Source organism: Cydia fagiglandana, chromosome 3 (genome assembly GCF_963556715.1).
Source record: "Cydia fagiglandana chromosome 3, ilCydFagi1.1, whole genome shotgun sequence".
NCBI lineage: Eukaryota > Metazoa > Arthropoda > Insecta > Lepidoptera > Tortricidae > Cydia > Cydia fagiglandana.
In genome coordinates this window covers 20,473,272-20,534,820 of record NC_085934.1, presented here as the reverse complement: position 1 = coordinate 20,534,820, position 61,549 = coordinate 20,473,272, and the positions used below count along the sequence as shown (strand labels likewise).

General features: G+C 38.7%; 3 protein-coding genes across 4 annotated transcripts; 1 reads left to right on the top strand and 2 right to left on the bottom strand.

Annotated features, from left to right (window-relative positions):
* Positions 1-7,042: 7,042 nt before the first annotated feature.
* LOC134680327 (chromatin accessibility complex 16kD protein) lies at positions 7,043-11,958 on the bottom strand. The gene is made up of 2 exons (XM_063539443.1): positions 11,763-11,958; positions 7,043-11,686 (listed from the first exon to the last, which is right to left on the bottom strand). The coding sequence occupies exons 1-2, from the start codon at positions 11,886-11,888 to the stop codon at positions 11,429-11,431; spliced, it is 384 nt and encodes a 127-aa protein (XP_063395513.1). The 5' UTR covers positions 11,889-11,958; the 3' UTR covers positions 7,043-11,428.
* Positions 7,878-11,531, top strand: LOC134680326 (uncharacterized). The gene is made up of 2 exons (XM_063539442.1): positions 7,878-8,573; positions 10,219-11,531. Exons 1-2 carry the CDS (start codon positions 7,878-7,880, stop codon positions 10,276-10,278), a joined length of 756 nt encoding a protein of 251 aa, XP_063395512.1. The 3' UTR covers positions 10,279-11,531.
* A 6,115-nt stretch (positions 11,959-18,073) lies between the features above and the next one.
* Positions 18,074-21,988, bottom strand: LOC134680325 (arginine kinase). 2 transcript variants are annotated; one of them, XM_063539441.1, is made up of 3 exons: positions 21,844-21,988; positions 19,657-19,835; positions 18,074-19,169 (listed from the first exon to the last, which is right to left on the bottom strand). In XM_063539441.1, the coding sequence occupies exons 2-3, from the start codon at positions 19,820-19,822 to the stop codon at positions 18,268-18,270; spliced, it is 1,068 nt and encodes a 355-aa protein (XP_063395511.1). In that variant the 5' UTR covers positions 19,823-19,835; positions 21,844-21,988; the 3' UTR covers positions 18,074-18,267. The 2 variants fall into 2 exon arrangements, with proteins under 2 accessions (XP_063395511.1, XP_063395510.1); XM_063539440.1 differs by lacking the exon at positions 21,844-21,988 and adding an exon at positions 20,267-20,555.
* Positions 21,989-61,549: the final 39,561 nt, after the last annotated feature.

Sequence of the window (61,549 nt, the reverse complement as noted above, 5' to 3'; positions counted from 1 at the left end):
AGGTATACAGGGTGGCTAAAAAATAACTGCATTTTCGTTGCCAGGCAGGTTTTTGGATTATACTGAGCAACTTTTACTATTAGTCCAACCCCTAAGTCGCGAAAAAAATTTGGCTGTTTCCTACATTTTGGCTGGTCCATTTTCTATGGGAGGGTAAACTTTTTTTTCGCGATTTCGGGGTTAGTCCCGTAGTAAAAGTTGCTCAGTCCCAAAACCCAAAACCTCCCTGGCAACGGGAATTTAGTTATTTTTTAGCCATCCTTGTATAGTACTGTCGTCCGCATATCGATGAATGTCGTCGATAGACAACATGTCACAGATATGCAGCAACTATTGAAGCAGCCGGCCTAGCCAAGGTTACAATCGCTATCGCTTCGACAACGAAAAGCATTATGTCTCTCTATCACTCTTCCTTATTAGTGTGACAGTGACAGTTGCGTTTCGATCGCTACAGAGCGTAAGCGATTGACATCTTGGCTACGCGGCCAGGTTCCATCTACTACGGCCATACGGCTCATATGCGCCTGCCGGACAAAGGGCTAGCGATCCATTTGCATAGGTAGTCTCTTGGAGAGTCCATAAGATGGTAACTTCGACAGGAGACCCCTAACGAAAAAGACGCGCTAACACGGGACACAACTCTGAAGCACTCGGCCCGCTCGCCTTATAAAACGAAAGCATAGCAACTCCCGCCTTGATGGAAGTTTCTTGCATAGAGTATTCGCACTGCGGGATGGTGGGCGGTAGGGCGCTACCGTCGTCTGTCAAGGTCGAGTTCGAGGCAAAAAGAGTAAGAGTAAAAGATCGGCTTTCTCTTTTGCGCTGTGGGCCAGAATACCATCCGCATTTCACACTTCACAGTGGTGGTAAATATGACTGACAAAAGTTTCCCTGCTGCCTTTTAGCAAGGCGGAGAGGTACAGGTCTTTTGCTCATTTTGGCGCCCCCCCTTGGACGGCGCCCGGGGCACGTGCCCCCTCCAACCCCCCCCTAGTTACGCCTGAGGACGGACCTGTGTCAGTGTGTTCCGCGCGGTCACGTGATTTTACCATTTACAAACAATGGAAAACAAAGCATATGAAACGTAAGAAAAAGTCACTAAGTGCTATAAAAACACACTTTCTGATAACAGAAGCATCTAATACTTTACGAGGTGGTTGAAAGCGCCTAGCTTTACTACATCAACAGTTAAAATATTTCAGTTGTTTCACTAGGTCAGCAACCAATTTCAATGTAGGTAAATAATATTATATTCCTAGATAATATAATTGTGAGTATGTAAGTATGATATATTTACAGTATTTCACCTTTACTGATATACCTACGTCCGATCTGCAAAATGATTATATTCCTTCGTGCTCTTTGACTCCTTTGAAAATCAGAAATTATTTATTTGGATTGACACCTTATTATTTTATTATTATTTTTCTTTAATGTATTGTTTTTCGGGATGTATTCAAGCGATTTGCTGAAATTTATTGAATAGTGTTCTTTATTTAGGTATGCCTTGATACTCAAAAACCGAATACCATTTGTCATATAAAAAAAAATTACTCTCTACTCAACCGGTGTTTTACAATGTAGTATACAAACTCTTCGATTATGTTTGCGTTTTCTTATCAGGTTGTCGTATTTAAGAGTAAAATGCTAATCTCTCACCCCGATTGATTAAGGTTCTACCTACCTACCTACCCACCTACCTACCTACCTACCTTACCTACCTACCTACCTTTTATTTTATTTTATTTTATTTTATTTGAAAAAATGTTTACATGACCTTACAGACAGATCCAATGCGCCATGAAACTTAACATTAACATATACCAAAGGTACATATAACAATCAGGTACAAACAAACAATTACAAATAACACAATTACAAATCACTAGTCCCTTATCACATCCACAATTACACTTTTACGGATGTAGGCCTCGCATCCATCACCTCACAGAATCTTATGCATTCATTTCTCACAGACACCCAACGCCACGCAAACAGGTCGCACTCGGGTACTGATGCCAAGAGTGCATTCAACTGTGTGAGGGCACGGAGCAGCGGAGAGTTCAGTCGTGACACGGTGCGTCCCGCTGGCAAAGCCAACAGACCGCGTCGCCGCGGTCTGAGGGCTATCCTGGGGATGTCTGGCACATGTAGTCGTACAAGTCGACTCACCAATTCTGGACAGTCCGAATCACCGCGCAGGGTCCGACACGCCAACGTCAATAAGCTAAGGTTACGTCTCACCTCCAAAGAGTTGTAACCTAAGGCCCCAAGGAGATACTTTGTCGGATAAAGAAACGGGTAATATCCAAACATTTTCTTGTATAAAAACCTTAAAAAGGCTTTTTGTACCTTTTCAAGAAGCAAACTGTAGGTAGATTCGTAGGGATGCCAAACGATCGATGATGTCTCAAGCTTGCTTCTTACAAGTGAATTATAGACAAGCCTGATAGCAACAGGATCGTTAAATTGACGGAGGTTGCGTATAACGAAGCCCAGTCTTCGAAAGCAGTTGGCAGCAAGCGTCGAGATATGCTCATGAAAAGTGAGCCGCGTATCGAAGACCACACCCAGATCTTTAATAGAACACACGCGGTTTATAGGCTCGGACCCCAGCATATATTGTGCATGCAACGGCATATGAGCACGGCTAAAAGTGCAGACGCAACACTTAGCCGGGTTGAACAGCAGCTTGTTTTCGGTGCTCCAGAAAAAAACCGAGTCGATGTCCCTTTGTAACGACTCACAGTCAGTACTTTGCTCCACTCCATACACCAACTTAAGGTCATCTGCATAAAGAAGACACTGAGCCGATTGAAGGACCGAACTGAGGTCGTTTATCATGATGCCGAATAAGAAAGGACCTAATATGGAGCCTTGACTGACCCCAGACCGGGTATGGTATGGGGCCGAGACAAAACATCCATGCTTGACGTACTGCTGCCGATCGCGTAGATAACTAGCGAAGAAAGACAACAATGCGGGAGAAAAACCAATCTGATCTAGTTTCGCCAACAACACATCGTTATCCACGCGATCGAAAGCCTTACTGAAATCAAAATAAAGGACATCAAAATAAAGACATAAAACCTTACCTACCTACCTACCTACCTACCTTACCTACCTACCTACCTACCTACCTACCTACCTACCTACCTACCTACCTACCTTACCTACCTACCTACCTACCTACCTACCTACCTTACCTACCTACCTACCTACCTACCTACCTATACCTTACCTTTATATGAACAATACCTTACCTTAATTGACCGTCACCTTAAAATGTTTATTTCCTTTCGGTACTTTAATTCTACTACGCTGCCATTAAATTAAAACGTTGTTACCGATCACTAAATAATAAGTACACATGGCTCTGTAAAAATAATAATTCTAAATATAATGATCAGAAACACGTAATGCAAAAAATATATACATATACAATAAAAAGTATAAAAACGTGACCCTTGCACGGTATGGTTAAAATACTGCCATCATAAGATCCTTATACTGTGACCCGTTTGCTATCGCCGCCGCGCACAGCGCGCGCTCACGTGCTCGTCGAGCGGTTCGGGACGCGCGGGCGGGGCTTCACGGTTTGCCGCGCACCTCACCCCCTCAGATTCGTTGATGAGTCGAATCATATCGCCTTAAGAGGAAAGGAGACGGCCGACTCCATACAAATGTAGTCCCCATTTTCCTCTCTGGATATTGACATTATGGAAAATATTTTTAAATAATTTTATAATTTATTCTGCAAGTAAGCCTTTAGGGCTCTTTCACAAGTCAATACAACTTTGTCATGGCGCTATGAGTATGCTTAACATTTTCTTTAACTAAATATGAATAAAGTTAAAGCACTTAAGTGCAAATATTAAGCGTCAACATGAATATCCGAACAAATAGTAATATTCTTGCAAATTGGTTATTGAAACAGCCTTATGTGGGCCAAGAACGACGTTCAGTTAATTTACAAACAATTTTGAACATTGTAAGTGAACTTACCTACAAGATTTGATAAAAATAATACCTACCTAAATAATTAAATATATGTAAGTACCTATAATCTAGACACGCGGCAGCGTGTCAAGCCAAGTTCAAGCAAAGGAACTGGCTAGCCAGCGCCGAGTGTAATATTACACGAACCACTTGGTGCCACTTTTGACCCTTCTATAACTCAAAACATCTTTAACGTAAACATCCATAAGGACATCTAGAAGCCCAAATTTCATGAAGCTAGCTCAAACGGTTATAAAGATATGAAGGTCAAAAAGTCGTAAATTTTAAGACTGACTGACAGACTTATAGTACCTAAACCTAACCTACTTCCAGATGACCTAGAAGGATGAAATTTGGAATCCAGCTCAGTTATTGTGTGAAACCGTAGGGAAAAATCTAAAAATAAAAAAAAGTTATAAAATAGGGGGGGCCCCATACAAAAAAACCATTTTTTATTGTGACTGACATATAAGTACCTAAACCTAACCTACTTCCAGATGACCTAGAAGGATGAAATTTGGAATCCAGCTCAGTTATTGTGTGAAAGCGTAGGAAAAAATCTAAAAATAAAAAAAAGTTATAAAAAAGTTATAGGGGGGGTCCCCATACAAAAAAAACATTTTTTATTGTGACTGACATATAAGTACCTAAACCTAACCTACTTCCAGATGACCTAGAAGGATGAAATTTGGAATCCAGCTCGGTTATTGTGTGCAAGCGTAGGAAAAAATCTAAAAACAAAAAAAAGTTAATAAATAGGGGGGGTCCCCATACAAATTTATTTTTTATTGTGACTGACATATGGGGCATTATCTATGAAAAGGGACCTTATTGTCGATGGCGCTTACGCCGCACAGCGTCGCGCGGCATTGTATTTATATCGGAGCATCGTTAATAATAGCGTAAGCGCCATCGACAATAAGGTCCCTTTTCATAGATAACGTCTCATATAGTACCTAAACCTAACCTACTTCCAGATGACCTAGAAGGATGAAATTTGGAATCCAGCTCGGTAATTGTGTGTAAGCGTAGTTTTTATCAGAATTACAAAATTTTATAAAGTTGAATAACTTTATAAAATGACTGATGAAATGAAAACTGGCCAAGTCAAATCTAACCTGCTTTAAGATCTCGCATTTTTTTTTAAATAACAGCAATTGTTATAGGTATCCAATAAAGCAAAGAAATAGAGTTTAATACTTGTTTATAATGTTATTTTGTTCCTATAAATACATATTTGGATTTTGCATAGAACTTGGCACTCATTTAGATCTCCATTCTTTCTGCGGCGAACCCCACAGCCAAGCATAATTTTTGTATTGAACTTGGCTCTCCTTTTTTACATTTATGTTTTTGATGGGATTTTGTTTACACCGTACAACTTGACCTTTTGAATACTTTTAAATTTAAGATGAGTTAAATATACTTGTCATGAGGCTGCGTTTCCACCAGAGATGAGCGAGGATGCGTAGCGAGGGATAGGATGTGTTTGTTAAGAATCAATAAAGTCACTATACGGTACAAATTAAGTGATTCTATTGGTTTTTAAAAAAGCTACGTATCCTCACACATGTCTGGTAGAAACGCAGCCTTAGACCACACTCCAAAGATAAAATACCTGTCATTAGACCATACCACAGAATAAATAATAGTACTAAGTACAGAAGACTCACTCTCTAACAAAACGCGTCTGTTACGATCAGCACAGATATGGCCGCTAGGTGGCGACAGCGCCACGTGCGGCTTATGGCAAACCCCAAAATTGGGGCCGATCGGATGTACTTTTAGCTACCTGTAGCAAAGCGACGAAATCGCGGAGTGATCGATCGTGTTCACGCCTGACCATACTCTGCCGATCGTTGGGTATATAATGAATACATACCTACCAACAAGGTAAATTTGTAATAGGTATTAATATAGCACAGACAATATTACTCGTAACAGGTTATAATATAAATTGCCTGAATCGTCTGGTGCGTAAGCTGGGGGTCATGCTCACGTAACATGACGACCTTCACCTCTATAATGCAAGGCCGCGTGGTAAACCGCACGGCGGCATACGGAAACTCATTAGTTTACATATCTTGCTAAAAGCCCTTAGTACAGTCAGCAACAAATACTTCCAGACCGAAAAGGAGGCAGTTCTTACCGCAGATGTCGCTGCAATCGTCAACCACTCACTGACTTTAAACCTTTTTGTTTTACTATGTGAGTATATAGCCTCATCGTCAAGATTGGTCAAGATCTAAATTTGAAGTATAAGCCATAAGGTACATGTAGCCCTGTAAAGGGCCCCATGGTCACGATCACGGGTCTACACAATGCTTTTGTGAAAATACAAGGCAAAATTACCCGAAAATTGAAATACGAAGAAAGTATATGTCCAATTAATTCCATAATTATAAAAGCGAAAGATAAGTATATTGATTAGTAAGTATATAACAAAACACTACTGGAACGCCATCTATTGTGGACGTGTGGCACTAGCACTCATATTCGATGAAACTTGTTTCACAATCACATAGCTCCATCCTTATCACATAGATGGCGCTATGCACAAAGTTTCGTTCCTGTTAGGTACTTGAAATTAGACTAAACAGAAGTATTCTAATTTTAATAACAGGATAAGAATTATATCAGATCCATAACGAATCAAGATCTAATTCTTATCTTGCCAAGCCAGACTGAACAGTAAAGATAGGCTACCTTTCTTCAGGCAGAGATGAAAGGAGACAAAGAAATCAATCAATAATCCAGTGGTGGGGAGAAGAGATGTGGATTCCAACAAATACTAGGTAGTATTTGTTGGAATCTCTCTCTCTCTCGGCTTGGCAAGATATTGGTTGATTTCAACATGTATCCTCTGATCTATACCTCAGTGAAAAGGCAGCCTTATGATTTGGGCAGTCTATTTATTATTCTGAACCACTTTGATGAGTGAGGGGTTTTATTTTTATGATTCTAGTGGCAGAGGCTGCATTTATTAAAAACCCCTAAATGCAGGACTGCAGATTTTATATAAAAAATCCAATGCTACTGTTAATACAGTTTTTAAACCGTTTATTTTAACACAAGTTTTACTCAACATATAATTTTAATACTAATAGGCAATTACATGTTTAGTCAAAATGAATGGTCTGATTTATATGTATTATTATTTTAATTACATTAATTACCTAAGCTTTATGGAGGTTCACAATTTTGTTCAGTTTATTCTTCAAGTTAATAAAATTTATTTTTGGAATTTCTTAACCTTTAGCCGGTCAGACATAAAACATGCAATTTTGATTTGTCAACATAAAGGTCAAATTAGAATGGCACAGAAAACCTTTATACAGGTCTTTGGTTGGCAAGACGTGAAAGACAGGTTATAGTTAAGTGATTTCATTTACAAGTGGGAAAGTGTTTATTTCAGAGAGTCAATGCATTGATTAGTATAGAAAGTCGGTTCCCCAACATAGCATAGCATAAGGTCACCACACATATATACAATTTTACTTGTAGAATGCTACGAATCCAGCAGCACAATAGCATTGTATTCTACTCTATATTATACTGTATATAATATCCCAAGAACATCCCTAAAGCTTAATAATTATAAATACTTTTTAAATACCCAGCGGTAAGGTTACGAACCCTCAATATATGGTCTAACACCACAGGAGCTCTTCACACAACATGCCTGGAAAAGTTATACAGCGAGTTTCCGGTGCTCATGGCGGGCACGGATCGAACTCACAAACAAGCCATTTTTGACAAAAGGTACAAAATACAATTATTCGAGGACGACAACTGCGAAGGACTCAATCCCCGGGAGCTGAGAATTTTCACTCGCGGACAGCGGATCAGGCTCTGGAACCTTCTCAGAAGACCTGAACATGTCAATCACCACTCCGCTAGGAGCCCATAACTCGGTATTCCAGGCTGAGTGCATGGGCATTATTAACGCGGCGGCTGCCATCACTGCAAGGAAGGTAGTAGGATCCTCCATCCGCATACTCTCCGACAGTAGAGCAGTCTTAATGGCCCTAAAAAGCCATATAATCACATCCAAACTTATACACGAATGCCACGAACGACTAATGGAGGTATGTCAGAACAATAAGATCACCTTACAATGGATCAAAGGACACAGTGGATCCCGAGGCAACGACGCCGCGGACGAGCTCGCCAGACAAGGATCGGGTGCGGGGGCTATTGGCCCGGAACCGATCCTCCCGATACCGTTTAGTAAGGTACGCTCAATGCTGCTGGCACGTACAGGGAAACTACACACAGAACACTGGCTGAACCAAGCTGGATGCAGACAGGCCAAGCAAGCCATGCCTAGCATGAACGGTAAGCTCACAAGGACGCTCCTTCAACTAGGAAAGGTTCGACTGAGTATGGTAACCAGTGTCATAACAGGTCATGGACTTTTTAACAAACATCTTTTTATAACAGGTGTCACAGACAGTCCCCTATGCGGTGGGTGCATGGAGAAAGAAGAAACAGCCTCTCACGTGGCGCTGGAGTGCAGCGGATTGGCCCCATACAGGGCAAAACATCTCGGATCCCCGAGAGACCTCCCCGAGGTCCACAGACCAACCCCTATAGACCGAGCTTATAGGACGACTCGCGGTCACCGCACGTATGGTGTATAGGTCAAATATAAGATTGCTCGCGCGCCGCTCCGATTAGTTGCGCCCAAGATTACGACCTGTTAGCTGTGTGCACGAGTCTCAGAAAATAAATCGTAAACTATTGAATTCATTGGGAAATCATGGGATATTGCAGCATAAAATGGTGTGGCAAGTCATCTAAGACTTCTACTTACAAAACAGATGGAATAACATCCCACTGGAAAGTAAAATTCATTATTTCATTGAATAATGTTTCTTGTCCGCGGGGTTCATTTTATACTGGTCACTAAGCAGAGGCGCAGTAGTCCGTCCCTTTTCGTCAACTTGAAAATGCAATGTGCTATCCCTTTCCCTTTCGACTAGTGATGTGACGATGATGGTTTCGTCAGTTGCGGAAACTTCGTGCTTCGTCATGCCGTATTGTACCATTTTGTGGTTAAAGAATTTATTTTCTCATAAAGAAATTTAACATTTCACTTAAATAGAGAAAATACAGGATAATTCATAAAATATGAGTGAGCATGCATGTTATTAACAAAATTATAATAACTAATTAAAACTAGAACATGTCATTTACGAGACATTACATATAGAAATTTAGACATAATATGTAGGTAATATGTTTTTAGAATCCTCTAGGCCAGCGGAGCCGCATGTTATAAGATGGACCTGATGATGAAAGACGTGCGAGGGAACTCGGTGTTGGTTTGTAATAGACATATGTTGTATGGGTTTTTTAGAATCCTCTAGGTGAGCAGTTAGGTCTCATGTCACGAGATTGACCTGATGATGAACTTCAAAGAAGTGCGAGGGAACTTGGTGTTGGTTTGTAATAGACATATGTTGTATGGGTTTTTTAGAATCCTCTAGGTGAGCAGTTAGGTCTCATGTCACGAGATTGACCTGATGATGAACTTCAACGAAGTGCGAGGGAACTCGGTGTTGGTTTGTGATAGACATATGTTGTATGGGTTTTTTAGAATCCTCTAGGTGAGCAGTTAGGTCTCATGTCACGAGATAGACCTGGTGATGAACTTCAAAGAAGTGCGAGAGAACTCGGAGTTGAATTGTAATAGGTATATGTTATTGGTCCATTTGAATATGTTTTTAATACAATCTTCTATGACCTTAATAAAAGGGACAAAAAAAATTTATGATATTTTGGCGACACTTTTTTTCTCGTATCGAAAGAGATTGCGATTCTGAGTGAAAATAATATAAAATTTCTAAACTTTAAAATTCAAGTTCTGGGTACTTTAAACAGAAATGCCCTAATATGTTAAGTAAAATTTTCAGGTACATTGTTAAATTACTTAATGAAATATTAAATTATTCAATATAATTATTAAGTAAGTTTACTCTAAGTATACTAAATTGGTAACAATTTTACCACAATAAATTTCGGTATCACTAGTAGCAGTACCCACTAGCTGTAATGAACATGTCCCATCCCTACGCTTACACGTATCAGCGCGCCATGTTTGAAACGACCAATCGCAACGCCGTGAGCACCCCTCCCGCACCTCACAGTTTGGTGATTTGCGTCGGGAACAAAATGGCCAATATTAGGTTTCTAGAGGCGGTGTTCTGTGCCGAGGTCCTACTCAACATCAAAGGTTTGATAGGATTCCTCGAGGAGCTGGGCTGGCAAGACTAGCCCACCCCCTATCACGCAAAATAGGCGCAAGACGTCGAGTTGCGGAAAATCGCCCGTACTACAATACAATACAATACCCAAGTAGTGGTCCTAATCCTAATAGTGGGCGCAATTGAAATAAGCGGTCACTATGCCATACTAAATTTGTACGGGGGAGCATGTGTGGTGACCTCGATTGAATTATGTGCTCCGTCTTGTAGTTGAGGTGGCGTGTGGGCACAAACCATACATATAAAACTTAATTTGGTATCTCATTCACTGTAAATGAACATCATTACTTCCACAATTATGTTTAAACTCTAAACTAAGCACCAAACATTCACATATTGTCATATTATAAACAAATTTAATGCAGATTTAAGAGATTCTACAAAGTGTTTGCATTATTACTACTTTACACTCATATATTTATAGCTGAGAACAATGCTTTATACTGCTGCTTACCTATATGTTTGCCGATTACCTGCCTACCTTAAAATATGAATTTCATTATGCAGTAACAGTTTTCAAATTAACTAAGTAACCATAAATCATACACAATAGTGAAACAATGCATCCTGTGATTATTCCTGTGTATTCCCATTAGTCCGCACCAGGCACAAATGGGACTATTCCCATCCATTCCATGTAAATGCTCCCGCATCAGGAATGGCTGTGGTCATGTGGGAGACCAATGAGAATACACAATTATTTCATAAACGAATTGTAAAAATGAGGTACAGTTATTTCTAGTTTTAGTTCAGTTTGCACAACAATGTCTTTGTTCATAGTTCATTATGTGAGTATAAAGTTGTATAAGGGTGGTATTCCACCTGGCTAATTCCTTTGTCCAATGTTAGTGTGTCTCACTCTCTCAATAAAGCAAAATTTGAAACACAGTACACATTGGACAAAGTAATTGGATAGGTAATAGGATGTATGTGTTAATGTGTCAACAAATTGTTGGCCCAATATTACAGGGTTCTGTGTTTAACTTTTATCAAACTGAAATTTGAACATTGTCATAGTGACATTGAGTTGAATTTCAAGTATTGTGAAATTGTAAAATAGAACCCTGTAATATTGGGCCAGCGCAATGCCTCAGTCAAAGCTGTCATTTCAAAAAAATATTTAAGTCCACATTTTAACGTCTAGATCGCTTCTTTCTTCGTCAGTCTTGGTTATCACTCGAGGTCTCGCTCTCCTCGCTAGACTCGTCGCTGGAGTCGTCGCCCGACCGGTCGCCGCGCGCCGCCTTCTTCGCCATCAGCTCCTTGAACTCCCGCACGGTTATCTTCCTTGGCATTATCTCCCTGAGAAACTCCAGCGTATCGTCTTCTTGAACAACGTCGGCGATATGTTTGTATTCCAAAAATTTGCTGTCGCTGTTTTTATACGCTCGCTTCGCCAAGTCCGTCACGAAGAGTTCCTGAAGATAGCAAGTTACAATCAGAGGCGATAAAATTAAGTTAACTGTGACGACCGGCAAAATAAAGCGAACTTACTGTAACTTTTGTCACTAAATATAGCGGTTCCGGGCCGACTGCTTCGACATCTGGAGAGCTTTTCATAATTGTTTTTACTCTTGATAAAGGCAAGTGTAAATCTTTTTCTGCTTTTGGCGTAGACATTGTATTTATTTGATTGAATGGGAAATGTAACGCACAATAAAGCAATCGACATCGACGCCGCGCGCATTCAATCACTGTCAGTGTCAGCTGTCAGTGTCAAGCACGGACGTAGAGATTAACTGGATGGCGGACATTGGCCAAAAAGTGTGTCCACATGAGATAGTCAAGGTGGGCCGTTGTATCTCTTTCTAATTAGGGTGACCATACGTCTAATGTATGTGGGATATTAGGATAACATTTAAATATATAGTTTGACCAGGATCTTTCCTTAATCGTACATAGTTATATTAGTAATAGAAATCATACTGTCTTTTCGCCTAAAAAGGGATGGATATAGTTTTTTCTCTTCTGTAAAACGCTTCACACAACCTTAGGTACTTAATTTAGTTGTTCTAAATGGTGTGTTCACATTACGGCACCTATGCAATTAAAACTGCACGAGGCCATGCGCTTGGCGAGGAAGAGAACCCTATGGAGGAACCTGGTCTTCAACGGAAGGATATGATGTCACGATCCTCAGTATTGAGGGACCAAGTGAAGAAGAAAAGCTGTTACTAGTAGGCGTAGGTACTGGATCACGAACATGGTCGATCGTCAGGAAGGTGGTCCGCCGTAACGTCTGTCAAGAACACAGGTATGAGTGAGAGAGATAGAGAGACAAATATGCTGACAGAACCAGAGGGTCTACTGTGAACCATGTTCGACGTGTTGCCTCTCTGTCACACTTACGTACGAATTTACAAGTGCGACAAAGACGCAACGGGGTAGGCTCTCAGGACAGTGGAGGAATTACATACAGTCTTTGCCGCCTTAGGCCCCAAGCCCTACATAGCAAGCTCTAGCCGCCCCCCCTTTCTCAGCACCCATCATATAGACTGCCGCCCAAAATATCTGGCCGCCCTAGGCCCGGGCCTACTCGGTCTTAGGGCAAATTCGTAACTGCCTGAGGGTCGCGTGGGTCCGCTACGCCCGCTTGCTATCGTTTTTAACTAGGACGCTTGTCACTGGACCATAGACATCAAAGTTTGCAAATTGCGAGCATCTTTCTCTGTTACTGTAATTACTCCTTTATAGGAGTAAAAGAGAAAGATGCCCGTAATTTGCGAACTTCGGTGTTCACGGTGCTAGGCCACCTGTGCGAAAAGAGAAGAGTCGTGAAATGTAAAGAAATTAGTGATGTGATTAGTAGAAATTTACTAAGAATAGTAAATTTTCCAAAGAGGGTAAATTCCCAGTAACGTTTCTGGTATCGTCCCAAAAGTCAGTAAATTACGATAAAGTTCTATTTTTCTTTTATTATCAATGTGTTTATTATCATTATAACAATGCATAAATGTGTCTGTAATGTTTAAGGACTTTGGATTTCAATTTTGGTAATTATTTATTCTGTATTGGCTCTCATTTCACCAATTTAAACATGCCGAAATAAATACATACCTATTTATATAAACTTACTTAAGTACCTAATAAAAATTGTGTAACACTGATTCTCATCGTGCCGACATCATAGTCACCCTAATGAGTTTGACAATGTTGTCTTGTATTTTTATCGCAAAATGTAATAATTGTGGCTTCCTGTGGCCTATTTTATAAAGCTACAAGTTACAATTTACAAGCGGAAGTCTCGTTCTAACACATAGGGTTAGAAAGAGACTTCCGCTTGTAAATTGTAACTTGTAGCTTTATAAAATAGGCCACTGGTGAAACAATATTCCACAATTAGAAATTCTTTCACTCCCACAACCTTTAACGCAACATATTTTCACCAATTTTAGGAAATTTTGCATTCACGTGTTTTGATAACATGTCATGACGATAGGGATACCAATTAACATTCAAAGTTTCTACAATGTCTACCACACCAAAATTAATGTTTTTTTTTGTTGTCCACATGCTTGGTTAAATCAGTTAATAATATTGACATCATACTTATTTACAAATTTCTTAAAAGATATCAGAACCTTACTCTGAATATAGCATTTAAATAATATAAGAAGTTATTTAATTTGAGTAGTATATTGATATAAATACTACCACAATGGTATATTTTTAACATTGGCAACACGTGCGAGTGAGACACCGCGACCCACCTTTGCTATCTCAAGTGGACCGTTTTTTCTAGTCTGGTACGAACGTCTTTCTAGCTCGGTGATAAAGTTCAATTTAGTATGGCAAAAAAAGTGACAGTGCAGTCCATCTTATAAGTCCATGGTGTCAAGTGTCATTTGCTCAACGGGTGGTTCTGAAGGGATAATTGTTTCTCACGACTTATTAAATTTATTTGTATAAGATAAATTATTTGAAAGTCATAAGATATAAATATGAAGTAGACGTTTTTATTTTCTATACTAATAAAAATATAAAAAAATGGGATTATGAGTCTTAATTTTGTACAAAATATTGTATATTACAAAACTCACTGTATTTTGATAACATTTGGAACGATCACTACTATCAAGGGCCCAACCCTTTCTGTTCTCTTTCACGACGCAGCAACTATAGACGGTCAAGCAAATCTTGTCAGTAGAAAAAGGCGCGAAATTCAAATTTTCTATGGGACGATAACCCTTCGCGCCTACATTTTTCAAATTTGCCGCCTTTTTCTACTGACAAGATCTGCTTGACGCAGTATAGTATCATTTCTCTCTCCTCGCTCTTTTAAAATGCCGTTTGTCAAAAAAGGACAACCATACTGTTGACAAGGTGGACTTCAAATCAAGTGTTGCCTTTCTTGATGCGCCCAGGCTGTGTATGTGTGCGTAATAGCGTGTATGTGTGCTCTTTTAGGGATGTGAAAAGTCGATTTTAATCATGTTATATATCGATAAACGCTACACAGCGGAACGAAATAGCGATTAAGTGAAGCTTCAATATCTTCGTTAAACATAAACATAATTGAAATACTAATGGATAATGAATATATTATAATATAATTCAATTATTGCGGAACACCTATTTTAGGATGTATTTATGTATTTTAATTAAATATCTGAACTTTCCCTTGGTTCCCTGCTGGGGCGTGACTATAAAATTGTGATCTGATTACCACAATAAAGAATAAAAGCGTTTTTGGTCATTTTAGGTATCGTTAAGCCTTTGAAGTTAAATTAAAATTGCAAGAAATGTCGATAGTTTATCGATATGACTTTATCGACATGGCTACAGCAACGTGGGCCTCATTGTTAATCGTACACTAAACAAAAGTGGCAACAGTGACAGCTCGCTGAGACTACGTCTTTATATATTATAAGTCTATGACTACTATTATTAACGCATTCACTGCCAGGGGGCGTGGCCTAGGAACAAACTTGTATGACGGTAAACGCACATGTGCGTTGGCCGTTGGGGGCAGTGAATGTGTTAAAGCCATTACAGACGGCCGTACCGGACCGCCAACTTGGTCAGTGGGGAGCATCTTTGCGTGCACGTCCACAGATAAGATAATCACTCGAATTTTGACAACCCTAAATAGCCGAACGGGATAGTGCCATATATTAGAAAGGGATAGCGTGATTCGACCCTGAACCGCTGTCAAACTTCGGGTTTGTAGGAAGTGTGCTTTCTGTACGGTAGTAATTATTTATTCTGTGCCTCCGTGAGGGCATAATTAATTTGCACTGATTCTTGTAAGTTTTGTTCTTTTGACGACGTTAGTCATTAGATGCGTTACCCCAATTCTAAATTGGAAGTTGTTAATCAAAGGCAATGCTTTTGTTTTCTATAAAATATACTTGACATAGGTGCTGCTTCTATTTCTGGTGCATACGATCACTGTTACCTCCTCCTAGGTACCTAGATAATTATAATTTGTTAAGATGACGATGGCGCGTGAGTCATGATAGGATGGGATTCATCGTTAAAGTGGCTAACACACTATCGCACCGCACCAAGGTCATAGAGGGACGCACCCATAACTAAGAGGGAGAAAGAGATATCGCTTTCTTCCTCTTACTTATGGGTGCGTCCCTCAATGACCTTGGTGCGGTGCGATAGTGTGTTAGCTACTTTATATTAGTATTATAATAGCAAAGCGAATGACGAGGTTGAATATACAGGGTGTTTGGTACATCGTTTGCCAAATTAAAACGGCAGATAGGTTGAGTCATTTGCTATCTTCTCAGGCCTAAAAATTTTTAATTTTGTGCAAAAAAATTTTTTCACTTCTATGACAGTTTTTCGTAAATTTCAAATTTTTACTTGCGTAGTAGTAAAAGAAACCATGGCCAATTTTGTTTTTCTAGGCATGAGAAGATAGCAAATGACTCAAGCTATCTGCCGTTTTAATTTGGCAAACGATGTACCAAACACCCTGTATATAAATCTAAGGACAATGTTTATTGTTAACAATAATGTTGATAAGGGTAGTATTTAACCTTTTGGCCGCCGGACCTAGTCCGCAAAGACGCTCACTCACACGCCAGAGCAAATTTTAAGTAAACAACTAATAAAAAGTTTAGGGATTGCAAATAGTGATATCGATATTTACAATTTATGGTAAAAATCTTTTTAATTTAGCTTTGTTCTTATCCTGTTTTAATTTCATTCCAAATTGCCAAAATTAAACATATGTTTTACACTCGAAAATGTTTAAAATATAGGGATTTAACATAAAAAACAACCACTAAACAATGTCGATTCAAGACGTGATATCGCCGCACTAGGCTGTACGAGAAGTCTTTTATACAAGACAACGGCGCGCATAGACTGCCCGCAGTGCAGACCGACAAGGACAGTTTTCGCGCGGATTAAGTAATAATAGTCTCTAGGTCAACGGCGTAAGCGCTTGTCGGTACGTAAACTTTATTGGCGTAACGTTAAAGCTGCGCATCATGTATCGATAAAGTCAATATATCGGAACTGTTTTAGTGAAAATTACACGTGGGTTGAATTTTTTATGAGTGTAGATATTATTCCGGAATTAGAATCTATCATTATAATATCAGTTTGGTTTACATTAATTTATAAACTCTAACCAAAAAAACCTTCAACGACTTGTTATAAAAATACACATTAATTTCAATGTTATAATAAAAAACTTAAGTCTGATAAACAGGTATGTCCATCTGTACCACTCTTGTGCGAAGCGGTCGCTGCGGTGTATCCCTTCCCAATAAGCTATAAAATAACATCAATTATTTTTTTATTTATCCTTCTGCAATTAAATAGTCCACAATCTACAAGGGCAAATTTACTTGTCTGACTCTAATTTATACAGCTAAAGAAGCTGCCTGAACTTTACATATAGTTATGCCTATCTGACTCTCGTTCTACGTATTCTAGTAAGTAGTTACCTACTATTCGTTAAAAAAAAATTGGCGATTAACAAGTGTTAAAATACTTAAATAAAAACATATTTCTGACTTTATATTTAATTTAAAAATTCCCATATCGAGTTAACATTCCCATCCCTAGCTGTCTTTTATACAAGACAACGGCGACGAGGAACATGAAAAACATTGAAAATTGGAGCAATTTTTTTAAAAGCCTTATTATAAAAGAATGGATTTATATAGCTGCTTAAAAAGCAAATAAATGAAAAAACAAAGACCTAAAATATGAACAAGAGTGTAAATGAAATTGCAAATGTTATTATTTTCACATTAACTCGGTGGTTGAATTTGTGTCTTGTATACAAGACGACGGCGCCAGCGTATCGTTCTATCGTTGTCTTGTATACCGGACAACGGCGGTCAAAGGGTTAAGTAGGTAGCGGTAACCAATATTCAATTAAGTACTTAAATTTATTTTATTAGAGTTATGGACAGCACGATATGTTATCAAGTTATCATTATCAGTGATTACTTATCACAGACATATTTTTTTTGTAAGTCTCGTCTATAAGTTCGTTTTTTTTTAGCATTAGAAAGAACTTGCAAGAAGGTAAGCAATCTTGACATGTCTTTTAATTGATAAACGCTTTTTAAAAACCAAAAACTATTAAGTACTTATGAAAGCAGAAGAATATAAATGATCGTATTAGATTCATAATTTTATTGTTACATATTTGCCGTAACTTATTTTTAAAATGTGTTTTTCAATTAAGACACATCAAGATTGTTTACCTTTTTTTTTCTAATGCTAAAAAAAACGAGGTATAGTAAAAATATCCAAATGAAAAACTGGAAACTGCATTAATGGGTCATGCTACTCTTGCTACCAGATTGGGTGAAATAAATACACAGAACTTGGCCTTAATGCTAGCTGTCTTTATTTTCCATTTCCTTATAGAAAATACTTTTACAAACAGTATACGGGTCCGGGAGCGCGCCCAGGCGCCCGCGCGGGGCTCCGCTGACTAGTCTCGTGTTGCCGCGACCCCATCCTTCAATGAAAACGATAAAATAATACAAAAAAATACTGATAGCGAGATCGGAACTTCTTACAGGCTCTTCTCAATGTTGATGAGCTCGGCGATGCCGTCGTACATCTCCTTGACGGCGTCGTACTCAGTGAGGCCCATGCGGCGCTTGTTCGAGATGTCGTACACGCCGCCCTCGGCCTCGGTGTGCTCGCCGCGGGTGCCGCGCACCTGCAGGTGGTACTTGGACGCGACCTCCTCCAGCTTGGCCTTGTCGGCGGCCAGCTTGGGCAGCTTGATGTGCACGGAGGCCCTCACGGTCGTACCCAGGTTGGTGGGGCAGAAGGTCAGGAAACCGAGACGGTCATTGTGTGAGAACGGAATCCTCTTCTCAATGTCGTTGACGGCGTTCACCAGCCTCTTGTAGACCTGCTTCAGGTCACCACCCATCTGCATGGAGATGAGGCGGAGATGGTCCTCCTCGTTGCACCAGACCAGGAAAGTCTTGTTCTCGTTGTGGTAGATGCCACGGCCGGTGGGCCAGTAGCGGCAGGCGTTGGCGGCCTGGAGGAAACGGTCACCCTCCTTGAAGAGGAAGTGGTCATCGATGAGCTGCTGCTGGGTCTCCTTGGACATGCCGGTCAGGGGGTAGAAGGTACCCTTGAGCTCACCCTCGAGGCCAGAGAGGGTGGCGGAGACTTTCTCTTCCATCTCTTTGTACTGGGCCTCAGTCAAGCAGGGGTTGAAGGGGTAGCCCTCCATGGAGCGGCCGCAACGGACACGGGTGGACACAACAAACTCTCCAGCGGGGTCCAGGTTGCCGAGGGTCTCAACATCACCCCAGTTCTTGGCGGGGTGCTTGTCGGTTTTCTTGAAACCATTGTGGTAGTCCTCGATGATGGGGTCAAACAGTTCAGCGAAGACTGTGTATGCCTCAGCATCGGGGGCGTAGATTCCTACACCAGAGTCCAAGTTCTCCACACCTGTAAGAAAAAAATAAGAAATAAGTTACATTAAGTTTTCTTTGATAAAATGTCTAAAATTCCTAAATCTAAAGGTAAGGGTAAATTGCCGTATTTTATTGTGCAAATATTTTATTCTAGCTAATAATAATCAAATTGTATAAAAAATTTATTAATTAATTAATGTTTTAATTGTATTTATTTTGTTGCAACAAATTATGATAACTAATTTGAACCTAACAAGATTTAATTTAACATGTCCGTGCAAATAAGATAAATACCTATATCTTGTAACCATGGGCTATTGGCTATTGCCAAGTGATACGTGACACTCGAGTGCCAATCTTATCAGATTAAATTCGCGATATTAGTACTTTTTCATGTCTACGATTGGATTATGAATGACCTTCAGAATCACCATCGATATTATGAATAAAGTTCATAAACAGCAATATTTCTCAAGAACGTAGGAAATAAAAGGATAAGGTAATTTGGTAAAGTGGCTTACCAGACTGGATGACATCCAATAGCGTGGAGCCAAAAGAGGTCTTCTTGTTCTTAAGAGCTTCGAAGACCTCCTTGGTAAGGTACTTCTTCAGCAGCGACTTGGAGTCAGAGGCCTGGAGCTTGCTAAACCCAGCCTCCAACTTCTCGATGGTTGCGGTGTCCACCATTGCTGCGGCTTTTCTGTAAAAACGCGATAACATTAAACGCATTGTTCAAGAAACAAACTACTAACTACGACTAAAAATAAACACAGGATTCTAACGCTTTTAAAGCCGCGCATGTCGCTCGTGTGCACATTTTATTAAAGTTAGCTTAAATCTATTTAAAACGTTTAAAATCGCACGACACTTTCACTTTTCGCTCCAACGACTTTGACAAAGAAAAGCGAAGACGCCTAGATTTTTTTTAATTTAAAAAAATAGTGATGTGCTTGTCATGTTTAACATAATCGAAAACTTTAAACTGTTTAAAGTTTCAAAACTATTTTTTTTTAATTAAATCGACTTACTAAAAGGAAGGTAGATGCAATTAAAGATGTGCAAAGGTAAGTTACGGGTGAACTAAAGTGGGAAATGCAAGTGTATTTGGAAAAAAAGGTTCAAAGTACAAACCGCCTGATGAGGTAATACGCAAGAACGGCGCCACCACAAACCACTATTGGAATCGTGACTTTAAATTTATAATTCATGTTTCAGAATCGTAATCAGCCACTTTATAAATGCAGGAATGGTCTAAGAACTACAGGTAGGGAAGTTGTTACGCGGACTGTTGGATTTTGTTTGAGTTGTTTGTCGAACACACCCTAGTCTACTCGATTTGTTGGAATTACGTAATTTAGCCAGAGGTCGCCTTGACCGGCACGCGCAAGTCGAACGGATGTGTCAGCTCACTGCGCACCGGCGGCGCTGCTTCGTCGTCGCGCGCAGTCGCGCCTCCCACTCGCGACCAGCCAACCCAACGAACGTGTTATCGCGGTTTCTTGTTACCTACTTGCATTCATTCCTGAAGGTACACCAATAATTAAGCGACGATACATTACGGTATCAACTTATCGGTGATTCTACGTAAGTCGTCGGATTACCGGCGCTGCCAATTGATAATGAATGAATACCGACAAATGCATAGCGCTAGTTTGGGTACTGTTACATGCCAAAGAATGCAATGCACATGACCCGTATCAAATGTAAGCTAGGTATGCACGTCAGGTAAATGCAACGCAAATAAAAAACTACCGTAATTTTATCTACCCAATAATTTAGTACTACTTATCGCAAAAATTTAATTTATTGCGTAATATAATCAAAAAACGAACACTCATCTCATTTTCGATTAGTACTAAAGTGTGAATATTTTCTTTATGATATATATACTACACAACCCATTGTACCTTTATTGAACGGCTTTAAATTTGTGAACATAATTTACATTGTAATCCGGATCCGGAAATGACAGCATCCAAAATTGGTTCAATGGCCGACACAAATGAATCATTTGAGCCCACTCTCTCGACCAATGTAACACTACTTTGGATGCGTCCAATTTAGAACTGCTTGACAGCATTGTAGTACATCTTAACAAAAAAATTTCACTGGTTATCAGAGATGAACGCCGGTAGGAACATACGCACCCGTCGGCTTCATCCGCCGGTTTGTTTTCCTTGTTTTCTTTCGTTGCACAACCACCCATTTTCACTAATGCCAATTATAAAACTAGCCGATAAACCATCCACTAATTCACTACAAACTACTGCTAATAAATAAAAGGAATGGAGAAATCTAAATGCAATGATGGAATGATGTTTTGTCCAAATGAATGTATCGGAGCCGGGAGCCGGGAGTGGCGAGGGTGAGCCGAGGGGAGCCCGGATCGATGCGCGACGCACAGCACGCAGCCGGTCGCTTCCCGCCCTTTGGGAACCGCTTCAAAACTTTTTCGGAGGGAAATCGTCCGGGACTGCGAGACCCACAATTGCTTTCGCGGGCGAAATTTAAATGTAACTCCGGAAATCTTGCCGCGCGCTTTGGTTTTATCAGGAAAATTGCACACTTGAACGTTATCTTTGCACATCTTGATGTATAGATTAAGTTGTCACTCTGTATAAACTTGCATTAACCGTTTGAAAGATGCCGGTGGCGCTGAGAGCGGTTGGGTTACGGCGACAAATTGAAGTTAAAAGTCCACCGCTTACCTTGCAAATGTACAACCGTCAGAGTCGACTGCGAGGTGCAGAATGGTCGGTGCGGGAGCGCGCGGAGCGTTAAGCCCACGACGCCCCGCGCCCGCACCGCAGCCCTTCCTCAATCAACCTTGGCCTTGCCGTGGTGCCCCGGCTTGGCTGCCCGCAGCCATGTAGCTAGCCGCTAATTCAACATCAGTTCTAGTCCAAATCGTCGTCTTGACCATCATAATCAATGGCCGAGAACAAAATAAATAATATCGAATCATTAGTTAGATAAGATGTACCTACACAATGTAAAAATAATTTTAGAGAACTATCTTTAAGCGCCTCTTGCACCATCCCACTTAGCCGGTGTTAACCGGTTAAACTGATAACCCAGTGTCAAATGGTACTGGTAACCATGGTAACTTAAGGTTTAACCGGTTAACCTCGGGTTAGTGGAATGGCGCAAGAGGCCCTAAGTGTTTAATTATTTATTTCAACGTAAGTTACAAGCAGTACCTAATTCAAATAAACAGTGAGGCTTTGTATGGTTAAAGCCAAATCTAAAAGTTACCGACCGAGTTACCACACAGCATTTAAGCATCATTTTTAAACCAAGACATTCTTTGTCGTATTACAATCGATCGATTGAAAACTATTTTGATTGTAAGCACTATTCTTCTGATGGGTTACATCAAAGTCGAGAGGGAAATTTAAAATTAGAATGTTGCCGGTTCTTTTTTTTTGTTGCTGGATCGGGTCCAACGTTCTATCGCGACGATGCCAATGTCAAGTTTGTTATTTTTCACTTTCATTGCATAACAAACGTCGATCGTTCCTTGGTTTTGGTATACTTACGGGTTTTATTATAATTTAAATTATCATAAAACGCGCTATATTGCTGGGTATCGTGCAGTGCATGTGCAGTCGCAAATTTAATATACCTGGCACAGAGACCTTGTCAGTAGAAATGTAGGAGCCTAGGATTAGAGTTGACCTCCCATAGAAAAAATTAATTTCGCGCCTTTTTAAGTTGGGTTTGTTTTAGTATAACTTTTTGTTACCTATGTTGGTTGTTATCGCAAAGGCTCCGTATTTGTTTGTTTACGGATACGGCGGGATGGGGTCTAGGGTGTTACCTTTGTAGGCACCGAGCCAACACACTACAAAGTGAAAGGGTAGTTAAAGTGCGTATTAAAAATTCAAGCGTCTAGTATCAACAGTGTCTCTACAAGGCATGGTAGCCCATTAAATATTTATTACCGACTAAGGAAATTGTTTTCCAAGTATAACCTATACATACTTTGGGAGTAGGGTTGCCAACTTTATTTGGTGAAATATAGTATTTTCCAGAAAAAGGCATCAAAAATATAGTACATTTCAAAAAAATATAGTACTTTTAGATAAAATACTAAACACGATGGGTGTAACTTACGTCTATTTTTTTTTGATAACCTTAAAGTTTTATTTAAATTAAACAAAATTGTAAACTATAGCTGGTCAAGCAAATCTTGTCAGTAAAAAAGGCGCGAAATTAAAATTTTCTATGGCCGATATCCCTTCGCTCTTACAATTTTCAAATCTGCCGCCTTTTTCTACTGACAAGATCTGCTCGACCAAGTATACATTACTATCTAAAATTAAAAACTAAAATTAAAAACTAAAATTAAAAACTAAACTAATCTAAATTAAAATAAATCTAAAAAAGGCCCACGTTTAATCGAAAATATAGTATTTTAGCGTACTATATATTTTTCCAAAAATATATAGTACAGAGCCAAAATATAGTACAATACTATATAATAAATAAAGTACGGTTGGCAACCCTATTTGGGAGCTTTTTGTCTCATTTACACAATGAAAATGGCGATGTAATGCTTATTGCTTGTACCCTAAACCTGAAGTGTCAGTATTTTTACCTATGTGTGTCTAAACTATTTTTGTTTACTAGAGATAGACCAAGAAAAGTCTGCAGTGATTTTGATAGCCTGCGCAGTGCAAGTGTTATTTTACCCGTCAAACTTCTATGAAATTATGACGTATAAATAACACTTGCACTGCGTGGGCTATCAAAATCGCTGCAGACTTTTCTTAGTCTAACTCTGACTATATAATTATTAACTACAACAATAAATAGGTTGAGTTTCATTAAGGGATAAGAACATATAGACATACATACGTGCCTTTTAGAAGTACCTACCTATATCTACGTACGAGTATAGGTACGTATTTATAGAAACAGCCATTTTCATTAGTTCCTGAATAGAGTTTAATAGATAGGGCAAAACAATCACGAACTCGCTAGTAATAAGGCTAACAACTACTTATGCACCTCTGTCACAGAATAAATAATAGTACTAGGTACAGAAGACTCACTCTCTAACGCTACGTCTTACGTAGGCGAACAACGCGCGAACGCGGCGCGGCGCGGCGCGGCGAAAGCGGCCGCCGCCGCGCCGCGCCGCGCCGCGCCGCCTGACATTCGCGTGCAAATCGCGCCGCACCGCGTTCGCAACGAGATCGCTTACGTAGGACACTTCTATGGGCATCAAAGGATTGATTTCGCCGCGCCGCGCCGCGCCGCGTTCGCGCGTTGTTCGCCTACGTAAGACGTAGCGTTATAGCCCAGATATGGCCGCTAGGTGGCGACAGCGCCACGCGCGGCTTATGGCAAACCCCAAAATTGGGGTCGAACGGATGTAATTTTAGCTACATGTAGCAAAGCGACGAAATCGAGTGTGCCACGCCTGCCTCTGTACCAGATGGCTACCTACTCCCTCCATTCCATGTCCACTTTAACTATAAGTAACACCTACCTATATACCTATTCTGCATATGACAACGAACGTTTTCCTCAACATTATTTAATAAATACTATGTCTGGCTTGTAAAAAAACCGTACAAGCCCGAGTTGGACTCTCCCACCGAGGGTTCCGTACTTCTTAGTATTTGATGTTGTTGTAGTGGCAACAGAAATACATCATCTCTGAAAATTTCAACTCTCGATCTATCATGGTTCATGGGATACACCCTGGCGACAGACATACGGACGGACAGACGGACAGTGGATCTTAGTAATAGGGTCCCGCTTTTACCCCTTGTGTACGGAAACCTAAAAATGTTTTTCCATTATAATTATAGCTATCTAGTTCTTAATTATGAAGAAAAAAATAGATTTAGGAAACCACTGATTTTTCAAACCATGCAATGATTGGCTTGGTAGGCAATGGTGAATGGTGACTAAGTTTTACGGTATCTAGGATCATAAGAACACTGATTTTGGCCTTAGATTTACCACTCTTGTTACAGAAAATGTTGAAAACATTGAAATGTTGAAAATGTTGAGAAATGTTGTTGAGAACATTGGTGAAAAAAGATTAAGATTAAGATTACCTACACTTTTGGTGCAGGCGAAAACTACACGAGGGGCGCCTTTAGACTGACCTTATCTTTTGAAACAGAAGACACAATTTTTGTTTTGACTGTCGAATAAAATAGTTTGAAATAATTATATACTTATTCGCTAGACTTATAGTAAGGGCACTAAACTTGCATGTCACCTGCAACATTTAATCTTCACATCACATCGGATAGCACTGGGGCCCGATTTTTGAATTTCGATCGCTCGATTTCGTCACTCGAAAGTCGGTGGAAAACGGGGAAATGCTAATTTTTTAAATACGAGCGATCGACATTTGGAATCTAGTGGTATTAACCACTCGATTTCAATTCTATTAGTAGAATTTAAGTGCCTAGTATTGGAGATATTATTTAACGAAATCGAGTGGTCGAAATTCAAAAATCGGCCCCCTGCACGTAGGGTGAAACTCGATTTACTAAAGTCTTTTTATTAATCTATCATTTTAAGAAGGCACTGACCTCGTTTCATCGCTATTATTAGTTTAAAGTTGATTTATTGTCTGCTAAGTTATTATTACATTTATAACAAGCATTTTTATAGAAAAGTAGAACCACAGAATAACTAATAGTAGGTACATACTACTGTATACACCGTGTTTTTATTGAATTCCGTTAACTTCGGGGTATGATTAAGAACGTTTAAGAGAACTAAATGGCATAGTTAATTTTCAAAAAAAAATTTTTTTTTTGCATTTTTTAAAACAAAAAAATAATTTTAAAAAGTAATTAAATGTAGCATATAGCGTTGTTGTAACACGGGCATTACATTTAACTCAACCAAACAATTGAAATCTGTGACTGTGACATATCAATGTCATTTCGAACATCGATCGACCGAGATTGTATTTAAGTTGAGTAGCAAATGTATGAACTCATTCTAAACACTAATCAATATGTAAACCGGCCCTAAGGCAAGTGTACACGCTTGTAGAGGCCTTATAGGAAAAAAAAATTATTGATTATCTCCGAAATGGAGTTAATTAGAATATCGGTGTCTTTGAGAAAGTTACTTGATTTAAGCTCAGGAATGCACCCTTGAAATTAACGGAAAACAAAAAAAACACGGTGTATAGTAGAACCATGACAATAATTACAGAAAACTACCTTAAAGTTTACTCTAAGGGAAGCGTAGGTACCACAACGCGGTAATCTAAATAATATCATTATTCACCCACGATCAATCAAATTATTCATTCGAATTTCAAATACCTATTGATACAACCTTTCAACCTCGAGTCAAGTGGTTGCGTGTTAAAATCGATCGAAAAAAGTTTAGTTAAGGCAAGTTAAGTTAACCCTTATCGCGACTCGCGACCCGGGCCTTACCCAATAAGTCCTTGCAGGCGGCCTTGTTTCGTAGAAACAGCTGAGTAGCTGACCTATATAGGAGGAAGCCTCTAAAGCGTGGGGTTATTAGGACGCGGTTTTCCTTAGCAATGATAACGCTTATTAGTTTGGGAAACCAATTTGTAAGTAGGAAAATGCGGATCGTTTGTATAGTTATTATAATGAAAGTAATTTTACCGTAACCCTAATAATTGCGCATCCGCTGTTCTGACCTTTACCTTTTTTAGCATAGCTCATTTTAGGGTGAGGTTCAGTGTATTTTTAGGGTTCCGTACCCAAAGGGTAAAACGGGACCCTATTACTAAGACTCTGCTGTCCGTCCGTCCGTCCGTCCGTCCGTCTGTCAGGCTGTATCTCACGAACCGTGATATCTAGACAGTTGAAATTTTCACAGATGATGTATTTCTGTTGCCGCTATAACAACAAATACTAAAAACAGAATAAAATAAAGATTTAGGTGGGGCTCCCATACAACAAACGTGATTTTTGACCGAAGTTAAGCAACGTCGGGCGGGGTCAGTACCTACTTGGATGGGTGACCGTTTTTTCTTGCATCATGGTACGGAACCCTTCGTGAGCGAGTCCGACTCGCACTTGCCCGGTTTTTTACAAACGGTAGCTATAGGCACCTACCTATACTAGGTATATTGTATAGGTACGTTATGTAGTGAGTCACTTATTGATCACACACATCTTATTTTTCTGAGTAAAGAAGGTGTAGCATGATAAAGGCAAGATAAGATATGTAACGTTTCTGTCATCTTCATATGATCTTAAAGTGACGAGATATTTATCTTTATTAGGCAATAAACTCATGTCAATTGTCAAAACCTATTCTAGCGCCATCTGTAAAATACTTCGGCCAATCCCATTCGACAATCTAAATGTGACATGAGGTAGGTGTCAGAAGATCGTGTGGTCACGGTCAGGGTATCTCTATTTGCTGAACATCATATAAGCCTGTCTCACAAGCCACGGCGATAACCTTCCCCTTGACTGACCTGCATTCCACAGAGAAACCCTACAACACAACACCATCCAGATGGAAATATAGATTAACTATTTACAAAACAATATCACCCTTCAGCGTGCCAAAACAAAGATTCACATTACCAACTTAATGCAAAATATCTTGTTATTAGAGTGTCGACATATCTGGATAAAGTTTCACCTCACTAAGTCAAGTAGTGCGGTAAGCGGTAAGCGTATAGTAAGTATTTATAGGGCTTTTACTAAGCACCGAAACGGCTTAGTAAACCAATCTGTATTGCTGTTGAGTGTTTTATTTTTTTATTTTATTTTATTTTATTTTATTACAAGGAGATAGAACAGAAGCATGCAAGTGAAGAACAATGTGGATAGAATATACGTAACTAGTACAATACAGATTATGCTGTTTCCTTAAACATATCTCACCGAGAACATAAGTGGTATAATAAAAACTTTTTACAAAAAAAAGAAAACCGACTTCAAAAAGGATGAAATAAAATATTATCCTTTTTAAGTCTATGCGTTACCAACTGATATGTTTGAAGTCGGTGCCAAGCCAACCTTTGAAGCATACCATGATTTTGGTGCGATTCTATAATGATTTACGTTGGATTGCCTTACACGACGACAATGAACGTACTTTCTGTAGGTACAGTCGTCGTTAAAAATATGTTTACACTTTTCGTCTTATATTACATATTACAAAGGAGTACGGTGCAAAAGTGTAAACATATCTTTGACGTCGACTGTACCTAAGAACACACGATCAAATCTTCTTGGTACAGTCCGTACCATGTTTGTCGGCACGCAAGCGTGGGATTGGGACTGAGTTATTTCCCGTCCCTTATTCAGAGGACTACATTTCAAAATATAAAACAATTCAAGGAATTTACTTTCTTGCCAAATTTCACCTAAAGCGGTTCAGTTGTTTAGCCATGAAAAGGCGACAAAGAGGCAGACAGAATTACTTACACATTTATAATTAGTTATTAGTACAGTTCTAATGGGATTTATAGTCATAAAGCTGATTATTTTTGACGGGTATTGTTACTACTTGGCTTGGCACCGACTTCAAACATATCAGTTGGTAACGCATAGACTTAAAAAGGATAATATTTTATTTCATCCTTTTTGAAGTCGGTTTTCTTTTTTTTGTAAAAAGTTTTTATTTTTCCATTTTTAGTTTTTAACGCATTGTTAAAAAGTGCGCGACGCATGAATGAAAAACAACATCATGATTAACACTAAATTCGTGTACCTACTTTAATAAATATGTACTTAATCAGGAATTTTTTCGAGTCCGTCTGGGAAATTATAATTCCTGACACTACACTAAATCCATCCTCCGCCCCGCCGCTGACCCAATCCCTCAACTCCTCGATCACTCTACCTCACAGCGCATCAACCCCTGATCCATGAACCCCTCGACCCTGAACCAGCAGCCCTTCAACCGCCATTCCCTTAACTTCGCTTCGCCTTAACTCCTAACCCTAACCCCCGATCAGTAGCCTTACCAGCTTACCAAGAGTTTGACATTGATTTATTCGCTAGCGTGTGTGTAACTTACTTTCTTTGCATCTCGCTCGTACTGGTATATTAGTGCGAGCGAGATGCATAAATAGTAAGTTACGAAGACGTTAGCGTCGCTAACTTAGCGAATATGTCAATGTCAAACTCGTGGTAAGGCTACACTTGGCTACACTTGCACTACATCAAATTGGCGGTTTTCGGAAGCAAATGCTCGAGTTACTTTAGAAAACACCGAAATCACTTTACACGTGCCTTTAAAAACTGAGGAGTTCCCTCAATTCCTCGTGGATTCCATCATCAGACCAGAACCAAAAATAATACGGAAACACCTTGGAGGTAACTCCTTCCAAACAAAAAAAGAATTACTCAAATCGGATCACAGGTGCCGGAGTAATTGCTGAACATACTACATTTAAAAAATCATCATCATTATCATCAAAACAATCATCATCATCAGGTCTACTTCATCAAAGTGGTGGTTTTCGGGAGAAAATGCTCGAGTTGCTTAAGAAAACACCCAAATCACCATGCATGTGCCTTTAAAAATTGAGGAGTTCCCTCAATTCCTCATGGATTCCATCATCAGACCAGAACCAAAAATAATACGGAAACACCGTGGAGGTAACTCCTTCCAAACAAAAAAATAATTACTCAAATCGGATCACAGGTGCCGGAGTAATCGCTGAACATACTACATTTAAAAAATCATCATCATTATCATCAAAACAATCATCATCATCAGGTCTACTTCATCAAAGTGGTGGTTTTCGGGAGAAAATGCTCGAGTTGCTTAAGAAAACACCCAAATCACCATGCATGTGCCTTTAAAAATTGAGGAGTTCCCTCAATTCCTCATGGATCCCATCATCAGAACAGAACCAAATTAAAATGGGACCAACTCGGAGGTAGCTCCTTTCAAACAAAAAAAGAATTACTCAAATCGGACTACGGATGTCGGAGTAATCGGTGAACGTACATAGAAAAAAAAAAAAAAAAAAATGGCCAAGCCAAATCTAACCTACTTTAAGATCTCACATTTTTTTAAAATAACAGCAATTGTTATAGGTATCCAATAAAGCAAAGAAATAGAGTTTAATACTTGTTTATAATGTTATTTTGTTCCTATAAATACATATTTGGATTTTGCATAGAACTTGGCACTCATTTAGATCTCCATTCTTTTTGCGGCGAACCCCACAGCCAAGCATAAGTTTTGTATTGAACTTGGCTCTCCTTTTTTACATTTATGTTTTTGATGGGATATCAATACTTTTTGTAAAGAAAACTAGGCAGGTATTGAGATTTAATGTTTTTTCTTGTGTTTCCGCTGCATGTTTTTTACTTCTGTTCTTTGTATTAATTATGTGGTGCCGCGCGCCGCCAACGACACACCGTTTTGGCCGGTTGTTTAGCGCGTATTACAGGTTTTTTGTATGGGGACCCCCCCTATTTTTTTACTTTTTTTATTTTTAGATTTTTTCCTACGATTACACACAATTACCGAGCTGGATTCCAAATTTCATCCTTCTAGGTCATCTGGAAGTAGGTTAGGTTTAGGTACTATATGTCAGTCACAATAAAAAAGAAATTTGTATGGGGACCCCCCCTATTTATTAACTTTTTTTTGTTTTTAGTTTTTTTCCTACGCTTACACACAATAACCGAGCTGGATTCCAAATTTCATCCTTCTAGGTCATCTGGAAGTAGGTTAGGTTTAGGTACTTATATGTCAGTCACAATAAAAAATGGTTTTTTTGTATGGGGACCCCCCCTATTTTATAACTTTTTTTTTATTTTTAGATTTTTTCCTACGCTTTCACACAATAACTGAGCTGGATTCCAAATTTCATCCTTCTAGGTCATCTGGAAGTAGGTTAGGTTTAGGTACTATAAGTCTGTCAGTCAGTCTTAAAATTTACGACTTTGTGACCTTCATATCTTTATAACCGTTTGAGCTAGCTTCATGAAATTTGGGCTTCTAGATGTCCTTATGGATATAATTAAACACACGTAGTTTTATGTGTTTACGTTAAAGATGTTTTGAGTTATAGAAGGGTCAAAAGTGGCACCAAGTGGTTCGTGTAATATTACACTTGGCGCTGGCTAGCCAGTTCCTTTGCTTGAACTTGGCTTGACACGCTGCCGCGTGTCTAGATACAACATTACTTATCTCAACAATTATAAACTCGAATTGTTACCGCTTTTTGCCACGCCTCATGGGAGACCTAGTGCCCGCTTGGCAACTAATCCCAAAAATCAGCGTAGGCACTAGTTTTTACGAACGCGACTGCCATCTGATTTTCCAATCCATAGGGGAATAAGCCTTATTGGGATTAGTCCGGTTTCCTAAAGATGTTTCTTTTCTTCGAATAGCGACTGGTAAATACCTATCAAATAATATGTCGTACATAAATTGCCTGCCACGCATACTTTAACCCAATACCCTTGAATAGAAACGATTTCCCGTCGAATCAAGGCCCTTTTACATACTTTCCTATGCCGTATTTTGAAGGTTTATTGTATAAAGCATATTAAAGTTTGGGCTCTGCACGCAGTTCTATTTGCTTTGACGTAGTTCTATCACGCAATGTTGTTTACAAAATAAAGGCTAGGAACGTTTCCTCAAGCTAGACAAAAAGTTAGTGTTCAATGTTAATTAACATTGTATGCATCATTAAATTTCAATGAAACACTAAGAAGTGAATCAACGTCGGTATTTGTACGGACTTTTAGAAGGAAGGAAAATTTAGGCCTCAACCGTGTGACAGATGCATTATAATATTTAAATGCTAATGTCTCATTATATATATATATATATATATATATATATATATATATATATATATATATAATAAATGTGTCGTTTCCAAGCCAAAAATACCCACTTTATTTCATAAGGCCGCTTTGACGGTTATTCGTATAAATATACAAGCAAATCTCGTCCTTATGGTACCGACAAAGTGGAACTTTTGACTAGACTTCGAAATAGGACTGAATATTTTCTTAAAGTATCAAAAGTAGGTAATCTATTTTTTATAGGTTAACAGACAAATTTTTGGCAATCACAATGACGAATATGATGCAATAAAGTCGTTCAATCTGAAACTAAAAACAATGTATGGCTTGATTCGTCATCAACCCACGTCATAACAGGAAATTCCCTGTACAGTCATCCTTCAATCTTAATATCATTTTATCAAAGACATCCTAATGCTAACTGATCTTTGTCTGAAGTTTTTTCTTCGAAGTTATTTTGTGGAAGTATAAGAATATGGTACATCTATATCTGCTCGCTATCAATGTGATACAAGTTAGTTATATATATTTTGTGCCACTACCTATTTTGACATATATGAGCAACATTAAATCTATCTTAACCCTCGTTCAGAATTTTGAAGTAATCTATCGCAGCGCACGTAACTTATTTATACCTGCCTTTTCTTTTAACACACCAAATACTCGAGAATATGTGTCTCGTGACTCTCGTCAGTTTGTCTCGATAGAAAAAAATGAGTTACGCAGATCGATCGTCATCATGCCAACTGGCAACTGTCAAGCTTGACTGATTGGCGACCCGGTTTGGGATAATTAGCAGCTCCAGTGTTTAGAGTCACTCATTCACTACTCATACGACTTTTATTTTAAAGGCAGGGACACACTTATCCCACGTACGCAACGTATGCAATGCATTGTGACAATTTGAACCCTGAAAGTTTTATGCTTAGAAACATACTTATCATGCGTTGCGTTTCGTATGACAAGTATGTTTCTAGGCGTACAAATTTCAGGGTTCAGATGTCATTATGCATTGCATACGTTGCGTACGTGGGATAAGTGTGTCCCGAGCTTAACCCTGTCAAGGGAACCAATTGAAAAAAGCCGTGGGAAGGCTTCGCACGCGGTTATTATATTTCAAACAGTATTGTAACTTATCAACTTGATGGTGATCCGTAGATCATGAGATGGGTTTTTGAGGGAATAAAAAGGAATGAACAAAACTGGACAACACTGAAGCAAAGGCATTGTTCAACGTGTTTGGGTTAGACTTGTTCACAACTATTCCAAATTTTAAATCGATAGCGTAAGCAGTTCGAGATATTTAAGAATGAGACGGGATAAGTGGCGTACCTACACGAAGAGAGGCCTATGCTCAGCAGTGGGCGACTGAAGTCTATAATGGAGAACGAGACAGGCAGACAGCCGGACAGAATCGCACTAACAGGGTTCCTTTATAACTTTTCAGCACGGAACTCTAATTTGGACTGATGGATGGATGAGGAGACAATAGTTTGGTGCCTCAGATTGTTGGGAATTATGTACCAAGTACTATTAGCATCACCATCACAAGAATAGCCTAATAGCCTCGTAAGCAGTAGGCAGGGCAGTATTTACAACTAGTACTACCAATCTAAGCTAAAGCGGACATCATAAAGGCAAAGGTGGATTTACTTAAAATTCAGACCGGATACATGTTAAAGAACTGCCTTAGCTTTTCATCGTGTATGGTCCTTGGCAGTGACAGTGAGGACTGAGCAAGCCTTGAGTAACGGTCCCGTCCCGACGCACTTGCCATGCGAGCCTCTTTTTGCACTGTTTGACTTCTGTTAACAAGCAACAATACATACCTACATTGAGCTAAATACTTGCTATATTTATAAGATTAAGATATAAGTCATCTGGTCATCTCACGGAATTTACATGTTATCTTATCAGTGAAAATTCGCGAAGCTCCAGCCTTGCTCCAAATCATGGGCGGCCGGCCAATGTCAATGTCAGGACAGCCTTGAAGATTATTCACGAACACTTGTTTATTCCGCTGATTACGTAGATTTATAGCAGGAAGATGTTTACGAATTTTACAATGGCCAGATCAGTTTAAGTACGCCGGAGCGACTCTTTTACTATCGGCTAAGCACTTAAGTATTTTGCTTTCTAGTCTAGTTCCTAATCAAAAACATACTTATTCATGGAAACTTTTATAAAATATACGGTAAACAAGTAACGTGCAAACACTTGACATGATTTTGCGAATCGAAGGTTGCTATTTCACTCCGAAATGTCTATCATTCTGTCACACCACGTGTCGCTTCAGTTGCGTGGTGTTAACAAGAGATAAGTTTATTTTATCACGTGGATGTCTATAATACGCCTACGTTCATAATACGCCTGCACGGCCTGCAGCAGCCGAATGAAGGATGGGTTTATCCACGTGATAAAATAAGTGTCACTTTTTAACCCCTTACGAACGGAAGAGACGGACACTGTCTATATGACGCTGTCACGTAGGTAGACAAGTACAAACGTACTGCTTGTGTTATCAGCTTATCATTTTCTTCCGCACAGTTAACCACAATATTCCGTTTACCAATTAATCGAACAAAATTCATCATCATCTTTACTTACCTCACATCACCTACCCTCACCAGCAGACACGTCATCAAAAACAGCAAAACAACTAGGTACAGTCGCAGCCACTTGCGCACAAGCACTTTGAGATAGGATATCATGGCAGAACATTCGCGAACCTGTCCGATATCGGAGCCGTCGCAAACTGTCCGATAACTCGTAATCAGTCGATTGAGTCGATTGTGATAAGAATTAGGGCGTATACGGCCTTTTCCCGAATCGTTTGTAGTTTAGAAATTTTGACAACTTTAAGAAAGTTCTAGGTGTTGAATTTGAATGAAACATAAGTTATATATATATATGTATATAGTTAATTGGTGCCTTTTTGCCGAATTATGTTTCACAGTGAGTCTGAAATACTTTATTCGAACTGCATTTGCGATTATTGGCCAAAAACGGCATACTATTCCACTTTGAAAAGAGATGTTTCCTCTCTGAATGAGGGTAAGTGCATAGTTATTTTGTCACTAGGTGCCTCGCGGCTATTAGGAGTAGTTTAGGACAAAAGTAAATTAGACATAAAAATCGAAAAACCTACTTCGTTGTCAAAATACTTTGGTAAAGAAGGTTTTTACAGGTTATTAAATGCAAGTGTTACAACTGCAGCTTGGTTCTTGTCTCGTTAGCTCTATTTTAATTTGCCCAGTTTGAGTCTTCCGACATGCACCATATTTTTTCGCAACTACCCGCTTTTCTGATATTCAACTTTAATATTACACAATTTAATGATCCATAATCGTTTTAGTATGAATTCTTTAATTTTAAATATGATTAATAAAAAGAGTAGTTATTAGACCAAGACAAATTATGATAAAAATACCATCAATAAAAAGGCGATGGCAATGGTGTTCTAGCAAAAACTGTTCACGGTAAGTGCGATGTTGCATTGGATGACTTCCACGAGTATATATATTCTTGTTTGTTTGTAACTCGTTAAAATTATATTTAAATAAATTGTCTGTCCGTCGCAATCCTTGTCATAACATGTTTATACTGTAAAACTGTTTGAATGTTTATTGCACAGTCACGCAAAAACGGCTGAAAGGATTTGGTTTGGATTAAAGGCAGACAAATAGTTCATAACTGTTAAAAAGACGTAATAGATAGTAAAATAAAATACCTAAATTCATTCGCTTACTGAACAGATTCCCTTGATTTTATATACCTAAGCTGGCATTCAAAAACACAATATGTGGGTAGTTTGCATAAGCAACTAATTAATCTAATTATGCCCGCATAAGTAATAGTCTTGTTTCGCTCTGTACGTTATTTCATTTGTAGGTCCATATTATATTACATTATTTAATTCAGGAACATTCGAAGGTATATTCGTTCACATAAATATTTCCCTCACAGGGCAACGATAGGTTACATAGACTGACTGCATCAGATCTCAGCTGCAACTTTTATATGATATTACTGCACGCTAACTGCCCAGTCTACGTATTACTCCCAGATGTGTAGGTACTGTAGGTAGTAGGTATTTAAAGGTAGTCGGTATGTTTTCAACCTTGGTGTAGCAGGGGAACTTGCTGACATGTAAGTGTAGGTATAAATAATAATATGTGACGACTCTAGTTAAATATCTTAAGATTTTTCTTTACAATGAAGGTCGAATGAAACCAATATTTCATAGTAAATATCCTAGGGCATACAATGGCGACTAATTTGAAAGACGCATCTTAACCTTCCTCTCGTTGAAATTTCTTCCATGCCTCCTCGTGTTACAGTTTAAATTCGATTATCATTGCAGCCAAACATAAGCTGTTTTTAAAAATTATTTCCTGAATGCATCTGCCGCTCCCGGCCGGATGTTACCCACGTACGATCTGTGGCATAAACATGTGTGCAATTTTCAACTTTACCTCAATGTCATAAGGTGCACAAATTAGATTTATTTCGACGGTAATAGGCCCGCCTTTTGCAGACTATTCATACGGACACATTAGTTGCGATTTCCGCTTCTTGTCCAGAATAGACCGGCTTGTTGCGTCACAGTAATTTTCTGGCCTCTTTTCAGTCATTTCCATCGATGTCATTTTCCGATGTAAGCTATGCCCTTCCTACATATGCATGCCCTTATTAAGTTATAAAAACTTACATCAATATCTATCGGGTAAATAGGTAATTACCTAATAAATAATAATAATAATTAAGCTTTAATTCCTTTAGTACCGTTTGGTAACTAAACATTGGTAACCAGCTTCGAAACGGGAAAGAAATACCAATTCGTAATCTTGATTCCCATTCTGTAGCTGGTTACGAAATTTTGGTTACCAAACGGTACTAAAGGCTTTAATAAAATTCAGCCTATTTAATTTAAGTCCCACTGCTGAGCACATGCGCGAGACGCTGTGGTGAGAGGGCTTGAGCTATCTGCCCTTTCGAATTTTAAATACGTCAATTAATAGATCTAGAAACGATATGGATTAGATGTGTCAGTGTCCAAAGTGACGTTATTGTTTGAAGAAACGTCACATTTGACTCTGTCATATCTAATCCATATCGTTTCTAGATCTATTAACTGACGTATCTTAAAGTTCGAATCGGGCCGAGTCCCCCACGCTGGTTCAATGCGAGTTGAGGGCTTCACATATGGTGTATTCGGGTAATACCGAATGTCGGATAGTTCCGAAATTCAGATGAAAATCACCCTTAATTCCATCATAATAAAAGTCTCCTTTCGGAATTATCCGACAGTTTTCGACATTCGGAATTACCCGAGTAAACCTTACTGCTTTGAACTCTTGCAGATGTATGCAGGTTTCCTCACGATGATTTCCTTCACCGAAAAGCTAGTGGTATTATAAAATGATATTCCGTTCATAAGGTCCGAAAAACTCATTGGTACGAGCCAGGTTTTGAACCCGCTACCTCCGAACCAAATAGGTACCTACATGAATAAATAAACGCACATGAACTGGAATTAGTAAAATAGGTCTTTAATGTATACTTAGACAATATAGACAAAGTAAACTTTACTTAATTAAGTGGGTAAGTACATAATGTTAGATACCGAGGATATATTTTATGTAATTGCTAACATTATAATTGTTTTGAAACATTTTTAATCTAAAATATAAAACATAATTAATGCTAACAACGTCATAGGGCAATCATCATACTATTGAGTTGTTTATTAGTGTGCGGGCGTATTATTTAGATCCTCTCACGCGAGGTATGTTTGACTGAATATGCTTTAATAGTTATTTGTTTCACTCAGGGGCAAAGTTGTTGTTTAACCGCTCGTGCTAATATTGATACCCGAGCAAGCGAAAGATTCCAAAATTGAACCACGAGCGTAGCGAGTGGTTCGAAAATGGAATCTTGAGTGTTGCGAGGGTTTCAAAGCACGAGGGTTAAACAAAATTTGCCTCCGAGTGAAACACAATATTTTTCACCACACCAACCCAAAGCAAATATTAAATGTAAAATATCAAACAAAATCAAACCAAATCAAATCCAAATGAATATTATTAAATATTTATCGTCCAAAGTCATAATTTAAAAGTCAATTCTACCAGCAAACATAGGAAAACAACTCAAAATTTGCATTTGTTTACTTTGCCTCACATGTGGATAAAATGCAACTTTGCTATCAGTTTTTGAAGTGCAAAGTAAGCCTTTCCGAGCTGGTGTGGTGAAAATTTAATTAAATTGAATTATTTGAGGGTGGTAGCGGTGGTCGTGTGGTTAACGGCGCGGAGGCCGTCTGTATGATGACGGTCCAGCGACGTATGAACGGTTGGCCACTCTAGGTGCCCGGTCAAAGCGCCCACTCTCCATATTTTACGGCCTTCTAACTCACTTCCTCGGACGGATATTTCATCCTCGGACAGATATTTCATCTTCGGACAGATATTTCATCCTCGGACGGATATTTCATCCTCGGACGGATATTTCATCCACGGACGGAGGGGTTGTTCGGAAGTGAAGGCTATTTGGGCGAGGGGCGACGTGACGCCCCTTGGCCCTCACTCCAGCCCGGACACAGTGCTCACCTCTGCTTCCCGGAAGATGTAAGTGCTATGTGAATTTGGCGGGCCGCGATCCCATTTTCACGACCCTCGAATCCCAGTCTTTAAATTTTCTAGGTGTTATTTGGCGGGTGGCGGCGGCGGCGGTGGCGGTGGCGCCGGGGGCTGCCCGGGTGGCGCGCCCGGTGCGGGAGGCGCGCCTGGTGCGGGACGCGGCGCGGCGGCCAGCTGGATCATCTCCTGCGACGGAAGCCAACCTCTGTAACAACAGATAAGAGCAGTAAGGTAACCTGTGTGCAGTAAGGTTGTTACTGCTTGGAGCATAGAATAAATAATACTATACTACCGTACAGAAAGGACACTTCCTACAAAACCGAAGTTTGACAGCGATTCAGGGAACGCAGCGAACTATGGTATCCTAATGTATGGCACTATCGCTTTCGGCTATTTAGGGTTGTCAAAATTCAAATCATCGTCTGTGGTCGTGCACGCAAAAGGACGTCAAGTGGTACCAACCCTAATAATTGCTCGGAGCCATGCTGAGCCGGACGGAGCCGAGTTTACCCGAAGTCATGGGTGTGTCCCCACTGCTTCGGGTCATTCCGCAAGAGGATCTACTTTGTGGGGGATGTGACGCCTATGGCAGCTAACATAAGAACCTACAGTGGAATTTAAAACTAAGTTATCAAACGTTATCATGCCAAATATAGGCTTCTTAGCTTTATCAGAATCTCTTGTGAAGATCATTCGTGACAGAACGTACCTAGATCGATAATCGGCACTTTAGAGAACAGGGCTATAATCGCGAAAATCGAAGTAGGAAAATTGCGGGGATTTTTCTCTGTCACTCTAATTACGCCTTCGTTGGAGTAAAAGAAAAAGATCCCCGCAATTTGCGAATTTCGGTTTTCGCGGTAGCCGCTCAGTTAAAATTGTAGGAGACCGTTCGATTTCTTAAGTGTTTGTCGGCTTGGAAGCCACACCTTCAGTCTGAAGAGAAGGCGATTGCCCAAAATAAAAAATGGTTAAAAAGTACAATTTTCATAAGATAAATTAGAGTATCAGGTACGTGGGACCTAGGCCCTATACCTACGCCTTCCGGTAGGTAAGTGGTCTGAGCGCACGTTGAATAATTCGCCACCGCCGGTGTCGGCACGCGTAGGCCCCAAACCGCATTCAGCAGTCGTGACTCACGGGGTCAACGACCGGCAGACTCGCCGCAGACATGCCATGCGCATGCGATGCAGTAGTGCAGTTGCATTCACCAGTTATGCAATGTTAACGTATGTATTTGACATGAGAAGGCAAGACCGGTTTACAGTTTTGATTGCACTGTCAATGTCATGCGATCTTCCGTTGTGGTATAAAAAATTAAGGCTGAAAGGGGAATTCATCAAATGTACTTAATAATGACAGAAGATGAGACCACATCTAGGCTCCCGCACCGCAAGTTACCTAATAAAATTGGAACAGTTCTCGGAAATGTGAGAAAAAAGTAATAGGAAATTGAGGAAACTTTTATTTTAATTATAAACCAAACATATGAGTACTTTCCGAATTTAATAAATACATATTGACAAATATCTTCTCAGTTTACATTAGGTACTGCTTCTCAGTAGGCAGTATCAAATATCCTTTCATATCTCGGCTGAAAGTGCCGCCATCCAGTGAAAGTGCCCGTCTAGTCCACTCCATTTATCGCCACGACAGCTTTTTGCAACCATTTCTAGCCATGCAAAATAATTATGTTGCCGTATACTCGTAGCTTGGATACCTAGTGGAAAATGTAGAGCGCGGCGCGCTCATTCATTCTTCCGTTGAAAATGTCGATCGAAAAACGGTTTTGATTTTGACTTTATTGTAGGCTTAGAACGCACTGCGATTAATTTCAGAAGTGCAAAAAGTGTCACGTACGGCATGCTTTATAAGCGCACTTGCAAGTCAGATATCGCAAGAAATTAATCGCAGTCACTCGCAGTGCGCCTTGAAGATTGCCTACTACCGTACCGAAAGGATATTTCCTACAAAACCGAAGTTTGACAGGGATCATGATATCCCTTTCTAACTGGCACTATACCTTTCGAATATTTAGGGTTGTCAAAATTCAAGCCATTATCTTATCTGTGGTCGTGCACGCAAAGGGAACGTCAAGTTGTGTCAACAGGAGCAATGCTGAGCCGAACGGAACCGAGTTTGCCCGAAGTCAGGAGTGCCTCTCCACTGGTACAATACAAATCAGCTTCATTCAGCTAAATCTAAGCTCAGTGTAAGTCATGCGTGAGAGCACCAATCACCAAGACGATCGTCAAGATTGTAACAAAACCATAACAAATTGTGAAATCAGAATCAACTTCTTGGTAGGAACGACACTTTCGACAGGCTATTTTCCGAAAGCGAATTGAATTCGAACAGTCGGACATTGATACCTATAACGGAATTTCAGACATAAATTGGCCTACTGACTAGAAATTGGAGATTATTATTAAGTAAATTGGCATGTTTTTGTGGCACCTTCTCTTTCAATTGATTTGAAAAGTGAAAGCTATTTCTTAAATGCTTTATTTTGTTCTTTTTTCGATTCAAATATTTATCACGAACATTTTTGTAACACGAACACTCGCATTGTATAAAATCAGAACTGGTGCTAAAGAAAGTGATAAGTACCTAATTAGAAAATCGATAGCGTTAGCTGTTCGCTAGAGTTAGACTAAGAAAAGTCTGCAGCGATTTTGATAGCCCACGCAATACAAGTGTTATTTTATACGTCAAATATCTATGAAACTATGACGTAAGAGTATCACTTGCACTGTCTGGGCTATAAAAATCGCTGCAGGCTTTTCTTGGACTAACTTTACCTATATTTAGCGATGTGATAGATCATAAGGGTTTTTTATCCTATAAAGATCCTTTCTACCTTTTTGGTACGGAACCCTAGAAAATTAAGTAGTACACAACATTTTCGCATTCCAAATCACGAGAAATGTAGATTTTTTTTGAAATGCTCTGAATCGGTGTAAAGTTTTACGGCATCGGCATTAGGTATTTATAAACTTCTTGTTGTTGATAAACATTTGTATAATGCTACCTATATGATAAGAGGTTGTTAAGCCGACCACTGACTAACAGCCCGCCGGACGATATCGGCCTGTCAGTTAGAACAAAAATTTGACAGTTCCGAACAACTGACCGGCCGAAGTGGTCGGCTTTAAGTTTTATGAATAAACGGGTTAAAAGGTAAAGGTAAATACCTTATGAAAAGCCAAGTTGCATGTTCTTTAAGTCTATATTTCGTACGCGCGCGTGGTCCGCCGGCGTTCAGCCAGCAGCTCGCGCCAGACTTGCGCGCATTCGCACTCTGATCTCGGCTTGGGCCTGACGCGCAGCTCGGCTGGCATTGTGCCTCTGCGACAGAAAGAACATCTAACTTCACTTCATCTAACGTCAGTGTCGCAGCGTTAACTGACGCAGATTGACGCTCCGGCGACACTAACGGCTCGGCCACGACATCGAGCGACTTGCGACGGCGGGAGCGATAACCATCATCATCATTGCGGCGCAGCGGCAATGACGCAGCGACAGAGCGATAGTATTATGCAGTATGGAAATGTATGAACTTGCTTCCGAGCGCAGCGTCACTATCGCAGGGACAGTGGCACTGTCGCGCTGTCGCTGCGATCGCACATGGTTTTGAGGTTATGTCAATATTTAGGATATCAGAGTACACAAAACGTCTTACGCGCGCTAGTCAGTACCTAGTTACTGTCAGTGTCCTATATCGATCCTTCTGCAGCTCGGTCTTTGACTTCGCTCAAAGTCCGGAGGTATCGGAGGAGTAATTCCGTCTTTGGCCTCATGACTTCGTGGCTCAAAGCAAATAGCCGGAACTGTGGCATGTTTTACTAGGTATTTGGATTATTATCGAGATCTTTTGTACAGTTACTATCTGCCTGACACTGTATGGTTTGTTATAGACTGATACTGTCAGGTAGGGAAACAACAAACATACACGACGTATAGGTACTGCGCGCGGAGGCAGTACAGAAAATATCAAATCTCTGCAGATCACTATATTTCTTGTCTGTGTTTCCACTACCTCAAAAGAGATGACGATAAAGCCAGATCCTTTTCACAGTTTCTCTATCGTAGAGAATTCGCTACATAAATTACCTATTGAAATATGAGGAAATTCATAGGTACGAGCATGGCGTATGAAAAACGACCTGATCCCATTTCTACTGCAAAACCGAACGTCAAAACACCTCGGGCTGTTAAAGAATCTATACCAAAAATTTTCACTCTGCCGATGAAAGAAAGACATATCTCCAATGGAAATACGAATGTAGATAGTCTTTTCTTATAAACGAAACTAACAGTTATCTCACACGCTTGCGAAAGCATTTGAGGGTTATTTTTAGGCAAATATTGAGTACATCATAGCAATAGAACCCCACCTTTCACAGTATCTTATCTCGACCAGAAAAGTTGTTACAAAAGCGATCTTCATCCTTTATTTTAAGGTCTAATTTTTAAAATAAATAGCTGAAAGTCACGGGGTTTTGAGAGATATTTTGTGGTGTTTACGCTCTGGACGGGCACTCCTCTTGGTCGCGGTCCAGGCAGTTTGCGTCATTGAAGAGTACCTCGATAATCCGAAATAGCTATTGTTTCCATCTTTTAAAGATATATATATACATTGTTTACTTCAATATGCGATTATTTTTTAAGACATTTCATGGTCTTACAGGCTACAGTCATTGTCATCGTCAAGGGTATAATTTACAGAAAACCACAACCATAATGCTCATACCGTTAAGTGGGATAAAAGGGGACTGAAGGGGTTAGACAAGACATATAAGACTTAGTTTATAATTGTATGAACGTGGCTGACATCAGCAGTGTACCTAGGTACTTTTTACAAGCTTTAAGGCGCTCTTATACTTGAGTTTTACGTTTCCGAGGGGGTGAAGCAGACGGGTGGTTGAACAGGCGGGCGGGCGCCCCGCGCGCCCCGCCGCACCATTCCCGCGCAGCACGTCTACATCCTTATTCTGGCGCCATCGGTATTCTGAATATTCTGATTTATCAGTTCCGGGATTTTTTCCGGCAATTAATATCGAATAAGGTTTATTAGCAAATTCGTATTTTAATGAGTACTTAATGAAATTATATACTATAGGAGAGTATACCCCGACAAACTAAGAACCTAATCAAATTATACCAAATTATTATGAGACAGAAATTAGTACTTACTTACCTTAAAAATATAATAGAGTTAGACCAAGAAAACTCTGCAACGATTTTGATTACACACGCAGTGCAAGTGTTATTTTGAACGACAAACCTTTATGAAATTATGATTAACAGTTGCACTGCGTGTGCGACCAAAATCGTCGCAGACTTGGTCTAATTCTAGAAGTCAATTTCGGGCAAGTAGGTATTGAAAATAAGGAAGAATACTGTAGTTCGTTTTTTTAGCATTAGAAAGTACTTGAAAGAAGGTAAGCGATCTTGACATGTCTTTTAATTGAAAAGCGCTTTTAAAAATCAGTAACTATTACTTATGAAAGCTTATTTTATATATTAGGACTTTTATTTTCTATAAAATCAATCAACATTTGGCATAATGTGTCACATCCCCGTAGCTGCAGGCGTCCAAAGGCTATGGTGAATGCGGGTCGTATGCTTGCTTGCCATCAGTGTGGTTAAAAACAGCATTTTTTGGAATAAATTTCCATATAGCACGGTACGGACTTGGCGGAAATAAGGTAGAAGTACTAGTGCTCAACGCTGCACTAGTATTCGACACGGGCACTTCATGTCAAAGTGAATTTGAATACAGAAACATAAATTGACATAAAGTATAGTGTGTAGCTTTCAAATAGAGCTCAACGGCTAATCCTATTGTCTATTGTTAAGTAAAACCGCACGTGCTACGTACCTGCAAAAAAGGGTCTTAATTATTTTATTTGGCACCTGATCGCGGGCTAGGCCAACGCACAAAAAACCAGTGTAGGTGCGCTCTCCGATAACGCGCTTTTGTTACGCATCTCGATGACACATTTTAGACTGGTTCTGTAGCGTTCGACTCGCCGGCACTCGCATTTTTCGAGATTTTTTTTTCATTCGCACGTACGTATTTTTTATGCAGGTGGTTGTGGCACGTGGCACGAGCGGTTTTACTTAACAATAGACAATAGAATTAGCCGTCGAGCTCTATTTGAAAGCTACACACTATACCCATGTCGAATACTAGTGCAGCGTCGAGCACTAGTACTTTTACCTTACCTAATATTAAACACAAAACCATTTTAGGCATTTTTCGACCACTTCCCTTAAAACGCATGTAGGTAACTCGGAAACTAAAAGCGGTGAAATGGTTACCACCATACACTAAACACTCCCACATAGGTATTTGAATCCCGTACACATATGTTTAAAAATGATTCAATTTATTAATTTAATAGCCTTTAATAAAATATGTTTACACAATTTATCAATCGTGACTGAATTCCGGATTGGTTAGATGGGTGTGTGCCTTTGCTTCCCAACTTGTTATGACAATATGACGGGCGAATGTCTGAAATGTCACAGTAATTAAGAATTATTTTGCTTTTCTTCGTAAGTATGTTGAAAAACATTGTGTGTATAACATATTTGCATATTTATACAGTGGTTACCCATTTTATGAAACGTTCACTAAACTAGCATAGGTCCGACGCTGGCAGTGGCCACGGGCGTACTGGCGTGGGGAATGGGCGCAAGGTATTGCCGCGTAGGGTGTAATTTAGTACGCAAAACTTTAATTCATAAAATTATGAATGAAAAGATTAACGTATCGATAAAAGGACCAGCAATAACGAAGATTTACTTAAAAGCTATCAAATGAGGTAAGTTTCATATCCATTTTCGTCGGAGTTCTTCTAAAATATGGATCAAAAGACAGCTTTAAGCATGTTTTCAACTTAAGATTCTATCGAGAAAATAATGAGCCGTTGTGTTTCTGACAAGCAATAACGTAGTTCAAGGACTAAAGTTATACATACTAGAAAATAATGCATGAAATCCTTGTAAAAGTCTGTAAATATGGTTACAAAAAAGCGCATTTTACTACACACCGCGCCTTAAATCAGGATCTACCTCTTCTATCTATTCTTTAAGCAATTTTTTCGACTAGATATTTAGAATTGTATAATGTAAATAGTTTGCTAACAAGGCACGTCCTCGTAATGTGATAAATCCATTAGTGTCGCATGCTTTGGTATTCTATTAATAGGTACATACTTACACTAACGAGTAATGAAAACGGGTGACTTGTTTATGGTAATCTTTGAACGTGACTCGTTTTGCACTGTTGTGCATTGATCGTGACGTATGTGAGTCTCATAACATAATTCCAAGAATTTAAGTTTGGAACAGTAATTCAAAGAAATCAAACAGTGGTTAACCTTTTAGTTTGATAAAGCTTACATATCAAATGTTGTGAATGTGTCAATAACTCAATATTGTGTCAATACGGCACAACAAACCTGAAAGATGGTTATCGACAGAGCGGAATATAATTGTGTTCAGAGCTCCTATTTGAGTTGTTAAAATTGACAGATGTGACATGGACAAATGTCTACATTTCTTGTAAGTTTATAATGATCGGTTGATACGACATAATGTACCTAAATTGAAAGCAACGGTACTCGTACCTACCAATAACTGTCACTATAACTTTGTTGGAAAGTCACCTTTGCTGCCTTAAAACAGAGTTGAAAGGGCCGACTTTATAGCTCACCCAAATATAGTCAAGACAGATAAAGAATATCAGAACGAGCGTACGTGATCTGAACAATGCAAGCAATATTACAAGTAAGGCAACAGATGATTCACTCATCGGAAACTATTTGCCGCTACTCAACACCATCGCTGTCCTATAGAAGAACGAATTAAGAACAATTGCTTTTAATATACATTTAAGACTTTCTTCTTTTATAAAACACGGCCTTGCGCGGTGACGATCTGTCTGGTTCTTTCAACTCCTACATAAAGACGTATAAGCACGAAATTTTGGAGCACTTACACTGTTTTAGTTCCAAGCAATAACGAGGTGCTGAATAGTTTTTCAAATCAGTGATAAAATAAAATAAAAACTAGTAATTGAGTTCGTAGCAGGAAATGAATCCATTTGCAATGGTAATGACGTTTTAAATGAAATGTCTTCTGCATTGAAGACTGCATTATTGCATTTAGTATATGATAAAGCACAGAAATTATAGTATATGATAAACTATGTTCCTAGGCTTAAAAATTTGTTGAGATGTTACGCTCTGGTCTTCATCAGCAGTTCTACTTCATGAAATGACACTTTTTTAATGTACTCGTAAGTGCTCGATTTGTTGATAAAACTAAACTACAAAAATGATTATGGTTCTCTTTATCAGAAACAGTGACAAAATGTGACCAATCTGTAAGTATACCGTCTATGTATATCTTATATACTTTCCATAAAAAAATAGTTTTAGGAGCGGAGAAGAGATGTGGATTAAGGCCTCTGTACATACCTATTGGGTCAGCGTGGACCAGTCTGGGGGACGCTGTTGCTATCTCGTTCTACCGCATGACTGCGTCCCTTGGACTGGCCTGCGTTGGCCCAATATGTTCAGGGGCCTTTACAATGTATTGGTTGATTGCCGCAAGTCTCCTCTCATCTTCCCCTCAGTAGAAGGTAGGCCGGCAGGCAGCTTCTGACTATATCCTCTAGCCGCCTAGACGTTAAAACTTGCCAAGATAAATGCAATTTTGATTTGTCAAAACAAAGATTCAAATTAGAATGGAACAGGAGACCTTTTTATGGGTACCTTCAGAATTTATATAACTCTAGCCTCTAAGTCAGACACAATCAGAAGGAGATGGTGGGACGTTTTGCTGCTAAGCAGCAGCTGGTCGGAATAGGTACAAAAATTGTTATAGGTACAATTTCGATATTGAGGGCTAAAGTACTTGTTTATGAGAATCGTCAGCCGTTTTTGTGATCAAAATTTGACATTGAACTTGGCTTCCCACAATGTCAGCGGCAAATTACAGTGTAGGTCGCTTCGCGTAACAGATGTAAGTGAGTTATCACCTCCGGCAGACCTTGACAGACATGCAGGCAAACATACAAATGCTTCTCACAACCTCGTATCTATCTTAAACATCGTATTCGAATGATAACTATATTCAAAAGTGATAAGGTTGAATTTAGAATGATGGTATTTGGGTAGATACAGCCTCGGAATGTAGTCAAATGACATGTGCTAACTGAGAGGCGAAAACAGTAATGCATACCGTATAGGCTTTATTTTAAAATTTATCGAATTTCAATCTTATAGCTCTTCTTTTAAGTCTTATTTTAATTGTGACGGAAATTTTGCATCGCTCTCAGATGTTTTTATGGAAAATATGTTGTCGCTTAAATGTATTTCCTATTTGCGGCTTTACAGGTAAGATGATAAAGTTGAATTTCGTTTATGGTTGCCAAGAAGATACGTTTACTTTACTAGAAGCTTAGTAACGTGTCTGTATTTACTCTCATTTCAAGTGGAACCGCATTTGTTCAATACTTAATTAAAGATAATGCGACCGTGCAGGGGAAGAACAAAAACAAATACATAACATACTTTAATATGTACGAGTATGTGTTTGTCTACTTAAGATCAAGAGACTAATGTGTTCGGTATAAATAGCTCAAAGACATGTACCTAGTTCGAGGAAACGAAAAGCCATTTTCAGAAAATATTGTTTGCGGTCTATTAAATATTGTAAAATGGTTTCGAATTTCATAGCATTTCCTGGAAAAGATCTTACTCGTATTTCATGCAGGTGTGCTGAAGGCAGCAATTGTTTTCACAGGAATTATGGAATATGACAAAAAATCTTTAACTCCCTAGGGACCTACTAGTAGAGACTTAGAGAGATTATACTTGTTCTCTATCTATGTATCTATTAAGGGAAAATAAAGCCAAATCAAACAAGAAATATCATTTATTATACACAAAATCATTATAAAAATGCACAAACAATATAAAAATTGTAAACGTCTCTTGCTGTTTATCCAGTTAGTACTCTGTTTTTTTTTAACTACGCCATACATTTTCTATGCAAGTTTTATATTTAAGACGAAACAGGAGCTGAGTTTTAAATATTTTAGGTAAATACATATACCCGTTTCGCTAACTGAAGTGGCTCCTAAAACTAGTGCGATAAGGACAAGGAACTGGAAGGTTAACTGGAAGAGATCCCTTAAAGGGATAAGTTCGCCTTTGTACTAATGACGAATGTTATTTTTCTAGTTTTGTTTTGTGTTTTTTTGTACAATAAAGTGTTTTACTACTACTACTACAAGGCGAAAAATCCTACGTAAAAATCTCAAAAATTGAGGTTTCGTACTCGACTGTTTCCTCCTCCAAAACTTAACCAATCGTAACCAAATTTGGAAATCTAAATGATTATGAAATTATCTGTGTCGGACCGTTTTGCTTTTTTGGCTAATTGATATCAGTTTTGAATACTACGCCTCTCATTGCGGCATAGTCAATGAGGCCATTTTTGAAGGGCTCTAGCGCCTTAAAAAACAAAAATATCAAAAAAAGCAAAACGGTCCGACACAGATATTGATAATATTAATCTGTGTTGAAAAAATCATTGCTCTAACATAAAAACCCACGGAGGAAACAGTCGAGTACGTTTGTATGGAGAAATGACCACTCCTGTTGGCTCTTAATACCCTAATAGCATTTTCTTGTAGGGATTTTGTTGGGCCTTTGTTTACGTATTAGTTGGGCAACCGTTATATTTGGCCGTACGATTTGCTGGAGGGCCCTCGACAAAGGCCCTCCCGAAGATTCCCAACAGAGGGCCATTAGAGTAATTTTTTCGTTGGGCCTATTTAAATAAATCATACAATTATTCAACGGTGGTGGTCTTGGTTGGGCCGTGGTTGGGCCTATACTCATTTGTTTGATGGTTGGTTAATTGTTACATTTGGCCGTATGGCTTGCTGTAGGGCCAACTGCAAAAAAATAAAAAAGGGCAGTTTTTTCGTTGTGCTTCTGTTTGCAAATTCAACAATTACCCAACGGCAAGTCAGGTAGGTCGGTAGGTAGTCGTGCACCAGATTGAAGGCCCAATACAGCTTGTCCCACAAAGGGCCAACATTGTAACTTTAACGTCGGGCCTTGTGTAGGATTCTTACAATACTACCGTAGGTAAATAGTTGTGTAATTTATAGTGTGCCTACAGTCTAATTATGTAATGGGCTTTTGTTTACGAGTCCTACAGTTACCCTACGTTAAGTAAGTGGTTGTGTAATACGACGTTGGGCCTTTGCTGATAAATATGTATTACAATTACACTACGGTAGGCATTGGTTGTATCCACATGAAGGCCCTAGGCAGCAGTTGTTGTTAATCTTCTCTGTATCGTTCCAATTTTAGTATTTGTACTGCCGAAGCAAGTACACTTACTTTTCACTCTAATTTGTATATATACTAACTGCACTTCGAAACTTCGTAAGCGAGATTTATGTTTTTTGAGATTTAAATTGAGAAAATGTTGGTAAAATACAATTTTTTAAATTTATGTATAAATTTTATAGTTATAGCTATTAGATTTATAAATTACTTTTAAAAAATATTATGATTATATCCGGAATAATCGAGAAAATAACTATAACTTCGATGTTTGGAGACAGTAACGCCATCTAGTGACGCCACAAGCAAACTCAACTGGTATTGTTGGGCATCAGTACCACAGCCAATGTTGGTAAATGCGATATTTGTGCTCACTGGGCCAACGAATGTTATCGTTGTTTAGCCACCGGTACCAAAATACACAAAGGCCCATTGTTAGGCCTCAGTGCCACAGCCAATGTTGGCAAATACGATATTTGTCATCATTGGGCCATCGGATGTTATCTTTGACTAGCCAACGTTACCAAAATACACAAAGGCCCATTGTTGGGCATCCGTGCCACAGCCAATGTTGGTAAATGCGGTATTCGTCACCATTGGGCCAACGAATGTTATCGTTGTTTAGCGAACGGTAGCAAAATACACAAAGGCCCATTTTTGGGCCTCAATGCTACAGCCAATGTTGGTAAATGAGATATTTGTCGTCATTGGGCCATCGTATGATATCGTTGATTAGCCAACGTTACCAAAATAAACAAAGGCCCATTGTTGGGCATCAGTGCCACAGCCAATGTTGGTAAATGCGATATTTGTCATCATTGGGCCATCGGATGATATCGTTGATTAGCCAACGTTACCAAAATACACAAAGGCCCATTGTTGGGCATCAATGCTACAGTCAATGTTGGTAAATGCGATATTTGTCGTCATTGGGCCATCGGATGATATCGTTGATTAGCCAACGTTACCAAATAAACAAAGGCCCGTTGTTGGGCATCAATGCTACAGCCAATGTTGGTAAATGCGATATTTGTCGTCATTGGGCCATCGGATGATATCGTTGATTAGCCAACGTTACCAAAATAAACAAAGCTTCGTTGTTGGGCATCAATGCTACAGCCAATGTTGGTAAATGCGATATTTGTCGTCATTGGGCCATCGGATGATATCGTTGATTAGCCAACGTTACCAAAATAAACAAAGGCCCATTGTTGGGCATCAGTGCCACAGCCAATGTTGGTAAATGCGATTTTTGTCATCATTGGGCCATCGGATGATATCGTTGATTAGCCAACGTTACCAAAATACACAAAGGCCCATTGTTGGGCATCAATGCTACAGCCAATGTTGGTTAATGCGATATTTGTCGTCATTGGGCCATCGGATGATATCTTCGATTAGCCAACGTTACCAAAATAAACAAAGGCCCATTGTTGGGCATCAGTGCCACAGCCAATGTTGGTAAATGCGATATTTGTCATCATTGGGCCATCGGCTGATATCGTTGACTAGCCAACGTTACCAAAATACACAAAGGCCCATTGTTGGGCATCCATGCCACAGCCAATGTTGGTAAATGCGGTATTCGTCACCATTGGGCCAACGAATGTTATCGTTGTTTAGCGAACGGTAGCAAAATACACAAAGGCCCATTGTTGGGCATCTGTGCCACAGCGAATGTTGGTAAATGCGATGGTGGGCCAATACAAAATTAACGTTGGCTACGGAACGAACCTCATCCCAACGTTCTCCCTACCGTTGGCACCGTGGGCCCCAACGAAAATGCTACTAGGGTACGTTCTCCATACTATTTCCTAGGCTGTACTTTATAGTTAAAAATGACAGGTACCTAGTCCAGGAACTCTAAGGGTAAGTATCCAGAGATAAGTGAAGATTTTTGTTTTCGAGAAAACCCTACTATTGAGATATTAGTTTTTGAATTTAAATTCTTGTAATAATGGCATTTTACGGTTCTACCCACACATTTTTCCCCCGCCGTGTCATCCATCACGAGAATGGGTTACAAACAATTTCAACACTCTAAAACTAAAACATAACTCGAGTAGTAAAAATATGTAAAATGAAACGGTAAAATGATAACTGTCAATATTATTCTTCAGCTATCTCAGTGTTTTCAGTCTCCAATTCAGGTTCAACAGGGTCCACATTCATCAAATGTCCACTGTCACGAGCTTCAGCCACCGAAGCGACCTTAGGGATACTCGCCTTACTCAGCGCGGTCGAAGAAAGATACGCTTCCAACGACTCCTTGCCCCCTGACTCATACCATTCGCTGAAAAAAACATACACATTACTATAAATTCACTAAACAGCCTAATAATCTGGCCTGTTTTATTTTATAAGCAAAATAAAGCGAAAATAAACATGCGATTGGTAGCAAAGATTAACATCAGTTGCTAATAATATGTACGGTTTATGGTACAAGAAAAATAAAGAAAAGTAAAACAAAAATAAACATACCGTTGCAATACATGCGATTATGTTGTTGATGTTTTCACCGCTTTGAATATCAGTTATATTAAATTACACATCTGTAGAGTTTTGTAGATTTGAGAAAAACAAGAAAATAATTACAAGATTGTACTCGTTTGAAGATAAATAAAGGAGTATATACTAGAGATAAATTTATTTTAGATTTTCTCATGAACGTGTTTCGACGGATGTTTTTACAGTTAGTGACATAGCTAATTTTGTAATTTGTAACGTATTAATCTTTATTATTATTTTTATGCCATATTGCATTTTGACAAACTCAATGAAATATCAACAGTGACATTGCTACTCTGCCACAAAATTTGTGATATGATGTAGGTATGTAATAACGTAGTAAATAGCAAGTAATAGATGTGCAATACCAAAGATCTACTGATTGTGTAAGATGTTTTGAGTTAGACCAAGAAAAGTCTGCAGAGATTTTGATAGCCCACGCAATGCAAGTGTTATTTTAAACGTCGAACTTCTATGTAATTATGACGTATAAATAACACTTGCACTGCGTAGATAGGCTATCGAAATCGCCGCAGAGTTTTCTTGGTCTAACTCTAACGTCTAAAACAAAGTGCCTCGAATTTGACAGGTGATGCAGTTGGCACTGTACGGCTCCATACAATATGCGGTAACTTAAAATTGGTAATCAAAAGTCGACGTTTGACAGTTCAGTGATCACAACATATATGGCATAGTACAGCGCCATCTGTTTCGGCTGTCAAACTCGGGTCTCTTCTCTATTACAGTCAATAACTCTACGGTAAAAGGGCATTTTCACTTAATTGAACACCTTTAATGGCCGGTTAGCAATCGTTACAAAACTGACGGTCAATGTCAAATCCTATACATTTTGTCAGGGATGTAACGGTTAGACGTTACTGAAACACGACGTAAGTCGCGCTTAACTTGTACAAGTTAAATGAAAATGCCCAAATCACACTTGCTATAGTTGGTCAAGCAAATCTTGTCAGTAGAAAAAGGCGGCAAATTTTAAAAATGTAGGCGCGAAGGGTTATCGTCGGTTTACTAATATGTGGCCGAAAATTGTATGGCAAATTATCACTTCCCAAACTATTTTTCCCATAGTATCATTTGGCAAAACTAGCAGAAGGCAAACCAATGTTTCGCATATATAACATGTCGCAAATGATTATTTACAATATTATTGTATGGCAAAATATTTAGTTGGTCATGTTTCAAAATGTCTTTTATTGTTATGTCGAATGTATTGATAGGCATAAATTATTTTTCGCCTAATATTGTGATGCATACTACTAAATACCCTAATAATATAGTACTCAACTACTCATGGTACAAATTACAGTAGCATTTTATTTCGTTACGTAGGTAGTTTTTTCGAGATGTGCAGTTCAATGATGGAGGTAGTAATTTTGTTTACTACATTTCTGGCAACAGTTTGTTTTCGTGGGGTCGCAATTCTTACCTAACCTAACCCACTTTTCTGGCAACAGTTCGTTTTCTTGGGGGTGGTAGTTCTAACCTAACCTAACCCACATTTCAGGCAACAGTTTGTTTTCGTAGGGTCGCAGTTCTAACCTAACCTAACCCACTTTTCTGCCAACAGTTCGTTTTCTTGGGGGTCGCAGTTCTAATCTAACCTAACCCACCTTTCAGGCAACAGTTTATTTTCGTGGGGACGCAGTTCTAACCTAACCTAAGCCACTTTTCTGGCAACAGTTCGTTTTCTTCGGGGTTGCAGTTCTAACCTAACCTAACCCACTTTTCTGGCAACAGTTCGTTTTCTTGGGGGTCGCAGTTCTAACCTAACCCACCTTTCAGGCAACAGTTTGTTTTCGTGGGGTCGCAGTTCTAACCTAACCTAACCCACTTTTCTGGCAACAGTTCGTTTTCTCGGGGGTCGCAGTTCTAACCTAACCTAACCCACCTTTCAGGTAACAATTTGTTTTCGTGGGGTCGCAGTTCTAACCTAACCTAACCCACTTTTCTGGCAACAGTTTGTTTTCGTGGGATCGCAGTTCTACCGTAACCTAACCCACTTTTCTGGCAACAGTTCGTTTTCTCGGGGGTCGCAGTTCTAACTTAACCCACCTTTGAGGCAACAGTTTGTTTTCGTGGGGTCGCAGTTCTAACCTAACCTAACCCACTTTTCTGGCAACAGTTCGTTTTCTTGGGGATTGCAGTCATCTAACCTAAAACATGTTGGTACAGTCATCAAATCTATTAGCGTAGTGGCACCCGTCCATGGAAATATGTAGATACGTTTGTTAAAAAAAAAGCCACCAACAGGTCAAATAGCCATCAAAATATATTATGAAAAGTAAGTATAAATAAAGCAAACGTTTTTTGACAATTAAGAGTTAGCTAAGTTGAAACATTTGCTCAGTGACTATTTGTCTTAATGAATTTTGGTAAAATGAACATCTACTAAATAAAATTGTGATCAAATAAAAAGTATGCGAAGTTTCAATTTTGGCAAACGTTATGTAACAATAAATAGTTAGGTATAATAAAACATTTGCTTAGTGACTATTTTTCTAAATAAATCGTGGTAAAATGAACATCTGCTAAATAAAATTGTGGTCAAATAAAAATTATGCTAAATAATAATATGCTAAGCATTGGTTTGCCAACTAAAAGTACTGCAATAAGTTGGTTGGGAAGTGAAATTAGGCGAAAAATATTTCGGCGAGATGGCAGTACACCGTTATCGTCCCATAAAAAATTGAATTTCGCGGCTTTTTTTGCTTGACCGACTATATGATAACAACGATGTCACGGCTGTCATTAATGCATGTAGAATTGAGGCACAGAGCTTAAATTTAATGTTTATATATCTAGTATGAAAACGGGCGTATTCAGATGCCAAATGGCATTGGCAGTTGATATAATATACAGTACGGTAATCCTGAGCCTGATTCAAATTTAACAACGTTGTTATGGTTTTGATCTTATTTTGATACGACTTTAAAAATCGTTTACGCTGAATGGTGCATGCGAAATGAAGTGAAAGTCGTGCGTGAGATGCGCGCGCGCCACCAAGACGCTCGTCAACGTCGTATCAAAACCGTAACGAGTTGTGAAATCTGAATGGGTCTCCCATACTGGGTTAGTAACTAGGTATTTCAAGAATCGTTGGAGAGAATCCAAATGGTATGATTGTTTGTCAGAGATGCGGTATGTCTAAAAATATTGGAGGCAATCTTTGAACTTTTCGAAATATTAGATTGTTTTTGTGTTAAAATCTTAATTAAGTAAATTTAATAAGACGCTGCGTCAAAAAAATCACTTCATAGACATGTCATAACAGTTAAGTTTTAAGTAATTGGCATTTCGTCTACAATATCTATTTAAAATAAGTACCTATCAGTCTGATTTCAGTCTCGATATTGCCATGCCGTTCATGTCGATGTAAAATCCATGACACAACATTTTTTTGTTTTTTAATTATTATAAAAGTTAGCTTTTCACTTAATCAAAAAAAAGTCAAACACAAGGCGCTTAGCTTTGGTTATTACTATTATGCAATAAATTATCTAATGGCTCCTCTACACGATGGGCCAACGCCGGTCACTCCAAGGGACGCATTTATGCGTTAGAGGGAGCAAGTGATATTGCTATCTCATTCTACCGCATGGCTGCGTCCCTTGGAGTGGCCGGCGCTGGCCCATCGTGTAGAGGAGCCATAAAAATATGTTCCATAATGTAATATCCAAGTATATGGAAACAAGCTTATATGACAACAAAATTTACAAATTTTATTTGACCTTGAGCCATATTTTAGAGGCCCAATAGGGCAATGAGGGCGAATTAAGGTAATTGTGATTGAACCAGCATTACAATCGTTTTGATACACATACCTATATATTGTATGGGTGTACTTTCGTTTCGGCCAAATACATTTCGCCAAATTTCACTTCCCAACAAACTTATCGCAATAGTTTCATTTCCCAAAGGTAGGGTGACGGCACCAGTAATGGACACGGCACCAATTATGGACATTTTTTACGTTGATCGAATTTATTAAGCAACTGTCCCAGCATTTTTCAACTGGCAACACTAAAGCATAACCAATAGACGTTTGAGCTGTCATTTTGACACATGTCACCAAAATCAGCCGTTTTGTTCTAAGATAGCTGCGAAGTAAAATCTCGTTGCGGGCGGTGGTCATAAAAATCCGTTATGGTTGTTGAAATCGTTAAGGAGGTGAGTACATATTTGTGCATGGTGTTATCTTGTGTTATGTTGTAATGAGAATTAATGTTATTTTTACTGAATAATACTATATTGCAAGTAAATTGAGCTAAGTTGAATATGTCCAATCACAGCAAAAAGTTTTTTGTGGGGTTTGTTCATTACTGGATTCGATATTTTATGAAATTCAGTAATGGACAAGTGTCCAAGCTTAAGCTTTTTATTACTTTTTTAGTTTATTGTGTTAAATTATTTAATTTATTGCACTAAAAATTTGAGTTGGGTTGATTTTGTGATTGCTCTTTATTTTCCAATAATGGACGATGTCCATAACTGGGTATTTTTAGTTGTCCATAATTGGGCTCTTTGTTTTGTCTTAGATGGATGGATAAATGTGGTCGGACTGCAAAAACTGCCAGGCTAAGGCGAGGCCGACCAAGCCATACGTCAACAGGTTTATTTTGCTATTATAATCCGTTTTTTTCATCCTATTTTTCGACAAGGTAAATTATAGCTATCACGTGGTACCACAAATTTGGTTGGACTGCAAAAACTCGTAGCCTGGCAGCAAAAACTGCCAATTTTATTTCTTGGTGAGGTAAATTGTAGCTCTCACGTGGTACCACAAATTTGATCGACCCAATCGCCAATCGGCCGGCCAATACAGGATTTGGCCGACCATTTTTTTTTTACTGTCCTCAAAGGCAGCTATCGTACCATACAAGTTTCATACGATTTTTCGATAGGTCTTTTTCATGTTTTTTTTTTATTTGGTCGGACTGCAAAAGCTGCCAGGTTAAGGTGAGGCCGACCAAGACATACGTCAACAATTCTATTTTGCTATGAGGTAAATTGTAGGTGTCATGTGGTCCAATAAATCTGGTCGGACTGCAAAAACTGCCAGGCTAAGGTGAGGCCGACCACTTTTTTTTTACTGTCCCCAAGGTCAGGTGTCCTACCATACAAGTTTCATTCCATTTTTCGATGAGGTATTTTTTTGATGTTTTTTTGTCCAACGTTTTTGCCATTTGTACAAAATCTGCCAGGTTAAGCCTAGGCCGACCAAGTGCGTTGGAAGGTACTAAATGTCAGGTACCTCTACAGGGTAGGTATATTCTATTTTTTGATCAGGTTTGTTTCATGCAGCCGGCAACCGGACTAAAACTCTTATAGTATAACTTAGAAATCTAAATGAAAGTTCAAATAGCGTTAATAAAAGTTGATTTGTGACATCATTTGTTTCATTTATGTGTTCAATACAAAAGTGTCCATTAATGGATGTTCATAATTGGGTCCATGTCCATGACTGGGTGTCCATTACTGAATTTTTGATGTCCATCAATGGTGATTTCGTAAATTTCAATTTATATATTTTTTATTAATTATGTATTAAACATACAGAATTTTTGGTTTTGTTTAAATGTTCCTCATGTATTTAAGTGCCGAAAAAAAAATCACCATTTTTGTATCGTCAAAAAACATCCCATTTTTAAACGAAATTCTAATTTAGTGCGCTTAACATGTCCATGATTGGTGCCGTCACTCTACCTTTAGCAAAGTTACACTTCGCATATAATTTATTTGGTCAAATTATCATTTGGCATGATTTTACTTTGTCAAATGTTATTAGGACAAAAACTTATTTAGCAAACGTTTTTTATTGTCTAATATTATATTCCAAAAAGATGTTTGGTCAAAATTGTCACTTCGCAAATTTGACAAATAGGCATCTCTATTTAAAGTACTTTTTGTTATGTTATAATAGGTACGTTAAATTCTACGTAATTTGGGTGGGTTGGGTTAGGTTTGAACTGCGATCCTCACAAAACGGAACCGCTATCAGAAAAGTGGGTTAGGTTAGGTTAGAACTGTCACCCTCACAGAATCGAAATGCTATTAGAAAAGTGGGTTAGGTTAGGTTAGAACTGCGGTCCTTACAGAAACGAAATTCTATGTACTAAAAAAAGGTCATCGAAGTGGATTAATTAATTTAATAGAATAACGAGATGTAAAAAAATTGCATGACATTTTAAACTAAAATGTGGTTTGAATATTGGTGGTTATTTACTATTTTTGGGTTACAATGATTACTTTGGTGTTATTTGCTTTAATAGAATAGCAAGATGTAACAAATTTGGTTGTCATTTTACATTAAAATGTAGTTTTAATTTTATTGATCATTTACTACATATTTTTGGCAGTAAGAATGTTTTTTTTTGACGTTACATTTTACTATGTATATGTAATGATCAGTTAAATACTAGACAAATAAAATTCTGCAGCCTCCACTTTATTGGTATGTAAATTGTATGCCATGCAATATTTTGGGACATGTAAGTTATGCTTAATGATACATTTGACTAAATAATATTTGGTAAAATGAAACTTGTCCAAGTAATTATTTGCTAAACAATAACTTGCCAAAAAAGACTATTGCTAACTGAAAATTTGCGATAAGTTGTTTTGCCAAACATTTTTTTGGGAAATGATAATTTGGGAAACATAGTTTGGGATGTGATACTTTGGGAAACGATTTTGGCCCATTCGTTAGTAAACCGTTTTGTTGTTTTCACACGGAATGGGGTCATAAAATGTATCTTATTTAGCAGATGACAGATGGTAGATGTACTAAACGAAAAGCTTACTCAAATCCGTTAGTATTTAGGTCATACTGAGCAACTTTTACTATGGGACCAACCCCGAAAACGCGGAAAAAGATAGAATGTTTCATACATTTTGCTGGTCTGATGTTGAAATTTCCTATGGGAGAGTCAATTTTTTTTCGCGATTTCGGGGTTGGTCTCATAGTAAAAGTTGCTCAGTATGACCTAAACATTAACGAGTTTGAGTAAGTAATTGCTTTTCGTTTAGTTACATACTGTATATCTTGAGAAAATATGAGGGTACAAGTTCAGACTTATTTGATTTGTGGGATGTACTTTTTAAGGGGATACCTGAGGTTTTCATCGATTTTTGACAAGTTTTGAATCTTATCTCCTTTTTTTGCACTACAGATAGAATTGTAAGACAAACGGATATATGTTTTTCAATCTTTTATCTCCAGTTTTGTCCACCGGATTTTGAAAAAAATGATTACTTATTTTTTCATGAATTTTTTAAACATTGTCTAAAAAAACACTTTTTTCGTATCTAGTTTGCAGTGAAAGATCTTACATGTACGAAATTTACATATTTGGGTTCGTCTTTGACAAACGTTTGAAAAACGTGTCCAAGGTTTTAATTTTAAACTAATAACACAAAAGTTATAGCCAGAAAACCAGTTTTTTAGCCTAAAATTGTTCAACTATCATGCCAAATATCTCGAAGACAATGAACTTTGAAGTAAATATGGGATACTATATTGCTTAAAGCCGTTGCTATTAATATAATAAGCTACAAAAAACATTTGAAAACTAAGGGATTCAGATCGAAGGTCAGTGGCGTGAAGGGGCTAAATGAATATTTTAAAGCGTGTAAAACGGAAAAACGCAGACGTGGTTGATGTCAACTTCAGTCGCGTGACTCGGAGAGTTTCGGCTCGGTATGGGTCGTCCTAATTGCGTAACAGTCACGATCTGTTGGAAAAAAAACTGGCCAAGTGCGAGTCGGACTCGCGCACGAAGGGTTCCGTGCCATTAGGCAAAAAAACGGCAAAACAATCACGTTTGTTATATGGGAGCCTCAGTTAATTATTTATTTTATTCTGTTTTTATGTATAGTATTTGTTGTTATAGCCGTAACAGAAATACGTAGGAACTACCTAGCTATCACGGTTCATGGGATACAGCCTGACAGCCGGACAGATGAGTCTTAGTATTAGGGTCCCGTTTTTACCCTCTGGGTACGGAATCCTAAAAACATCGGCTACGAGGAGTGATAATTTGGAGATGTAAATTGGGAAAAATAGATTTTAACGATTCACGACCCTACGAGTAATGAAAATGCGTAATAGGGACGACTGAAGCAACGGGATCATTAATCTATAAAGTCAAATCAGTTTCTTTTTCGAACTGTCAAAACGATTTTGCTACTATGGAATATATCTGTGGCCCCAGTGAAAAAGGGTAGGTACAAGTCTCATGCAGCTTAGGAGTAAAAGGGCACAGGTGTTACTTAGAACTTACATCCTTTTACAACTGCGCTGCCCCAGACTTATACCTTTTTTCACTAGGGACACATAATGATATATAAATATATGAAACACTACCCTGTGACTTCAGAATCAAATTACTTACTCTTTATAATTTTATACAGCTTTTAAAATATACATTTTAGAATAACTGCTGTCTACGTCTCTCTATTAATCTTCTGGTGCTTTATTTCATGCATGGTGTGAAATAGTTTATTTTCAATACAGTCAAATACCCTATTAATGTCACTTATGACGTTTTAACAACAGGCACTAAAGTCTGGAATGTCACTGTAGCTAAGTCTAGCAGTAACTCAGTCTAGTATTGCCTGTTTCCGACAACCGGCGTGGGTCGGTATGCGGGTTCATTTCCACCGCACCATTGCCATGTACTTATGTATCTCGAATATAGTATCCAAAAATCAACCTTGCTGTGTTTCAATAAGGTTTGATTTGCACTAAACTATGATTTTGAGTTATAATGTTAAGGGCGTACGAAGTCTCCGAGTACCTACGAAGTTGATTTGGTAGTTAATAAATTTTAGTTTTCTATTGTTTCGTTAACTATCTGGTTTAAACAAGTAAGTGATAAAGTGCTTTGTTATAATGAAAATAAAGTTCAGATTCCTTTGATAGACTTTAATTTAAAGGATTAGGTTGTTTTTACACGACTGCCCAAACAAAAAAAGTGTATTGTTTTCAGCGTTCATGTTTGTATGTATATATGTACATATTTATGTTATATTATATACCCTGTAGGCGGAACCCACGTGACATGTACCTAGACCTCTTAGATTGGCTGCATTTTAAAAGCTTAT

Bases quoted from the DNA above. Each gene is read 5' to 3' on its own strand.
- LOC134680325 (XM_063539440.1), bottom strand. From the start codon at position 20,343: ATGAATTATAAATTTAAAGTCACGATTCCAATAGTGGTTTGTGGTGGC. The intron at 19,836-20,266 runs GTTTGTACTTTG...GCGTTTTTACAG, and splicing joins GCGTATTACCTCATCAGGCG to AAAAGCCGCAGCAATGGTGG. The intron at 19,170-19,656 runs GTAAGCCACTTT...TTTTTCTTACAG, and splicing joins ATTGGATGTCATCCAGTCTG to GTGTGGAGAACTTGGACTCT.
- LOC134680327 (XM_063539443.1), bottom strand. From the start codon at position 11,888: ATGTCTACGCCAAAAGCAGAAAAAGATTTACACTTGCCTTTATCAAGA. The intron at 11,687-11,762 runs GTAAGTTCGCTT...TGCTATCTTCAG, and splicing joins ATTTAGTGACAAAAGTTACA to GAACTCTTCGTGACGGACTT.
- LOC134680326 (XM_063539442.1), top strand. From the start codon at position 7,878: ATGTCAATCACCACTCCGCTAGGAGCCCATAACTCGGTATTCCAGGCT. The intron at 8,574-10,218 runs GTCCACAGACCA...TTCTGTGCCGAG, and splicing joins CCCCGAGAGACCTCCCCGAG to GTCCTACTCAACATCAAAGG.